Source organism: Glycine soja, chromosome 2 (assembly GCF_004193775.1).
Source record: "Glycine soja cultivar W05 chromosome 2, ASM419377v2, whole genome shotgun sequence".
NCBI classification, from domain to species: Eukaryota; Viridiplantae; Streptophyta; class Magnoliopsida; order Fabales; family Fabaceae; genus Glycine; species Glycine soja.
The window spans coordinates 44,032,000-44,097,635 of record NC_041003.1 but is presented as its reverse complement, the minus strand read 5'-3'; the positions used below and the strand labels follow the sequence as shown (position 1 = coordinate 44,097,635).

General features: G+C 32.0%; 5 protein-coding genes across 6 annotated transcripts; 2 read left to right on the top strand and 3 right to left on the bottom strand.

Annotated features, from left to right (window-relative positions):
- Window positions 1-10,449: 10,449 nt before the first annotated feature.
- On the top strand, window positions 10,450-13,592 carry LOC114396945 (GDSL esterase/lipase At2g30220-like). The gene is made up of 3 exons (XM_028359106.1): window positions 10,450-11,069; window positions 11,956-12,211; window positions 13,249-13,592. Exons 1-3 carry the CDS (start codon window positions 10,455-10,457, stop codon window positions 13,446-13,448), a joined length of 1,071 nt encoding a protein of 356 aa, XP_028214907.1. The 5' UTR covers window positions 10,450-10,454; the 3' UTR covers window positions 13,449-13,592.
- A 334-nt stretch (window positions 13,593-13,926) lies between these two features.
- Window positions 13,927-27,814, bottom strand: LOC114376661. Its single transcript, XM_028334874.1, has 4 exons — window positions 27,690-27,814; window positions 24,906-27,411; window positions 20,645-20,895; window positions 13,927-16,158 (listed from the first exon to the last, which is right to left on the bottom strand). Exons 2-4 carry the CDS (start codon window positions 26,956-26,958, stop codon window positions 14,227-14,229), a joined length of 4,236 nt encoding a protein of 1,411 aa, XP_028190675.1. The 5' UTR covers window positions 26,959-27,411; window positions 27,690-27,814; the 3' UTR covers window positions 13,927-14,226.
- A 5,682-nt stretch (window positions 27,815-33,496) lies between these two features.
- Window positions 33,497-36,068, bottom strand: LOC114396940 (exocyst complex component EXO70B1-like). Its single transcript, XM_028359102.1, has one exon. It carries the CDS (start codon window positions 35,865-35,867, stop codon window positions 33,657-33,659), a length of 2,211 nt encoding a protein of 736 aa, XP_028214903.1. The 5' UTR covers window positions 35,868-36,068; the 3' UTR covers window positions 33,497-33,656.
- An 842-nt stretch (window positions 36,069-36,910) lies between these two features.
- Window positions 36,911-43,899, bottom strand: LOC114396929 (sorting nexin 2B-like). Of its 2 annotated transcripts, none has more exons than XM_028359094.1 (5): window positions 42,501-43,899; window positions 41,965-42,174; window positions 41,562-41,825; window positions 39,150-39,236; window positions 36,911-37,314 (listed from the first exon to the last, which is right to left on the bottom strand). In XM_028359094.1, the coding sequence occupies exons 1-5, from the start codon at window positions 43,536-43,538 to the stop codon at window positions 37,234-37,236; spliced, it is 1,680 nt and encodes a 559-aa protein (XP_028214895.1). In that variant the 5' UTR covers window positions 43,539-43,899; the 3' UTR covers window positions 36,911-37,233. The 2 variants fall into 2 exon arrangements, with proteins under 2 accessions (XP_028214895.1, XP_028214898.1); XM_028359097.1 differs by having other exon boundaries at window positions 41,562-41,822; window positions 42,501-43,898.
- Window positions 43,900-52,863: 8,964 nt separating this feature from the next.
- LOC114396923 (laccase-3-like) lies at window positions 52,864-55,819 on the top strand. Its single transcript, XM_028359089.1, has 6 exons — window positions 52,864-53,037; window positions 53,159-53,310; window positions 53,541-53,785; window positions 53,945-54,073; window positions 54,182-55,138; window positions 55,441-55,819. Exons 1-6 carry the CDS (start codon window positions 52,924-52,926, stop codon window positions 55,569-55,571), a joined length of 1,728 nt encoding a protein of 575 aa, XP_028214890.1. The 5' UTR covers window positions 52,864-52,923; the 3' UTR covers window positions 55,572-55,819.
- The last annotated feature ends 9,817 nt before the right edge of the window (window positions 55,820-65,636 follow it).

Here is a 65,636-nt window from a genome sequence, read left to right as displayed (position 1 = left end):
AGTATTAATAAACTTAGACAGTAATATAGATAAATCAATTTATATATATTTTTAAAGTTAAAAGTGTTTAGTATTTTTTTTATCTTAAAAACAAAACTAAGAATAAATAATTTTTTTTTGTTATTTTATCTAGATTGTAACAAAATTAGGTGAAGAAATAAATTATCATTTCTCTTTCTATTAATTGCCACACTACCCTGTAAAATATAACGAAATAAATGCCTTATTTATATAGTATATTTATATAGTGTAGTATATAAAGTGAAATATTTATGAGTTGTCGCCTATCAGCTGAAAAACAGATATATGTTATACATGCAAGATTCATTTAGTATTTATTTACCATGTTAGCTTGTCGCTTCAAACAAGACTAGACATTATTAATTTTTTCATGCATTCTAAATCTATGGAAATTGGACGGCATAGGAGAGCTATAACAAGTTAACAACTTTATCAAGGGAGAGAAATCAATCGCCTTAAGGTTGAGACACACTACAGAGTATTAATGGATTAAAACCAAATCTATTTATATTTTTCTTAAATTTGATGGTATTTATTCATATTGAGACTATTTTAAAATTGAAAGAACATAGGAGTAGATTTTTTTTTTCATGTTATTTTTCAATATTTTAGTCTTGAATTTATCTTTTTTTTTTAAAAAAATAGTATTGAATGGTTTTGACAAAAGAAATATTATTTTTAATATACTTTTTATTATTATTAGATGCAGTTTATGTAAAATTTATTACTTCCGTTTATAAGATCTAATTACATAATTTATTAGGATTAAAGAAAATGATTAATTTAGTTAGTAGATATAAATTTGTTCTAAATTTATACTAGTATATATTTTTTTTCAAGAAAATTACTGTAATTAATAATTATTCTTTTCTTCAAAAATGTTTGTTAATACAATTTCTCTCTTATTTAATTAGGAGTATTTTAAACTAAAAATAATTAAAACAAAAGACATAATGAATTGATTCTTATAAAAAGAAACAAATATTATCTCTAATTTGAGTATTGTAAATAAGAATGAAGGTACCCTCTCCATCCCTAAATACCTGTACTTTTAGTCTTTGAAAAAAATTCAAATTAACTAATATTCTTACTCTTCAATGAGATGTTTAAACATCTATTCTAATTTTGTCCTTTGATAAATATTATTGTCTTGAAATTAATAATACATGACAAATATTAATTAGTGTCTTTAGGATATTGATCAAGAAATTAAAATGAGATTTTTTATTGGAATGCGCAAAATTGCATTATATATCTACAACTTTTTTATTCTCTTATAATTTTCACAAGAAATATTTTTTCCTTCTAGTTCCTTATATAACAAATGTCCTAAGGACCTGGTTAACAAGATTTCTACTATATACATTTATTGAAAGTAAGAAAGAAAACAATGATATTTTAGTAAAATTTTCCCCTAATAAATATTAATTTTCTTAGGATATATACTTTCTTAGTTTGTGTGAGAAATCCTTAAACATCAGTTATTTTGGGACAAAGGAAGGACATACTATTTTTATCTCAAAATAATTATTATCTTAGGTTATTTTATACAAATAAAATAATACTAAATAGATGAAAGAGAATAAACTCAGAAAAAAAGAAAGATAAAAGACAATAATAATTATATAAATAACTTTATATCATCATTAATTCATTTTTAAATTTTGAAATTCATCATTAATATATAAGGGATATAAGTAAAAAAGATAACAAATGTTCAAAAATATATAAAGGATATAAGTGAGATTCATATAATTTAATGAGACTCGTATAAATTTATTTACTTAATTAATAACAACGGATGAGTTAATAAAAGTGTGTACCATAATATTTTGATGATTTTCTCTTCTACCATAATTAGGTAGACATAAATGAACACTTCTCTATCTTTAATTTTTGACAGGAACACTTCTCTGTCTCCTACCTAGTGTACTAATTGAACACTGTCCAAGCAAATTGAACATTTCAAAACTTACACAGCAAAGCTCAAGAACATTGCAGGAGAAAATGAAACTAAACAAATACTTGGAGATGCTCTTGTTATTTGTATAGGTGCTAATGATTTCATTATGAATTTTTATGACCTTCCCAATCGAAGATTGTTGTTCACCATTGATCAGTACCAAGATTATTTGCTTGATAAGATTCAAATAGCCATTAAGGTAAACTAAATTAAAGTTATTTATTATGAGATAAATGTTTAAGACACTAGTTAAGAAATTTAAAATAGAAAGATTTTGATTGAGATGTTAAAGTTGCGTTGTTTATAATTTTTTATGTTTTCATATGACTTTTATATTAAATATTTTTTTCTTTTAATTTTTTAATCAATGTCCAAGTACATTGATAAGCAAAAATCTAATTATAATCAAACGATGAATGATTTAAAGTTAATGAAAAGAAAATCACAGGGGAGAAGAAATATAGATAAAATATGTGTAATTTATTTATAATTTTTGTAACTTTTTCATTTCTTTTAGATAAACAACCATATTGAATAGTTTATACTAATATTTAAACCGAACTTTCTACAGCATTTCCGTGGCACCTTTTGAATTTAAACTAAATATCTTTTTAAGAAAACTAAATCTTTTAAGCCATCTTTTCATCACATTAGTCTAAAAAATATTTTTAAATTTATGCTAAACAATGATACTTTTGGAATTGTGTAATGACCTAGAATAATTTAATTGCTGAATTCCCATATATAGAGTCATTGTCCATTATATATATATATATATATATATATATATATATATATATATATATATATATATATAAATCAAATGACATGTTCCTTTTGTAGATGATCTCCTTCTGTGTATCTTCATTTTAATTACTACAAAACAATACTTAATAACAAAAAATCTCAACTATTAATTAAAGAAAAGGATGTTACTATTTCAAAGAGGGAGAAATTTTTAACGATGAATAGAATAAGGATGAAAAAAATTAAGATAGTGAAGGAAATTTAATCCAATTTTGTCAAAAAAAAAAGCAACTCGTAATTTTATCGAGGTCTCATCATTTTGTATTTTTTGTTGATTCATTGTCTTAGTCTCCATTTTTCATAGTATGCACCTATACACATGCAACGACTAATATTATTGATTGTTTGGTAAATATTAATTTAAAAATTACTTTTAATGTTTTTTCTTAAGAAATTAATAAAAATAAATATTCACAAAAATAAATTAATTCAAACATATTTACAGTTAATTGAACACATTCTATGCGTAAAATTGTTGGATTTATATGACCTTGGATGTCGAAAATTTGGTGTTGGTGGGCTTGCTTCCATTGGCTAGCTGCATACCTTATCAGATGACAATAAATTAAAGTTTAGAATGCGTCAGAAACATGCAGAGTCTGAGAATTTTTATTCAGCGCCTACCTCAAATTCAAGCTATGCTTCCAGGAAGCACAATTGTTTATGTTGACATATATTACTCGGCATTCAACCTTCTCAATCAACCTGAAAAATATGGTGAGCTATATTTATCGTGAGTTACATATATTTAAATATATATGTCTTGTGCTTATTTTTAAGAGAAATACATGCTTTTTTTTTTATAAGGAATGAAGAGAAATATATGCCTTGACATGTGATCACTAAATTTATCATATTAAAATGTGGATTTGACCTTTTAAAGTAAGAACCTATACACATATTTGCTGTTAATTGAAAATAAGTTAAAAATTTATCAAGTAATTCAATTCATATATATTAATGGTGAATATATACTATCACGTATGTGGATTAAATTGATGTAAAGTTGAATTAATGATGATGGATCTCAAGTTTAAGTCTTGAAGTATTTGGAGAGAATTTTATCACTTATAGTGATTTTGATTTTATCCAAATATGATTATCACTTGTGGTTTATGACAAGTTATATTTATGTTATACACTAAAACATACTCCTTGATTTAACAGTGATCACTAAATTTATTATATTATTTAGTATTTAAAGTAATTTGATTTCAGTAAGAAAGTAAAGATATGCATGCCAGATTTCATAAAAAAAAGTAAAGATATAATTATTATTAATTAATTTTAAAGAAGTTGATTTTTTTTTAAAGTATTTTAATTTAAATTCAAAGTAGAAATATTGTTACTAGCTTTCTCATGTTTTGTACCTCTTATATTTTGTCGAATTAAGTTAAATCCTAGTGTATATAGAGAGAGGTAATGTATCAAATAAAAAAATCTTTTTAACGTGAGAAATAAGAGCTTTAAATATGAATCATACGACAATACTTGAATGGTCAAAATTAAAAACTAGTTAATAGTTACATGATCACTTAAAAAAATATTTGTATTTTTTAATCTTAAAAATTTATAAATATAATCTAATGATTTGTCTAACAAAATATAATGCAACTTATATGACTGTATTAACTTGTCACGTTAGTCTAACATAATATTCATATATGATTTTTTTATTTTAAATTTTAATTATCTATTTAAAACAATTGGTGAAGTTAGACTATAATTAATAATGAGAGATCTAAAAAATTAGATGTGTCTTTCCTTTAAATTTTTTTATTGATGTGACAAGTAATAAGTGGTTAACATTGTTATTAGTCATGAATTATCGTTGTTACTAGAGACTAAACAATTTTTTTTATAATACTAAATAAAAACAGCCTATTTATATGAATAAATTTTTTTATTTAAGTCTATATTTCTACAGTTGAATTGATTAGTTTCATGTTCTATAAAAGGTTATCAATTGATATATCCCCTTGTATATGCATGATTTTAAAATATGAAAGAAAAATAATGAAAATAATTTGTTCTTATATTTATTTTGAGCATTTGTGGGAAATTTCTCAAATAGGTATTGAGGTAACAAATAGAGGGTGTTGCGGGCTCGGTGAAGTTGAAGTAGCTCCATTTTGTATTGAACTTACACCAGTTTGTAATGACGCTTCAAAGTATGTATATTGGGACAGTTACCATCTTAGTGAAGTATCATACCAATATCTTGCTAAGTACCTTGAAGCAGAAGTCTTGCCCCAGTTCAATTTTTAATAGTAGTGAGAAATAACTACTATATATATTCTCTTCTTATATTTTAAGTGATGTCTTTATTTGCATCTCAGTTAGTCACATTGTTTATATTTGTAATATGGGACAAATTTATACAAGTTCTTGGTTTCTTGCTATTTATTCGTAAGATTCTCTTCAATATCTTCCATTTATATATTCCTAGCCAATACTGCTATGACTAAATTGAGAGTCATTTCTGTTGTCATCAAATCCTCTTTCTCCTCCATCTTCGACCAGCATCAATTTCTATGGTTACATGGTCTTCCAACCCTAGAGTTGCAACATGTGATTGAGAATCCAATAATTTGGAAAGAAGAACTATGAAACAATAGCATAAGATGGCTGCAACAATATAAAGAGCATCAAATTAATCTTCGTTAGTAGAACTTGAATAGTTAGACATCTATGGAAAAAAATTGAGAAGATCTGCAGCTTCAAACCCTAGGTCAATCTACCTTGAAACGCTCCACACGAAATTAAACTTAACATATAGGTCTGGGTTTCCATTCACAGATTTATCAGATACAAAGCGTACAAAGAATTTGTCAAAAAAAAAAAAAAGGGTTCAAAGAAAGTGAGCAACAAAACCAGAACACCCATCACCCACGTGAGCTTTCACCGGGAAACTCTTTGAACGCTTCCATTTCTTAAAAAATAACATCATGCTTCTGATAGAGAAACTTATTATAAGAAAAATATTGATAAAATTAGATTATAACAATACAATTAAATAAACTTGTATTTAATTGAAATTATAAGTATTTATGATTTTAATCCTAAACAAAAGTTTAAATAATAATCATTAAAATGAAATGAATAGTTGATTTTTTTATTATTATTTTAGTACTGTTGAATGAATATGAGATTATTAAGTGAATACATAAATTTAAGTTCTTCTCTTATTAATTAGTGAATGATAATTACTCATTAAAAAAGAAATATACTAATGTGCTTCATCCAATTATTTTGTAAAACCTTATTGGAGATCCTATCTTCAATTGATAACAATATACAAAGTAAAAAGAGATGTGATATACATGCATTAATTTATCTAATATCTTTTACAATACTCTGTCCAATTATAATGGCAGCCTTAAATTATTTTACAAAGACAAAAAAAATTAATTAATAAATAAAAGAGGATAAAATTTTATAAAATTATCTTTATCATCATTAGTTTATTTTTTTTGTTTTTCAACTCATGATTAATATCATAAGGAATATAATTGAAAAATAATAATTAATATTACACTGTAAAGTTAAAATAATAATTATTTTAGGATTAATTTTTCTTTCTTACACGAAAATTATAATAGAATGAAAGAAGTATTATTTTTTTGTTTATTTTTTTCTATCATTATAACATATAATAAATGATATATATGAGAATGGACACACAACAATGTTATTGTACAAACTTTTTGTATGAAGCAAAAGTGTTAGAAACACACTTTTTGACATGTACACAAACATATTTTTTTTATTGATTGAAATGTATAAAATTAATTTTATGAATCGTCTTGCATTATATTTGATAATTTTCTTTCGTAATTTTCTATAATTTTTAACCAATTAAGAAAGTGTGTTAGAAGACTTTCTAACACTCCTCTTGTAAGAATTATTGTACAAATATCATTTCTGCGGTGAATATTATTTTTTGTCACCATATTTTATCAAGATTATTTCGCATAACTATTCTCAAAATTAGCCACTACTTCCTTATACTGTCTCCCATTTTCTATTTAATACTTACCGTATATTCTCTCGTCCTCCTTTATTTTATTTTTATTTCATAAAAATAGAGGCGTGAATTGTTTCTCATTCCCCGAGTAAAAAAGAAAAACACAATCAAACATGCCCTTTCTTTATTTCTAATCTTAGAATATATTATTCCAAAAATTTAGCTTAAAAGTAATTTTTAAATTTACAAAAAAAAGATACAAATTTATTAAATAGCTGAATTCCAAAATTTAAGATTCGTATTTTCCACTTTAATTTTAAATTATTTTTCAAACATAAAAAATTAATGCCAAAATACTGCTTGAGACTTTAAAAACGTAATTTGTCATGTGTTAGAGACAAAGCACAAACATAGTAAGAAAGTAATATAGTGGAGTTAAATATTATTTTTTTAAAATCAAAAGTATTTGATAATTTTTATTTTAAAGCAAATTAATCCTCAAGCATTAAATACTTTTTTTTAGTTTTTATTATTCTTGAATGAATTTGATTGAAAAAATGATACTACTTTAATTTTTTCAAAATTAGTATATATGGACTAGATAAAAAGTCTTATAAAAAGAAATCGAGGAAGTATATATATAATCCTCGATTTTTTTTTATAAGACTTTTTTTATCTAGTCCACACTCCTTAAAAAAATTAGTTAATTTCGTTAATATCATTAAATTTGTCACTATTTTGTAATGTTCTTTCAAAATTATTCTTAATTTTTAAATTAATTATCTTTTTCTTTCTCACTAATTAATTGTTAAATTCTTACCAAATTGCCACTTAATTATCTTTTCCAATCCAAATTTTTTTTTATTAACAAATATTAGTTGTTAATTATTAAATTTTTATTAACAAGAGGGATTAAATCCACCACCTTTCTTCTTTCTTTCTCTTTTAACCATCCAACTCAACTTATAAGAGATAGAAAATAATAGTATAAAAAGGGAAACAATTTTTTTGAAAAGAGTCTTATTAAAAGATTGTAAGGAATACTTTGCAATTCACATCTAACATGATAAAAAATCTTGGAAATCCCACACCAACTAATGATACAACTAAAATTAAGGTATATAAGTGGAAGAGGGTGGAGACAACCCTCACCTTAATTATAATATGATTTATAGAGTTAAGCTAAACTCAAACTCACATTTTAAGATAATATCAAAGACTAACTTAATAATTGTTGTTAGGCCTATCAAACCACTCATTAACAGGTCATTATTAGACCACTCACAAATGTTTAATCCTATAAATTTCATACTCAATATGTTAAGTCTTCAACATAAGGTATATGTTAGAGATTCCACACATCGACTAGCGGCAGACTCAATTAAATTATATAATTAGAAAACAACCTTCATCTTACAAAATGATTTTGTGAGATTGAATTAAGTCTCATCCAAATTCTAAGAATTCTCACACTACCCAATAAAACAATACAAAACAAATGCCTATACAAGTCTTATATATGTTGTTTCCTATCAACTAAAATCGGTTAATGTAGTACAACAACAATTCATTTTATCCTTTTGTGTTATCCTAACTTGTCGTTACACTTAAGACCTTGAGATTACCTATTTTTCTTTTTCTTTTTTTAATCTTGCTAACAACATTGGTTAAGTAACTAAAAGAAGAAGATAATTATTGTAAAAATCATATGAGAGCATAAAAAATGTTTTAGATAACGTAATTTTGCGCATCCCAATAAAAAATATTTATTCTTTCAGATTAACCAATGCCCTAAAAGAGAATGTAATTTTGGACAACATAATTTTGCACATCACAATAAAAAGAAAATATTTATTTTTTTAAGGATACTGGCTAACATTTATCTTTTTCTTTTATTTTTAAATGCAATGATTAACATAGAATAAAAGAGCACCAGAGGTGCTAGTAGCAAATACAAATGACAGTGTCTTGCCTTTACACCTATGGGCAAGACAACAATCCTACACCCACATCTTACAAATACATGTTGCATATACTTTGAACAAAACACCACATGACCACCTAATGAAACTAATCTTAACCTTGGCCGTTTAGATAGCAAGTCATCCAGACATTGAATAATTAAGAATTACTGTTCAATTTAATGAATTTGTGACTCTCAAATATCAAATTGATTTATTAATTTTTTATATCATATTCTATCTTTCTTTGACAAATAAGATAACAATCTTTGTTGTTTTTTTCAAAATTTTACATAAATTTCTTTGAGATAAATAATCTTTTCGATGCGATTCAAAATGTGAAGTCTTGATATTCTAGTGATAAATTTGAATATTTGAAATTCAACCGATCTTGAGTTTTTTTATATCACAATAAAATAATATGTTATGTTTTAATATTTTAATAGTTAATAAGATATACATAGATAAATGCACATCAAAAGATAACATAAAGAATGAACTCAACTCAGGTATAACAAAAACGAATATCATCCAATTTTTCTTTTAGGAGTTAAAAGATTCCACAATGGGCTAACAACTAGATCAATCAACTACTTCAACCTAGCAAAATCATTTGCCTTAAGTAGATACAGAATATTAATAAGTAATAGAGTAAGAAAGTAAATAGTTGAATCAATTTATATTTTTTAAAACCAAAAGTGTTTATTGATTTTTGTATTAAAAAATTTCAAGCATTAATTATTTTAATACTAGTAAATAAATAACTTTTTTTTAGTATCAAATGATTATGACAAAACTAGGTGAAGAAATAAATTAACATTTCTTCCTCTTAATTGTCACACTACCCAATACAACAAAACAAAATAAATGCCCTTATAAGTCTTATAAATTGTCTCCTATCAACTGAAAAACAGCTATGATGTACAACAATCATTCATTTTATTGTTGTGTTATTTGTCACTACAATTTAAGACTTTGCCGTTACCAATTTTTCTTTTATCTTAGTATATGGTCTTTCAAAAATAAGACCCATATAGAATATGAAATAACTCGTCCTTTTTGTCCGCTCTAGAAGAGTGTGTCATGAAATATGTATTCTCTTCTAAGAATATTATTTTGACATCAAGGATGAAAAAATTGGCCAAAAACTCATCCCCACCTTGCACTGCCATTAACCCACCAAAAATGGATTGGTACATAGAAAAAACAGGTTGATACTTTCATCTGAACCTTGTTTATGCTCAAGTAAACAAATTGAAAATGGGTTGTGGGTCAACTTGTTAAAAAAAAAAAGAAGATATATTTTAATTGCTTTAATTTGTCTTTAAAATATTAAATAATAAATATTTATTGAAAAAAAAAATGTATTACCTTAAATTTTAAATAGTAATTTTTTAGACAAAAAATAAATTAAATAATTAAGCATTATTAATTTATGCAAATAATATAAAAATAATTATCAATAATAATTTTTTAAATAAAAGGGTTAAGTTGATGGGTTCACCCATCCCGACCAAAAAACTGGTGAGTAGGTTGAAAACCTCAACCATTTACCACGGGTCCTGTCGCGTCCATCTTATTTTGCCACGCTTAGGTGAAGACAAAAATCAACATTTTCCATCCTCTTAACTAGTGTACTTTCCAAAAAACAGTATAAAATAAATTCAGTATATGTAGCATGTAAAGCCATATATATATATATGTTACTGTATTGGTTGGAAAACAAGTTATAGCAATGGCACTCACAGTCCATCTTATCATTTTAATGCATGTTTGCACCCTTGTAGTTGTTAGGAGTGATCCTCTCCCTAAACCCAATTTCTCATCCATTCTAGTTTTCGGGGATTCATCAGCAGATTCAGGTAATAACAACTACATCATGGGGAGTTTGGCTAAGGCAAATCATTTGCCCTATGGCAAGGATTTTCCAGGTCATGTACCTACAGGAAGATTCTCTAATGGAAAATTGGTAATTGACTTTCTTGCCTCTATATTAAATATCAAAGATGGTGTCCCTCCTTATTTGAACCCAAACCTACCAAACAAAGAACTTCTAACAGGTGTTTGCTTCGCATCTGGAGGATCAGGTTTTGATGATTGCACTGCAGCGTCAGCCAATGCCATATCGATGACCAAACAAATTGAGTACTTCAAAGCTTATGTAGCAAAGCTCAATCGAATTACAGGAGAAAATGAAACTAAACAAATACTTGGAGATGCTCTTGTTATTATTGGTGCAGGTTCTAATGACTTTCTTCTCAAGTTCTATGACCGTCCTCATGCAACAGTGATGTTCAACATTAATATGTACCAAGATTACCTGCTTGATAGGCTTCAAATCCTTATTAAGGTATGCCAAAGTTATTCATTAAAACTACATTATGCATTATTTTAAGTTAATAACAACAAGAAAATCATGAGAGAAGACATATAGATAAAAAATGTATAATTTATTTAAGAAATTTCTATGCTTGTTCTTTCTTTTAGATAAACAATCATGAGAGGTGTAATTATCTGTTTTAGTAATATTGGGATATATTAAAGTGTTTACAAATTTTTTAAAGTACTTAACTGGAATCTCTATAATATACTAAAGTTCTTTATAAAAACTAAATCTTATGAATTATCTTTTCTTATAATTATAGAAGAAACACTAAAAACAAAATATTTTTGACAGTGTAATAACTTAATAGAATAAATTATATTTGCTGAAATTCTTAACTTCCAAGTCGATTTTCCTACTAATTTTATTGAATTCAAATCACATATCACTTTTATTTGTATATTTTCTTTTGTTGTCTTTTCTATTTCAAAATAATACCTTAACCAGAAACTTAACTATTAATTAAGAGCGGGAATATTGTTATTTTTAAGAGGTAGAAATTTCTTAATGATATATAGAATAAGGATGGAAAAAGATCATTCACAAAAAAAAAGGGATGGGATAAAGATAAAGGAAAGTAATTTCAATCTAATTTTTTTCAGCAAGAAACTTGTAATTTTACAGAGGCCACATCAAATTCCATTTTTTTGTTAATTCATTGTCTTGTTATCCATTTTCTTTTTGTAGTATGCATCTGCATATCGACAACTAATATTTATGCTTGTTTGGTAGATACTATAAATTAAAAAATACTTTTTAAAAAGTATTCTTAAGAAATTACCAAAAAATTATTATTTCATAAAAAATCCAAACCTTCTTATAGTTAATCATCTTTTTGTGCGTAATATTGTAGGACCTATATGACTACGAATGCCGAAAATTTCTTGTCAGTGGGCTTCCTCCCATTGGTTGCATACCTTTTCAAATAACATTAAAGTTTGAAAGGGATAGGAAATGTGTATTGCAAGAAAATTTTGATGCTGAGCAATATAATCAGAAATTGGTGCAGAGATTACTTCAAATACAAGCTATGCTTCCTGGAAGCAGACTTGTTTATCTAGACTTATATTACTCCATACTCAACCTAATCAACCATCCTGAAAATTACGGTGAGATGTATATATATATATATATATATATATATATATATATATTTATGATATACCTTGATTGAACTGTGATCACTGAATTTATTATATTGGTATTTAAGTTTGATTTCTTCAAAGTAAGAAAGTAAACGCGTCTATTTATTAGCATTAATTTAAAAAAATAAAATTTATAAAGTATTTTAATTTAAATTGGTCATATTTTGCACTCTTAGGAGTTAAGTTTTTTTGGGGGAAAGGAGTTAAGTTAAACCCTTAATATTTAGACCAAAATATTTTGAATTCTTTTGTACTTAAGTGTATATACATAGAGAGGGAACATATCAATTAAAAAATATTTTTAATTTGAGAAATGAGAACTTTTATTTGAATCGTATAATCATACATAAATGATTAAAGTTAAGAGCTAGTTAATAATTATATTTTTGAGAGGAGTTAATGATTACATAATCACTTATAAAAGTTATCTTAATTTTTTTATTCTTAGCATTTAAATATAATCTAGATTAACTATATTTATAGTTATATTTTTTGGGTGAATTTTATAGTTTTCATTTATTACAATAAGATTGAATCATATATACATTATACATAGATGATTAAGATTAAAAGTTAGTTTTTTCAGAGGATTAAAAGTTAATTAGTTAGTGACTACATAACATTCGTATTTTTTTATTAAGTTAATAAAAACATTTGTATTTTGTATTTTGAGCATTTAAATACAATCTAATTATCTATATTTATAATTTTTTTTTGAAATTTTATAGTTTTCATTTATTAAAATAAGAAGAGTTCTAATTTGATATGTTCTCCGTGCACGCGTGCACACATATACAAAGTGCATGCTAATATGTTTCGAAAATATTATAGAATGGTTTGTGCCTTGGAAACCTTAGGAAAACTTTCTTCGTATTTGCTTTATATTTCCATAATGTTTTTCTTTCTATAGGAAAAAGTTTTCTGGATGATTTTAAAATAATGAAAATAATTTGTTCTTATATGTATTTTGAGCCTTTGTGGGAATTTTATCAAATATATAGGTCTGGAGGTAACAAATAGAGGGTGTTGTGGGCTCGGCGCATTGGAAGTAGCTGCATTATGCAACAAACTCACACCAGTATGCAATGACGCTTCAAAATATGTATTTTGGGACAGTTTCCATCTTAGTGAAGTATCAAACCAGTATCTTGCTAAGTGCGTTGAAATAAATGTCCTGCCCCAGTTTTGTAATAGTAGTTAGTTCTTAGTGAGAACTAACTACAACAATATTCTCTTCTTATATTTTAAGTGATGTCTTTATAATTTGCACCTCGAATGTAGTTAAATAATTCATCTTTGTAATAATGGACAAATTTATATAAGTTCTTCGTTTGTTACTGTTTATTATTTGTAAAATTCTGCGCAGTCTCTTCCATTTATATATTTCAGGCAGTATTGATATAACCCTCTTAGTTACTCTACCTACGAAAACAAGAAATCACTTGTAATTTACAAACAATTTGGGAGACATTACGGAAATATAAAACATATGGACCATGTGTAGCCTCACAATTCCAATTTAATTTCTCTCAAGTAAATCTTGTTCAAATGCTCAAGAAAACAACTTTGCTGCATTAGCTCTAATATTCCACCCGAAAAGCTCGTAAAACATTAATGTGCATGCTTAGAAAAAATTGATAAAACCAAAAAAAACGTACATAAATGATAAAACAAATTGCTTGATTCAGTAAATACATGCTATACTATTCTAAGCACTGCACAAAAGAAGAGTTGATGAATGAAAGCAATGATCAATTAGAACCACCTCAATGTTGCAACATAAACGATAATTTTGTATCTCAAACGGCTCTTAACTTCAAAATCCTATTCAATCCTCCACAATGATGCTAAGCAGAATAACATACAGCAGTATTTATAGTACAAGACTACAAGACTACATTTTTTTATGATAAAAAACAGTGTATTTTAATTTTAATTACACCACAAATACACAAGAACAACTAGTAGCAGCTTCAACTTCACTTTCGGCTACCAGTTGATCCACTGCTTCCCTGAAACAAACCATTGAGTGTTGCTTGAATTTCCTCCGTTCCATACTTAATATACTTGTCAGCATTCTTTCCAAGCTCCGCAACACTCTCAAACCTCGCAACAAAGTTCCCATACGCAGGAAGCAGGATTTTTTCAAGGGAAATTCTTATTTCTTCCCTGAGCTGTTCATCAAAGACAAACCAGGAAGAATGCTCCCTGCAAGTCTCCTCAAAAACTGTGTTAAACAACTTGAGCGTCTCCTTCATTGACTTTGCCAAGCCATTAGGGGGCAATGATGAGCCATTACTATCAAGCTTCAAAATCCCTAATACCTTAGTCCACGAGCATCTTTGATAGTGCACATGGAATTGCCTAACTTTTGCAGCGTGTTTTCTGATCCAATCATCTCCCAAAAGGGTTCCCAATTCACTATCTTTGGTCTTCTGAACAATGTACCTCCCATTATTCATCAAGAAAACATAGCGCAAAGCAGGGTCCTTGTAAATCCTGGACTTTGCTTCCAAATTGCTTTCTAACAGTTCCATAATCCAATCCATTTGCACTGACAGAGAAGAAGAGGAAGGAACCCTATCCTCAAGCTTTGTATACTCTTTCAAGCCATAGTCTTCAAATACTTGCTCCAAGCTCTGGCGTGACCGGCACGCAGCACGAAGGTAGTTCATCACGTAGCGAGTGATCGGATGGAGACCGCCACCGGGAACCGCCATCTTCGCTGGATCCCGGCGAATCAAATTCTCCAGCTCCATAAAAATGCCCCTAATAGCTTCCCCCAACCTCCTCCAAATAGTAATCGCTTCATTCCTGAGCGACACACTGAACTGGTCCGAAAACAGAGCCTCAAACTCCGGAATTAGGTCACGCAGCGTCTCGAACACGTCGAGGATTCTGAACAGCCGTTCCGGCGACCGGCTCCCGATTGCGACGGCGTCCGCGAAATTCAGCAGCTGAATCGCGGATCCGCGGCAGACCTCCATGAAGGAGAAATCCGAGGCGGAGGCGAATCCGAAGAAGACGCGGTCGCAGAGACGGCGCTCGCTAGGGAAGAGGATCTTTAGAGCGACGTTGGAGGCCTTAATCCACTTCTCAATCTCGCCTTCGAGATCCTGCCACGTCATCTTGTGAACCTCCTCGATGCTGAGCTTCTGTAACCCTAATCTCGACACGCTTTCTTCCAGAAACTCCCTCCGGCAGCTGCTGTACACGTGAGAGCACTCCTTCCCGAAACCTCCTGCCACCATTCGCTTCGCAATCTCGTGGAGGTCGTTGATCGTCCCCGACGGCAGCGCGTCGATGACGATATCGAAGCCGGTGACCGGCAGCGCCACCGGAATCTGTTCCTCCTTGTCTCCTCCTCCGTTTCTCGCTTCCTCTTCTTCTTCGTCTTCGTCTGACTCGAACGGTAAATTCTCCGTTGACTCGCCGTTCCAGTAGCTCCGAGTGAGGCCGAAGGACTCGCCGCCGCGCTCCATGAGCGAGCGGAACTCGTCCCCGAGGCGGAACATGGCGTGCTGGAGCATGTCCTCGGCGCGGACGAGGCAGGCGGCGACGGCTTTGTCGGAGGCGAGGTGGTTCCACTCGGCGACGACGGCGACGAGCTTGTCAACGGCGTCGAGGAAGGCGGCGGAGTCGGCGGCGTCGGACCAGATAGGGCGGTCGGAGGAGACGTAGAGAGAGATCCGGCGGTCTAGGGTTTTGAGGGAATGATCCAGTGCGGCGCAGCCTCTGGGATCCGCATCTGCGCCTTTCTCAGAAAGATTCTCTCTCGAGAATCTTCCGTCGAAGTTCGATAGTATTTGGAATATGTCATCAGACATGGTGTTGTTGTGGCCCAGCGTTTTCGCTATGTGCCGCGCCACAGCGAGTAATTTCTCTTCTCCGTTTTCGGACATTTCTCTTCGCTAGTTTAGTTTAGTTCGTCACTTGCACTCGAGACAAGAGAGGGAACAAGACCCAAGAAGAAGGGCAGAGAAGTACTGAATGACTATTATACCCCTTGGAAGACGCGGTTTGTTGAATAAGTGGAGGGCAAAAGTGGAAAACGGTGACAAGGCAGAGAGCAGAGACCATAGAAGAAGATAAAGTAGAGAGAGTGAACGTGGGTAGCGGTTTCTTTTATTGATATTTGACACTCGCTGGAGGTAGCTTTGCTTTTTTGAATGTTTTTATTCGTTGATTTTAGTACGTGATAATTCCAATTTCCAACGTTGCAATTAAGTCTTTTGACCTTTGACTCAACTTTTTAATGCAAAAATACTAAAATGAGAAACGACTACTAAAAAAAATTGATGTGATGCATAATTTCCCTTTTTTTTTCTATTTCTTAAGTTGGATTTTTTGTGTCACTAATTTTTCTTTTTTGTTACTGTTTTAGATTTAGTATTTATCTTCTTTCGGATCATCACAAAAATACAAAAATAAAAATTATCTTCTTTCGGAACCCAGTTGGTCAATGAATCTTTTGATTGATCTTCTTGTCGTTCTTCGTGTCGTTAGTTCTCTTTATTTTAATCTACGAATCACACTTTTCAGGACGTTGTTCAGCCGTTTCAGTGTGAAATATCGCTGGTTTTTTTAATAGGAAAATCCATTGAGAATATTTGTTTAACCATTAAGATGAAAATCAGCATGCAAACCTTATCTTATAAAAGTACAAAAACTAGGTATAACTGTACAAGGTAGTAAAATAATCTATCACGTTTATTTTCTGTGTGATGCTATTAAATAACTTGAAATAAAGTATTATGAGTAAGATGTTTCATTTTTGAACAGGTTATGATTAAGAAGACATTTCTAAAAAAATAATTATAATCTTTCCTTACAATATTGTAATATTTAAATCTTAATTTTTTAGGGCAATATTTAAATCTTATAGTAACTTGTTTGTTTACTCTAGGTTTTCTATGGGCAAATTATTTAATCTAGGTATATCTTACTGGTAAGGATTGCACAAATGGAATTAATTAAAATTGTAAAAATGGAAAAAAAAATATATATTTTTTTACACCAACAAACAATTATAGTCATTTATATTTGTAATATATGTTCTGTTAAAATTTTAGGATATGAATTCATTTACATTCCATTATATATAATTATTTGGTAAATTCATATGAACTTTTTAAAAAAAAATAATTATGAAAAATATGGTTTCATAAGTTAATTTAATTGAAATCATATCAATAATTGCATAAGATGAATTTGGATCAACAATAGAGGTAATAATACAATCATCAATTTATCCCAAAAATATGAATAGTTCATAAATCATTTGAGAACTTCATAATACCAAAAATGAAACTGTTATTTGAAGTGATTTTGCTAGCTGGTTAAGCTATCTGCGTATCAAGATTTGCTAAAAGCATGCAGTTGAAAATGTAATTAATGGGAACCAAAATATCAATCAAACCCTTTTTATTTTATTAGATGCGTTTCAGTTTTCTATTTTTCAATATGCATTCTTAGACACTCATTAGTATGATCTAATGGAATAAATAGAGTACTATTATCACTACTATCAGCATTTCATTCATATTCAGTGGGAAAAAAAGGTATATTTACAACAGTTAAACGACCTAGACTGCTTTAAATTGAGTAACACGGTTGATTAAAAAAAACAGTGATTTAAATACATTTATGATTTGTTTTACACGTGTATACATTTTACCAAAGTCAATGTTTTGTTTTTTTGTATTTTTTTTAATCCTAAATCTCAGTGTTACTATTTATTAATACTTGTATCTTTACTCTTTAAAATTCGTAGAGTCTATCTTTTAGACTTTAGAAGAGACATTAAGCACATTCTTTACTAGTCAATATTCTTTAAACAAATATAATACTCCTATATTTGTACACAAGGTATTTCTTGGACGTCTGCTTAATTTTTTTCCTAGGTTGTCTTATGATGCAGCTTATGAAGATTAACTTGATGTTAGCTTCTATTGGTGGAGCCTTTAGTTATTTTCTTATCATGCATTGTTCTTCGGTCTTCTTTGGATTCCCAACAAGAGATTGGAACTGTTGCAACTCTCACAGTCATGGTGTCACTGTTGCAAAAAAATTTCTATAGTTATTTGATATTATAACGATTTTTAATCATTTTTAAAATCGTTGTAGTCAAAAGTAGAATTTTTGATAAATTGAGAAATTGTCATGCTCGATATTTAATTTGATTCAGCGGCATTTTTTTTTTCAGGCATGTGGCAATATATGAAAGGCATATTTTTTTTTCTTAAAAATATATTTTTAATTCTTTAAATTCAGGTAATTGTTTTTTTAATCCTTAAAAAATATTTTTTTATTAGTCTTTATTTATTACCTTAGGCTATAATAGGTTTTCAATTCTTAATAAATACTTAAATTAAATTTTGTGTTTGTATTTTAATATTTTTTTCAATTATTATTTGTCCTTTTCAAATGAACTTAATAAAAAATGATTTTTTTAATATAAAAAATAAACTTAAAATTTCGTTAATTTATCAAAAGATTGACAAAAGTATCAATGATAAAAAAAAACAACTAATTTATTAGGAACCTAAAATATATTTTAGACATTTTCTTATCATTTGTAACAATGAGGATGCTTTTGGAGGTTTCCAGGAGCGGAAACAACATTCTAAATTGATACGTGCATGATCAAGCAATGGTAACTATGATCTTCTCAATTATGGTGCAGACATGCATGTAATGTAAATGACCTGGCAAAGATTTAAAACTGTTACTTGCATTAAAGGGGGGATCGGAACCATAACTACTGTTGCAGTATTGTGTAGTTCATGTATTCTTGTTTTATTAACCAGGTCCACTAGTAGAATTCCATATTTCTGGCCTTAATTAACCTTCAAGCTTTCGAATGATGTTTTTATGTTACTGGCCGCTAGAATAAGAATTTGAACCACGATATGATTGAAATCCAGAACCAAATTCTTGTATCCCTTCACCTAGCCAACATCAATCCTCCCAGTGCTCCAAAAATTTCTGCTACAAATGAAGAAGTGCCACCTAAGTTTAGTGGCGGATCTAGGATTATAAGTCAGGAGAGACAATCTACTTAATAATAAAATTAAAGATTATTATCATAAAAGAAGTAAAAAATTAAGGACAGATAATTCAAATATATAAATTAGGGAGACATACATTCAAAATATTTATATTTAATTTTTTAAAAGTGAGTGGATGCAAGTGTAACCCCTCATTCATATGTGGATCTGCAACTGCCTAAGTTCCTGTTTAATCCTGCCACTTTAATATGTTCCTTACACAAACTATGTTTATTTTAACTCATTCACTCAAAGGAGGCAGCCATTTGATTAATCGAACCAAATGGCTGAGATCCCACTGTGACTGAATTATCAGTGCAGTGCATCTACAGGGAAAAACTCCCGTCTAGTAGTCAATGATCTTGATTGAATCAATAGGTCTTGTGAAGTCAGGACTCAGGATTAAAAAGCCTGGCATCTCCACTTCCAAATAAACCAGGAAGTTGTGGCCTATAACTCTGCCTCACTTTCATGTGTACCAAAGAAACTCATTGCACAACATAGCAGTCCAATGACACTGCATAAATCCACAATTTCTAAAGGGCAGCATCTTTGGATTGACTTGTTAGACTAAATGTTGTAAGGAAGAGAAGGGTTTGTTAGTGATGTATGATTTTATTTCTTTGCGGTCATAACCATCTGTTAACAAAACAAAAGATTTATTCCCTGTTGCAACTTGGACTTGAATTTGAGTCAAGCCATTATTCTAAATCTAAACTTAAGTATAATTTCTTTCTCTTCTGCCATATAATGAAAATCTACCCAACTCACCTAAGTCAATCTTAAACATGGAAACAAAATAAAAAGGAAACATATGTGATATGTTTGTTATTTTGTATTGAAACATACAGGTGTATACAGCCCTAGGGCACAATTCCTTTAAAATTATGTGATAACAAAATTTTGACTTATGTTTTTAATCCTTAATATATACACGAATTTTACATTTAATCCTTGATATATATTTTTCATTTGTATCTGTTTTATGATATTTGAAAAGTTTTGTTTTAAATTTTTGTCATCAGTTAAGTGATAACAAATCAGTCAAATATTTGATAATGCGATTTGTGATAGTTCAAAAATTATCAGTATTTATTTTAAAATTAAATTTAAATTTTCTAACAGATAAAAATTACCATAATCAATTAAAGTAAAAAATAAATAAATCAAACATTAAGAACCCTATTCCAAGTCATGCACGAGTCCTTCAAGCACCTACCTTTTTCTCCCTTCAACCTTCATCTTCCTAAATAATCTTTTTATTTAAAAAAAAGAAACAAATCTCAATTTTTTTTAAAGAGGTCATCTCCTTCTCCCTCCTCTTCCGTGACCACCTCCTCCTCCACACCGCCACCGTCAACCACTCCTGCGTCCTCTGCATCTCCACTGGTGTCGATCCGTGGTGGGCCCTCACTCTGCCACCACCGCGGGCTTTCACTGTTGTAGCCGTGTGTCCCATATCTCCAGCGCTAGATTCCCGCACACGCCTTCCCCAGTGGAGACAACCATCGAGGGAGAAGCGGTTTGAATATGATGTTGGCAGCATAAGTGGTTTACAGGCCTTCCTTTTTTGTATATGATTATACTCATGGATGATAACTTCGGAACAAGGAAGCACACATGTGACTGGCACACAGACTACCCCTCACCTCAAAACTTCTTAACTTTAACAAAAGCACACTTGTGACTGGCAAATGGGTTTTTATTTTATATTTTCCCATAAATGTCCTCGTGTCCTTTCTTTATTTGCCCATGATTTTTCAGCACATGAAATGGAAGCCACCATCCAAAAATGGTCATCCCCTGTTAAACCATTTGATTTGGAATTCACTTAATGACTATTAACGAAATAAATTAGAAGATAAATTTCAAAAATAGACCAAGATAGGCATGAAGAATGTGAATAAAAACATATCAAGTTCAATACAATACAAATTCTTCAAAACTTGAAAGATTAAAAACAAAAGCCATTTGCTCAACGTAAGTTTCTTAAATGAAATTACAAGAACAAATGAAACATTATAGTAATTTCTTGGTGTGTTGCGCGCTGGCTTGATGCCATTGAACGGGTAAGAACCAGATTTGTATTCATGGCGTGGCACGGCAGAACATCAACAACGACACAACAATGACCACTCATCCTTCAACCCCTTCATCGTCCTTCGCAACAGTAGACGAAAGTCGTGGCAGATCTTGATTCGTGTGGTTCAATATGGTAGATCTTTGAGAAGGCCACCGCGGTGACCGATTCCCCTTCAACCTTGTCATTGTCTTCCAGCACCAAATCTAGATTTGTGTGGTTCCCACTGTGTTGTTATTGTTGTTGCGGTGGTGGAAGTAGTTCAGCGCCGACACCTGTGGTGAGGACCAAATTATTCTTGTTTAATTTATTTATTTTTACTTTAATTGATTTGGAGGTTTTCAACCATCAAAAATTTAAATTTAATTTTGAAATAAATATTAGTAATTTTTAAGCTACCACAAATTACGTTATTAAATATTTAATATACATGATGACAGAGATTTAAAACAAAATTTTTAAATATCACGAGCAGATGCGAAGAAAAAATTTATCTCAAATACAAAATTCGGGTATATATCAGGAATCAAAAATATATTTAAGCTTAAAATTTTTGTTTTCTAAGTCTACACAAACTTGTGTAGATTTTCCTTCTCTTCCGACTTCAGATTCATCTGCTTCCTTACAAGAAACAAATTGTTGAGTCGATCTTAAATCTCAAAGATTCCATACTTAATGTACTCATAAACATGCTTCTCGAGAAATTCCTGGAACTTTTCAGGGAAGTTTCCATATGCTGACAACAAGAAATTTTTTATGGATTTTATTATTTGTTCACTATTGAGTACATACATAAGGAGGAAATGATTAAAGCCTTGTTTTGATTTCTTAGTCACTGAGCTAAATAGCCAACATGTTACTAGAATGAATCCCTTGCACCCTTTTGAGCCTAATGCAATAAATTGTTCTTGAAACCTGAGCTTACTGAAATTAATGATCACCTTATCTTAGGTTGTAGGAGAGCATGGGTCAAGATAAATTTATCCTTAATTTGGGGGAGGAGGATTGTTGGTTTTTGGGTGAAAATTTTTGTTTCAAGAACATCAATAACAGCACACACTTAAATGTAAATAAGTTGCTACAGTACCGGTTTAAGCTAGTTATTGCTTCAAAAAAAAGAAAATAAAAAAAGTATGCTTCAAATAAAAAGCCGATATCAACTATGTACCAAAGAAATTTTGTGTGCTGTTAAGAATGGAAGACATGAAAGTTGGGGCTATGAAATATAAAGCCATGGGTTATCAGAAAAATATGAGATAGGTACTATCTTAGAACCTAACTTTGAATCCAAAGAAAAACCATAAGTTCCTTGCTAGCCCAGCCACATTACAAACTAAAAAGCCCTTAGTGATCCACAATATGTATGTATGATTACCTTAACTGAGAAGAAGTGCAAAGTTGGGAACATTAGTTCAATTGTTGAATTTAAAAACATTCTTAGCCGAAACAGTTGTACCTTGAGAGAAACACTAGCCTTGTGAGGGATGAAGCATGGTAATTCTGCCTTGATGAAATTTTTACTCGCTAACCTTTTTCATCTCCATGTGTATTCCTTCATACTTCCATCATAAGAGCAAGACAAATGCAAACTCAAGATCAGCCATTGAAAGGTTTGAAAAGATCTCATGTGTCAGTACATTCAGAACTTTTCTTTTGCTTGAGGACAAACAAAGGTTTTAATTTGGGGGAGTTGATAACTGCAAAATTTGAGTTAATTTGATAGTCAATTTTGGCTAAGAATGATTACAATTTATTTACTTTACCATTGTTTTTAATGAAATAATAAAAAAATTAATATATTTGCAGTGTTTTATTAGCAGTAGTTAAAAGAAGAAGATTTTAAGTACTTTGGAGGAAAATTGATGCAAAGCCTTGAAGAAAAAGTTGAAGATTGGGACAGCTTGCTTAGCACGTAAGACATGCCAATCGCGTCTCCTCGCTTAGCTATCAGCTCACACTTAGCGCAAAAAAAGCCCAAGAAGAAGTCTAAAGGCGTGCTTAGCGTGAAAGTCCATGCTAAGTGCGAGGTCAGGTAAAAATTAAGTTACCTTAGGTCTATAAAAGGAGTAGAAAACAAAGGAAAAAGACACTCATTCCTACACACCTACACACTAGGACACAGAGATTCAGAATTCTCTAATGAATACATCCTAAGCCTGAGCATCTCTAATAGTAGAAACCCTCTATCTATGTCCATTATCCCCTTCTCTTCCTCTATCCATCCCTCTTCTTCTATCCACATTAGCCCCTAAAGTCTAAAGTCTCTCTTGACAATGAAAGGCTATAAAGTCTCTCATGACAATGAGATGTTAAACCTCATTGTTGGGAGTCTCGCAAACCAACTCTCGTAATGTAACTCTTTCTTATTATCTATTTAATGCAATCTTGTTTCTATTGCTATTTTCTGTGCTTAATTGTTTATTATGGTCTGGACATCCATATAGTGTTTAGGGGATAATGGATTAAAAAATAGTTATTTTCTAAAGAACTGGAAAAGAGTATCTAAATGAAATCATTGCTAGAAATAAATTGATGTTTGTTTAGCATATTTCATGCATTTTTAATCTCTTATCTTTTCTTTTAAATCTTTATCTTATCTTTTACCTCTTTTTATCTTCTATTTTAAATTCCTTATCCCTTATTTTCTTTAAATTTCTTATCTCTTACTTATAAATTGAGTTTGCATCAATCTAAGTATAAACAAAATCCATCTGAATTCGACACTCGGACTTCCGAGTACTTTATTACTTGAGACAATTTAGTGTACTTGTTAATGAGTTAACAAAGTCCAACAATAAATGAAACAAAACATACAAATCTCCATAACTTTGGCTGCAGCAGCCAACTCTTAGTTTTGATGAGCATGAACATTGTGTTCTTTCTGAAGCAAGGTTTCCTTTCAAGAACGGAGAAGCTTTTAATGACCGTTGTTGACTTGAGATAAACCCTTCATATTTTTATAGAAATTTCAAGGGAAGGTAACAGAAAGCTACATTTGTCTTCTACTTGTTGACTTAAAATTGGATTTCTTCTTGTGCTCTTTCCCTTGCTTCTTTTCAGAGATCTTCCAACCAAATAGTAACTAAAAAAAAATGTAACTTTCATTCTCTGTAACTTTGCTGAGGTTTGAAATTTTTTCTTTACACACTTGTTTTTAATCTATCAACTTAAAGATTTCATAAATTAATTAGATCTAGATATGTTCTTTTGTTTTCCAAGCCTTTCATACGTACCTTAAAATATTTTATTTTCCCTATGGGTACTCATTAAACTATTCATTTTGAACTCATTAAGCAAATATATCAATTTAATTAACATTATTGTCTAATTTAGTACGTAACTCTAAAAAGAAACTGTTAAAAAAAACTCCATAAAAAGAAAAAAATACAATCCCTAATTTTAGCCGTATAAATCAATTTACAATGATATATAGTACACGGGCACAAATCGTTTAAAATTATGTTTGTGATAACAAGTTTTTTGTAATCTAAACCCTCCCAAACTTCAATATCCTTTCCTTCTCTTCAGCCTTCATGTTGGATTACAAGAAACAAACCGCTCAGTAGGTCTTGAATGTTCTGTATTCCATACCTAATGAAGTCATAAGCATCCTTACCAAGAACATCATGAATCCTTCCAAGAAAGGTTCCATACGCCGGCAACAATTTGTTTTCTATGGATTTTATCATCTGTTCCTTTAGCTGCTCATCAAAGATAAGCCATTCAGACTGAGCTTTGCATATCTCGTTGAAGTGCTGGTTGAACAATTTGAGCTTCTTTTTCATCGACTCTGCTAGCAACAACTCATTGCTGTCTAGATTTAAAAAGTCCAATATCTTATCCAATGAGCTTCTTTGATAGAGTTCAATGTTTTGGTTGATCTTTGATTTGTACCAATCTTCACCAAAAATGACTACTCTATATATATATTTCTCATATTGTAAAAGCATCAGATTATTTATCATGAAAACATGGCCCAATGCAGGGTCTGTATAGTTTTTGGACTTGGCTTCCAAACTGCTGTCTAACACTTGTATTATCCTGGCTACCTGGTCAGAAAATGAAGATACTCCCGTTCTAATTGAAAAACTCTGATTATCTATGAAAACATCTCTGAGGTAGTCCATTACTTTGTGAGTAGTTGGATGAATTCCGCCGTCTGGAACAGTCTCCTTTGGCATCTCACGGTGAATAAGACTCTCCAACTCCACAAAAATCCCCAATCTCTTCCCAACAAGGACCGCGTCATTTCTGAGTGATTCACTGAACAACTGACCATAAAACAGTGAATTGAAATTTGGAATCAGGTCACTCAAAGTCTTGAACACTTTGGGGATGAGATGGCACAAATGAAACGGCGAATGATTCTCAGTTGCTAAGGTATTCGCGAATCTCAGTAGACTAATATTCAGTTCCTTGCAAACCTCCCCGAAAGAGATATCTGCAGCATAAGATGGCGAGAAGACAAGATCGCAAAGTCTCCTTTCATTGGGAAAGAGTATCCTCACGGTTATGTTCAAAGCTTTTATCCAACTCTCAATCTTCTCCATCTTGTCAATGTCCTCCACGTTTAGCTCTTCAACTTGCAACCCAAATTTTGATAGGCACTCTTTCAGAAACTCCCTCCGGACCCTGCTGTACACATTGCAGCACTCATTCTGTAACATCAGCCTCCCGGTTTCACGAAGGTTGTTGATGATTCCTTGTGGCAACACATCCGCCACCAAGTTGTCATCTGCTTGCATTTCCGGCACTGAAATACCGTCTTCGTTCACAACATTAGCCATAAGGTATTCGCCGACATGCTTGGAAATTGTGTCGATGAGCTTCCCATTCTCCTTCTTAAGCTCCTCTATATGACTCATATACCGGGCCCTGATAAGACCTCTATGCCTATTGCCTTGTTGTGAACTTAAAGCAACTTGGGTGACCTGACTAGCATCAGCTTGTGGATGAGCATTACCAATAGCTTGGGGTGAAGAAGACACTTGAGAAACGTTAGTTCCTTGTGATGGTCGATGCAGACCAATTTCAATGTCTTGGATTTGATTATACTCATTTTCTAAAGTAGACCGAAGAATGATGAGGAAATAACTGAAACCCCCTCCAACAATGACCAACCATAAATTAATTTTCATGAGTTGTACTATTAGAACACCGCTGAAAAAATACAAGAGATCAACCTCGAATCCTAAGGTAGTCAGAGTTGACAATCCCAAAGACGCGATAGCAAATGCAGCAGACGAAACTAGGCTATATACATCTGGTTTCCCTTGCAATTCTTTATCAACGAAAAAGGAGTATACAGAAGTCATAAGCAAAACCAAAAAGGCTGAATGAGCTTTCAACCGGGAAGAGGTCAAAGAGGGCTCCCATGTGTTTGCCAACATATAGACAAGGTAGAAGATGATGCAGAGACAAAAAACAATATAAAGTAGTATATTCCACCAGGTCCATTTTCCAAATAATTTATTGAAAGAGGAACTGAGAGCATAACAAATCAGCCCAACAATAGATGAAACAAAACACAAAAATTTTCGTACCTTTGGCTGCTGCAGCCAACTATGAATTTCGACGGGCATGAGCACTGTGTTTTTTCTCAGGGGAGATCTTCTAACAAAAAATCGACAAAAGAAAACTATGTTCTTTCACGAGCACCTGCCGGAGGTTTGCATTGGGGAAGAGAGAAGGTGATAGCCACCATTTTTGTCTTGGAATTTCCCTTTTTGAAGAAAAATCAGGAAAAGGGAATGAAGAGCTACAATTCCAAGCAAGCTGCTGCTTCCAACTTCTAAGTCTTGGTCAATCAGTTAGTAAGCTGTCCCACATCCACATGATTAATCACAGTGCATTATTTGCTTCAGAAAAGAGGGTATAATATTCAACGGCCATAACCTGCTGATTCTTTTTCTTTTCTTGCAAAATTCCCTTCATGCAAGTCAATTTAAGAAATGCTATTCTATAGTCTGTTGGCTTAACTGACTCAGACTGGATCAATCGCGCAAGTGAAAGTGACAGTAAAAATCCTTCCATGGCTGCAGTGACCATAAATTACTATTTCATAGTGTGTATTTTATTAGATTATGAAGTTATGTTATTATCAAAATTATAATAAAACAACATATTTAAATATAAAAAATAGTTTTTAGATTTATAATAAATAATTGAAATTTTGATACAAGATTATTTTAAAGTATTCATATATAATTTCTTTTAAAAAAAAACTATTGAAACTTAATCTAGAGACAGATAAATAAAAAATAAAAAATAAAGGTGCAGTAGCAGATGAAACAAAACACACAAAACTTCATACCTTTGCCTTCTGTTGCCAACTCTGAACTTTGATGAGCATAAGCACTGTGTACTTTGTCAAGCAAGCAAGGTTTGTGTACTGCAACAGCGAAGAAGATGGCCACCAATTTTGACTTAGTATAAACCCTTCACTTTTTTATAGAAATTTCAAGGAAAGGAAACGGAAAGCTACATTTCTTCTTTTCAGATATCCTCCGACATAATAACTAATCACTAATAAAAAAAATGGCTTAAATATGTTAAAATTTCTTAATAAATAGTTGAATTTTGTCTTTGGTTCCTAATAAAAAAAATTATTGGTTTGAATCTTTGATATATTAAAATTTTTATTTTAAATCCTCACTATCAATTAAATAATGATATCTCACCTTACAAATTAATCTTCTCAATACTATCAATTATTATCATGTCATCTCTTAATTGACGACAGGAACTCAAAACAAAAGTTATAATATATCAAAGATTCATAACAATGAAAAAATTTATTAGGGACTCACAACAAAATGTGGTCATTTATAATGGATCTTAAACATATTTAAGCGTAAAAATCATATAATTTTTTTTGTGCAAAACTTTCCCGAGGTCCGAGATTTATTTTTACAAACTTTTTTTTTAATATATCAACTTAAAGATTTCATAAATTTATTAGATCTAGATATTTTATTTTGTTTTACAAACCTCACATACATAGTTTAGAATGTTTTTCTATTATTTAATTCTATCTTACAATTTATAAATTCCAACAAATTAATTCAGTACTTGTGTATACTAAACACACATGCCCGCGCATTACGCGAGTTTATAAATAATCAAAAAAATATTTAAATAAATTATTTGTTTGATAATTAAATTTAAAAATATAATTTTCAATGATATTTTATATTATTTTTTGTTAAAGGAAATAAAAAATTGTATAAATTAAGATATTTTTTATTTATCAATATATTTATAAAAGAATATTTTAAAATTGAAAGCTGACCACTCAACTAAAGTTGATTAACGTGAAAATAAAAGTAAACATTATGTATAAATTTTATAAGAACAATATAAGAATAAAGTGAAATTGACATAATAAAGTAACCAAAGAAATATATTTAATGAAAGAAAAATAGTCAATCATAATGGTAAAACACAAAATAAGGAAATAACTTAAAACTACTAAAGATCATGCTACACGTTAGTACTTGAAAACAATCACAAGAAATTTATAATTTAATGAACAATTTGTAAAGCAAAATATCACATAAACATTTAATTGGCTTTCATACCATAGTAATGTAACTAAGAGAAATAGTATGAAAAATCTCTATTTGGCATATACTTGTAAATTATGCATTTTACACTCTCATTCTCCAAGTATCTCCAAGTAGTGATCCAGGATTCGTACCATTTGCTATGAGGATGTAAACGAACACTTTTAGCATAGGAAATAAAAGGTATTTTTTTTGTTCAACTTATAACCTCTTATTAGTTTATTATGTGCAAATTACGAAGAACATTCACATAAGCAAATACGAGAAACCTAATGTCAATAAGAAAAACTAACCTTTCAACATTATCATAGGAGAACAAAAATAAACTTGCATTAGCAATGAGTAGCTCTCTACTTCGATGTGTCCCAAATTTGACGACCTCATCCCCCAAATCTTGTTCTAGCTTTTTAATTGGTTTATTGTCATAGTTCCTTTGGCACCATTCTCCAATGATCTTTGAATCATCTAAAATCCAACAAAACCCAAATCATTAAAAAAGAAATTCACGTTACCTAAGAAACTCTAGTGGAAAATGAAGAAAATTTCAATAAAAAAGACTTTTCTTACAAAAAAGATGTTTCAACTACTAATAAGGAAAATGCTTATGAAGAATAATATAAGAGAAAGAATTGTAAATATCAGTTGCATTTGATTTCTTGTGAGAATTGCAGCATCAAATGGGAAATGCAATTTAGAGGATTCAGAAGAGGAGATAACAAATATTGTATTTGACAACTTAACTTAGATTTAAATGGACAGTGGAAAAGGTAAATTTATATATCTTTTAGTAGAAAAGAGATACAATAGAAGATAGAATTCCTCATACACTGACACATAGACAAATAAGTTGATATGGCAACATATAGCTTCGCACCTTAGGATTTATATATTATAAATAGATATTTCAAGATAGTCAATTTGATAAAAAGCTAGAAATTAACGAGTAGCAAACTTAAAATTTTAAACCTTCCTAAAAAATATAAACCATAGAGCCCCTCATAAATCACTTTTGTAAGGGAGTTGTTGAAACCTGAAGCTGTGATTCTTAGGATATGAACCTTGATATGATTTAAAATGAAATTTATATCATCCACATCAAAACCTATATAACTTCATAAACCAACAAAATACACTCAACCTAAAAACCATACCTTGATTCTAATGCAACCTTTATGACGTCCTTATAGACTCTTATTTCTCCTTTAGCTCCTCTAACTTTAAAATTTGCAATTTGACCATACCAAAATTTAAAATCAAGTTAGTATGTTCATGTTGCCACATCAAAGTTAACCTTCATGCACTCCATGATTTCTTTTAGCTAGGAGAGTCTGGATTTGCCTTGTCGCATATCCCTTGTGTACAAGCAACCTTTAAACTAACTTTACAAGCAACCCAAAAAGAAAATATAGTAATATTAAAAATAAAGGAAAAATATTAAATTCTAACACTTATTCTCCTTGAGATTTTTCTCTAAAACAACTTGACCTTAACATTTCAAACTTGCCTTTTGGAAGAGCTTTATTCATGATGTCTGAAAGTTGTTCTTCAGAACTGCAATGCTCCAATCTAACTTTGTTTGATTTCTGTGACACCTTCTACCCCAACATACATATAAATAAATAAAATATATAAAAATACAGATAAACAAATTCATATGGATAAAAGGTTCACATTCATTTTACTATTATCAAATAAAACTTATTAAAAGCATATATGGCTCAGAACAAGGCTGTCAAAGTTTACAAAGGAAATTTTATTAAATCAGTGAGGTAAAATAAAATAAAATAACATCATACAATTAAAATAAAAATGCATCTCCAATATCACATTCTATCAGAGTATTGTGTCACAATGTCTTCTAGCACGAGGGTCTTTAAAGTCATCCACATAGTCATGTGTTCTCACGAACACAAAGTTCAAGATCATCACAGGATCCAAACACAAACAACACATAGGGAGTGAGTTATTACATTTCTAAAAAAACAAATAAACAAAGACATGATCAAAATAAATTATAGAAGTATTTATAATATAGCTCAACGTAATACAATTCACGTCACTTCACCACTTTATCATTTAAAATTCATTTTTCAATCACCAATCACATTACACATGAATTACACACTCAGGTCAAGACATAATAACACTCATCAATTTCATAATAAACAATTAGCAGGCATTATACAACAATTATATTAAGACTCAAGCCTATATGAAATGTGATACCATGTCAGTGAAAAACCACACTGGCATGCTTAGAAATATATAACAAGACACACCACACAATAGGTATATCAGGTCACTCTTACTAAGTAAAATCATAAGGTGACCATTCAGGGTTACTCTGTTTTTCGAAAATGTTCCAACCATATGGGATCAACATGGGCTTAAAGAAGCACTCAAACCAAGTGTCTTTGCCCCCAAGGCCTAGACTCCAAACAATTCGTTAAGGTCTCACCTTCGTGATTCAGGTCCAACCCCTAAAACAATTTTTGCATGCAGACATTGCTCATGAATTATACAATACCCACAACATCACACTCGTGTTTCAAACACGTTTAACATATTGCGCTACAATCTAACATTTTACGTTCCTACCTAGGAATCCTATACTTTTCCTTTAACACTGCGCACAAACATTTTTCTCAAGGTAAACACCATTCGGGTTATTTTATAATTCACAGCTCACAACACAAGTATTGACACATCAAGTGTTAACCACACACTTATTCATAACCAAATTTCATGTCCACAATTTTAACATATCACAATGTCACAATCCATCATCACATGTTTACGTGTATCTCAAAAATTAACACATGTTCAATTTTACACTTATGCTCAATCTCAACAATAATGTTATAATCTCATTATAACAATTTATCACATCTCATAAATCATATGTACATCACACAATAATAATATTTGCATGACACACACACACATATATATATATTAAATCAAACTATATTATTTTCAATTCAAAAGAGTTTCTATAATAATTAAATTAAAATTATATCAAAAGAAATTACTACTAGGCATTAACTTTATAACTTTCTTTAATTTACAATATATACATAGCATGTTGATCATCATCGTGGGAAGATATAGAACAAAGACAATGTTTTGTATAAAATAAGATATTAAAGAGAAGATTATTTAGAGTACAATTCACGTTAATTAACAAAACTCAATTTTCAGGTTTCACATTCAACACAAGAACACAACAATTTTTCATCGGGACATCGATTGGTCCATCAAACATATATAATTTATTGTTATAATTGTAAAGATAGGATCAAAATTTGTAAAAACCCATTCCAATTAATCTTTTAAGGATCCTTACACATGTTTTCACTACTCCCCAATTGTGAATAATTCATCCCTTACCTTTAAGCTGGCTCACGGGTAGTGATATCAACATCTCTAACGGTTCCGTGAGACTCCTCAAGTTTTTGTTCTGATTATTCTACTGGGATCTTCGAGCGTGACAAAGAAAGGGAAGAGATTGTAACCTTTATTTCACTGTCAAAGTGTGAAACTCTGCAAAAACATTATTTTGCAAATCTCAACGGTGAGAATGTGAAAAAATAAGTTTCAAAGGCAGTATCCAAATTTCACAACGATCCAACGGTTAACGAGTCTTAGATCGTAGTTTTATGGGACAGGTTTGGGTGTTTGTAGGAAAAAAAACTCATAGTGAGGAACATTTATTCCACCACAGATAATATCTCGAAAATCCCAACAGTGGTTGTGTGCAAAAGTAAGTTCCTAACCTTGTGTTCAAACTTCACGATGATTCAACAATTAACAAATCTTGGATCGTTGTTTTACAGAGACAGATTTGAGTGTATACAAAAAAAAAAAGAGGGTTTTGAAAAAGAAAAAAAGAAAAACGAATTTGAAAGGGAGAGAGAATAGAGGTAAATGTAAAGAGTGACCTATTACGTATTTACTATTTATTTATAACTAGAATACTTTGATGCACCAAGATGAACTTGACTTGGAGATTTCGTGAATCTAGACAATAATGTTGCAGCAAACATTAAGTTTGGTCTGGTAGCAGACAAATACAACAAACTTCCAATCAGACTTCTATAAACAGATGCATCCCCTTGGTTGTCCTCTTCATCCTTGGAGAATTTTTCATTCACAACCAATACAGTAGCAATAGGCTTGCATCTTTCCATGTGGAATTTTCTCAAGATCTCCCAAGCATATTTCTTTTGTGAAATGAAGATTCCATCTTCTGATTGGAAAATCTACATTCCAAGAAAGTACTTCATTTGACCCAAATCAGTCATCTCAAATTCACTCTCCATTCCAAGAAAGTACTTCTCATTACCTGGTATTTCCGTGGAACACTTGCCTAGATTGGTAAAGGAATATAAAAAAGTAACTTGAACCCAAAATGGGTTGCATTCTCATCCATGGTAAACTTCTGGTTGACTGAGCTAATTACTTTCGCAGTTGGTGAATTTTGGATGTTTGTACTTTTTTATACGAGCAGTGTTATTTTGTTTTTTCATCCAAGAAATATTTAAACATGCAAAAATATAAAGAGGAAACATCCATTCGTGATTGTGTCAAAACATACATTGGTATATTGCAGGAGTATACATACTTTGGAAGTTGGAACTGTGAGATTATATATTTTTTATTCAGAATCTATGCAAACTCTGTGTTCTTTCCCTTTCTTCCAGTGTAGGATTCATCTACTCCCTTACAAGAAACAAATTGTTGAGTCGATCTTGAACGTCAATCATTCCATACTTGATGTACTCGTTAGCATGATTACCAAGAAGATCCTGCAACCTCCCAATGAAGTTTCCATATGCTAGCAACAAGATGTTTTCTATGGATTTTATTATTTGTTCCCTTAACTGCTTATCAAAGACAAGCCACGTAGACTGATCGTTGCATATATCATCAAAGTGTTGGTTGAAGGAACGGAGCTTGTCTGTCATTAACTTGACCGCAACATTAGCCTCTGCCTCATTGATGTCCAACTTCAAAAAGTTGAAAATCTTAGTCCATGACTTTGTCAGATAGAGTTTATAGTTTTTTTCTATTTTTCTTTTGTTTTTTTGGAGCCAATCATAGCCAATAGGTCCCAATCCGTACGGATCCACATGTCGGTCTATGTAGCTCCGATTGTTCAGGATGAAAACATAACCCAAAGAAGGGTTATTGTAATTTTTTGAGTTAGCTTTCAAACTCCTCTCGAACAGCCTTGCTATTCTGGCTACTTGCACAGAAGGTGAAAGCATTCCCTGTGAAGCTTGGTTAAGGCGACTTTTTGTTTCTATGGCATTATCACTAATGTACTTCATCAATTCATGTGTAATAGGAAGAAGTCCACCACTTCCACAAGTAAGAAGATTTTCTGAATCTTTAAAAATGTCCAAACTCCTCTGGACACTGCGCGCATCCTTTTTTATTGATTTACTGTACTCACCAGAAAACACTAATTCAAACTCATACATCAGCTCCTCAAATGTGTTGCGGAAGGAATTTGCCAAGGCATCGGCAGTGCTCAGTAGACGAGTAGCAGATTCCCTGCAAACCTCCGTGAAAGCAAAATCTGCAGAGGAAATGAACTTTCCAAAGATGTGATGACAGAGTCTCCTTTCATTGGGAAAGAGTAACCTAACAAATACATTCAAAGCTTTTATCGAACACTGAATCTTCTCCTTGTTGTCAATGTCCTCCATGTTGAGATCTTGCACTTGTAATCCAAATGTGGAGAGACTCTCATTCAGAAACTCCCTCCTCCAACAACAGTACACTCTGCAGCATTCCTCCTCAATCCCTGCCATCACCATCAGCCTCGCAGTAGCACCAAGGTCACCGACAATATTGTCGTCATCATCAAATTGCAAAGCATCCACCACCAAGTTGTCATCGTGATCTATTTGTGGCACCGGAATCTGGTCATCATAAACAAGATTAGTTTTAAGGCATCGGTCTACATGCTTGGACATTGCGCCAATAATGCTACCATTCTTCTTCTTAAGCACCTCTATTTGATTCTCGAGAAGCTCAATTAAAGAGGATGCGCGTTGCTCCCGCAGCTGCACCCATTCTCTATTCATTTTCTCTGGTCTCCAACTTTTGTCTTTAAGGCTGGAGTGATTGAAAGGTAGGAGAGGATAAAATTGCCTATCATCACCATGACTATTGCTGTTGCTGTTGCTTTGGTGTGAATCTGAACGGACTTGAGCGACTAGGAATGCTAGATCCTTATTTTCTAGAGTAGCACCAGCTAGTGCATTAGCATTACCAGGACTAGTAATAATAGCTTGGGGTGAATCCAGTTGAGAAGCACTGCTATTGATTTCTGATGAAAGTGAACCACTTTCAATGTCTTGATCTATGACTTGGAGTACAAGATCCCCATGTATTAGTAGACTGTCCAAAGTGGAACGAAGTTTAATGAGGGAATAACTGAAACACCCTCCAACAAAGACTAACCATACTTTTATTTTCATGAGTTGTATAGTTAGAAGACTGCTGAAAAAATATAGGAGATCAACCTCAAATCCGAAGCGAGACAGTCTTGACAAACATAAAGACATAATAGCAAATGCAGCACAGGAAACCAGACTACATGCATCTGGTTTCCCTTTCACTACTTTATCAACGAAAAATGAGTATACAGAAGTGATCATCAAAACCAAAAAAGCAGTGTGAGCTTCTAACCGGAGAGAGTTGGAGGACTCCCATGCCTTTGCAAACAAGACAGCAATACAGATAATACAACTAAAAACAATATAGAGTAATATCTTCCACCAGCTCCACTTACCGAACATATGATTGAAAGAAGAGCTGAGAGCGTAACAGAGCAGTCCAACAACAGATGAAATAAAACACACAAACCTCCATACCTTTGGCTGCCGCAGCCAACTCTGAATCTCAATGAGCATGAGCACCGTGTTCTTTCTCAAGCAACCCAGGTTTGCGATCAGGAACAGATCCAGAAGCAACCCTTTTTTATAGAAATTTCAAAGAAAAGGAATGCAAAGCTACATTTTCCTTCGGCTTGTTGACTTATAAATGGGAATACAAAATGAGCCAAGTGTATAGTTGACTTTCTTCTTGTGCTCTTTCCCTTGCTTTCTTTCATAGATCCACCAAGGTAATAATAACTAAAAAGTCATATAACCTTTCATTGTTCCTAATATTGGTGAGGTTTGAAGTTTTTTCCTAACTAGTTTATTATATATAAACTTTAAGATTTCATAAATTAATTAGATGTAGATATGTTTCTTTTGTTTTCAAAACCTTTCGTTTTCAAACCTCTATTAGGCAATCCGTATGAGGCTTATGGATTGTCCAATTCGTAAACTTCATATGAATTAGGCAATCCGTATGAGACTCAATCCTTAAGTGTCCCATACGATTTTTTTTTAAATTTTTTCAAAAATATATTTTACAAAAATGTAACTTTATGTAATACTAAAATTTCTAATATATATTTAATATGCATGTAAATTTAGATAATAAATTTTGTGACAATTAATTTTAATCTAATAATTAATTTGTTTACATATATAAATTATAATTAAAAATCATGTTTATTAACATAAATCTATCAATGTATTTTTTTATCTTATTACAAATGATTTTGATCTAATAATGTATTTTTTTTTACATATATAAATTTTAAATAAAAATCATAGGTTTCACAAAAATTCATATATGTAAACATATTAATTATTATATCAAAATTAATTGTCACAAAATTTATCATCTGAATTTACATGTGCATTAAATATATATTAAAAATTTTGGTATTATATATAATGACATTAATTATTTTATAACATAATTAGTCTATTAACTTAGTTGGTTAGAGCGTTATGCTAATAACGGGAAGTCTTATACGGATCGTCCAATCCTTGACACCCCAAAAAGAGACTCTAATATGTGCGCCAAGACATCAAACACAAATGAAACTCAGTTAGTGTGCGCCGTAAATTCATATGCAGTATATATATTTTAACACCACTTAGAAATATGATCTGCTTTAGACAACGGGAAAAAGATTTATGCAACAAACCAAAAACAAAACCAAGGAAAAGCAGCAGGAGTCAAACAAAATAGCACGTAATGTACAACAGCAAGTATGCTTTTAATGATGTATAAGAAATGTTCTCAGAGGTACAAGTGTGAGAACGAGCCTAAGAACCCACAAAGAGCTTCCGTTAGTTTATTGTCATGACTACGACGTATTTCGGGGAGAGTGGCACATCAATGAATAAAATGAAGATTTACATTTACAGCCACAGATCAAGTGCTTTCATCCACATATCCACGGGTATCTTCAACAACTTTTGTCCAGACGTTTGCTATTTTCTCAGCATACCCCACCTATTAATTCACAAAGAGGATAGCTTAAATGGGGACAAAGAAGCAGATGAACACAACTAAAGATAGCATATAAAAATGGGCATCTGAGCCGACTGAAATTACATTTTTTTCATTTTCATTAATTTAACCATAAGATTATAAGCATGCACACAACTGTGAATTTCAATGCAGTTAAACCACGCTCAAACTAATTTTAAAAGAACAGACAAGTAGAACACTTGACTCTTGTCTCTAGCTTCTCAAGCATGCTCTCACAATTTTAACATCTTGCTGAGATCAATGGATGTTACAAACCAACAAAATAGAATTCAAGAATAGAATAAAAGACAGAAAGAACAAGAATAAATGTGTTATTGGAGAATGGAATATGAACAGAAAAATGAGAAGCTCATGTGATGTTATTGGAGAATGGAATATGAACAGAATAAATGTGTTATTTCTCTAGCCTCAATGGCTTCATGTGATGTTGTATGATACTTCTAGTTTTAAATTCACGTCTCTTTAGATGTTGCTTAGAAGGAAATACTAAGTAGAAGCTCAGCACTTAACCTTTATCAACTTTTAATATTTAGGGTTGATGTGTTTGATTGCGTTTTGTGCATTAGACATTAGAGTTGGGATACGTTATATATACATATTAAATTATTTATATGTTTGATATTCTGTATGCTGATGCCATGTCTCAGCTGCATGCACTGTGGGTCCATGTTTCTTCAGGGGGGGAAAACTGCACCAAAATTTATGTGATATTAATGTTGTACATCTTAAAAAGATGGGCTTCATCAAATTATTAAGGTCTGTCGGTATTGACTGATGTGTACAAGAAGGCTAATGTGTTCATATCTCATGTGGACAATACTACTACATCTCAATAGACAAATTACTGACCTCTAGATCCTTCTTAATCGGTTCTCATGTACTCTTTTCTCGGTCTCCCTCTACCCCAAGCTACTGAGCTACCCTCCATCTAATCTACTCTCCTAATTGGAGCTTCTATAAATCTTCTCCATGTGTGCCCAAACCACCTAAGGCAAAACTATAATATGACAAGTTTTCATGTGGACAAGGTCACAACTTTATTGTCTGAACAAACACTAGGAGAAACAACAAGGCTAATCAAATAATAACACACATTTTCTCCAACCAAATTTCAACTATTCTCTCCTAAAAAATTTATTGAGTTTATCACTTTGCTTCTTAAATCCCTATCATATAGTTATTTCTAACTGGAGGGCGAGCCCTGGTGCAGCGGTAAAGTTGTGTCTTGGTGACTTGTTGGTCATGGGTTCGAATCCGGAAACAGCCTCTTTGCATATGCAAGGGTAAGGCTGCGTACAACATCCCTCCCCCATACCTTCGCATAGTGAAGAGCCTCTGGGCAATGGGGTACGAAGTTTTTTATAGTTATTTCTAACTAGTTTTCTTTTTCTTTTTTGGTAAATACTACGGCAGATTTTCTTGATACAAATGAAATCATCTCATTGAAACTTCTAGTCATAATAAGCTAATCCATTAGCTCTTACTTTCTAATATTTCTCTTTCATCATGCTTCCTTCTCATTGCAAGCATAGCATCCTCTAAAACTAATACATTACTTCTCTTTAGCAAACAGTCATGTTCACATCTAAATGAACTTGTTCAGACAGACAGACACTTGCATGATTTACCAATTATCTAGTAGTTACTCCACTGACATTACAAGGGACATATATGTCATCAAAAACACTCAACAAAATGGAAAGTGTTTATATGTAGGTGTAGAGAGTGGAAACCATTCAAAGAAAATGCAGTTTCTACTTAAGGAGGAATTTAAAAAGAACAGATATATATCATACCTGATTAACTACAAATCCTTTCAACATGTTTAAGAAGTCAGCCTGCCTCTCTTTATCAAGCCTTTCAAGTTCACTCCTATTGTTTTCCTGCATTGGCAGCAGAATCATCCATTATCCAAAATATAGACAAAGTAAACTAAAAATAAATTCAGAATACAGACAAAGCCAACACTTTAGGATTGGACTTAGACATGGTATATCCAATTCCAAACATAATAATCATAAACGAGATGCTGTCAGCAGAGCCAAACCAGATTGCATGAAATATAAGCTAACCGATGTAGATGATGAGGAAGAAGTAAAAATGAGATAAGAGTTCATCCCATATAAAGCAATGTTGCCAACAGATCACTACGTAAGAAGCACATAATCATTTGCATGTAGCCTTCATAACATAAAAACAGTGTACAAAGCAGAGTTAAAAACAAAGCAAAAGATCCCACCTATACCAGATCACATTATATATTTTATTCATTGGGGTACTCACTGTGATTCCAAATAACAGTGTTTTCAATTTTAGTTTTTTTACTCAAACAGAAGGAATTGAATAAATAAGAGTTCACATATGCTTAGTATTAAGAATTTCAGGTAGAGGGTTAGTAAATAAGGAAAAGTGAAAAAGGTGGATAACAATAATAAGCACAATATATGATTAATAGATGTAATAGGTTATAGCACCCAAATCTAAAACTCTTATTTATACTAATTAGGTGATGCACCAATACTATTAGTACAAGTCCGAGCTCAATAACAGTAAGACTAATAACCTAATACTGATATAAATATCTTAACACTCTCCCTCATGCTTTAGCCTGTGACATGACAAGTAGTAAACCCAAAAATACAAGGCAATGAACACCAGCCCATCTAGCCAAAAAACTTACACAACTAGTACTCCCCATGAATCACAAATCTCTGCAAAGTCCTTGGCAGATAGCTCATATCATCTCTACACATTTCCCAAGCAAGTCTTTGACATTTCACCTCACTGTCCCCTCAACCTTAACTGATCCCCTCCACATAAAACTATTACAAAGCTTATTCAAATAGCATCTTAGTTCAATGCCAAATAGGCCATGCAAAGCTGGAAGAGACACCAAAAACTCCAAATCAAGACAGAACAATAACTAAAAATGCATAACAGAGGCAGAACAGCAATTCAGCAATCAAAAAGGAAAAAACCAAAAGTTTATTTCGGAGAATGTTGGACCACCCAAACAAAACACTGAAGAGATGAAAGGAGTGAAATAGGGGTAAAACGCTTATAAGATGTCGGTGATGCCCCCAACACAGCAAAACCACAACCAAACCAAAAACACTAGAAGAACGAACCACAAAAGTCCCGGGGAATCAGCAATAATAGAACGAATAAAGGCAAACCCAAAGAGGATATTTGACAGAAAACCTCAACCCCAGGAGAAACTCCATCCAAAATTACTCAAATCACCTCCAACTCCAGTCAAGACGAATCCAAAAATCAGAAGACAGACATTGTCTGGAATAAAAACAGAGTTCGCCAGAAAATTCTTCAATGCTCGTAGTTAGATTTATAAAACCATTCATGTACCTTTACCTAACAGCTTAAGCTTTTGGGAACGGCTTTTGACATAGTATCAGAGTGATCATAGAGGCACTGAAAAGTTTGAATTATAGAGTTTATGTAGCAAAAGAGATAAAGACAAGAAAGGAAAGGAATATTAAGAACAATAAGATTATTAACAGACCAGAAGAGAGTCACCAACAATGCATACATGAGAACAGATTCAACTTGGATACTGAGGAGAGATACTACAGAAAATAGAGAAGAGACTGTACAGCCAAGTATGATGAGCGAAATACAAGAGAAAGGAGACTCTGCTCAAGGTGGATTTATCTTACTAATAGTTAGGTCAATTGTCAATACTACGAGCAGAAGCCCTAAACCACAAACAATAATCACCTAATAATCATAACATCTTAACGCTTAGGAAATGTTTCCATTGTTGATTGGATATAAGAGGAGCTCAATCTACAAATTCACAAACGCACTTAGGTCTATAAATGCAACAATCTGAACCTCTATTCTCCAGCAATTAAGAAATATTAGTAAAGAATGGTAGATGACCAATCACAGAAAGTTTTAAGATAACTAGAGAAAAACAAATTGATGAAGTATTGAAAATTCAACTTTCCTGTAGAACAAGAAGTTGAACAAAACACAAGTTCAATGGATCACATGAAAGAGAAACATTATCAAGTGTCAACTGAATCATATATGCTTGAGGTGTAAACACCATTTTGGAACACAAATTATCCTCAAAGCATACAGCTATTTGAAGAAAAGCTATCTAGACAAAGAAACCAATAAAATTTTAAAATGTGGATGAAACCATACAGATATATGGAGACAAGCTATTTTAAGACCAACCATACCTTGATCCGCTCATATTCTCTAATTGCAACATTCTTTGCATCTTCAGTGGCTCTTATAGTTTCTTGTAGCTCCTCCAACTTACGAACCCTTGATTTGTCAGCCCCAAAAATTTTAGATGAGGCCACTTCAAGTTTTTCAGCTCTTGACTCCAAAGAAGACAATTCTGACAGAAGAGTCTGCACCGTCAATAATGCACTTGAACGATCCGAGAATGCACTATGAACAGCCAACATTAATCCAAGATACTCATGAAGCGTGTCCTGCTATGCATAAATTGGAAAATCACCAAAATATTTAGTGGGTTGCCCTTTATTTAGGAAGCGCAATACATATTGTTGCTTAAAATAGACAACTCAATGGAAAATGTATCATTGAAAATTTTGATATAATTTTTTCATATACCAAATGTTTCACAGTCTGAGCATTTAATTCTCGAAACAATCTGCTAGCTTTCACAGCAGCTGTTGCTACACCTTTCATGTCAGCAGCCCGTACCCTCTGAGAGTTCATGATAGCCTCTTCATTCTCAAATTTTGTCAATTTAATAAATGCCAGACCTAGTTCTCCCATTGTTTCTCCCATATCTTGCTGTGCTTTAACAAGTGATTCAGCCTGCACCAAAATTGGCATGTGATTGGAAAATTCGTAGTAATCAATAAACCATACAGTCATATACATGGTTATAAAAATTGGTCAGTGGCCACGACATCAGCTGCAATGTCAGGGTTTTTGAGCTCACTGCAACCACATTGGCCGCATTTGCCCGCAATGTCAAGGATTGCAACAAAGCTGCAACCACAACCGTGATTTAAAACCTTGAATATAATATAAGCTCAGTAAGAGAATGTAACACAGTTAAACAACTATATACGCACAGCCTAATGATCTGAAATAGAAACGAACAATAATTCACCGAAAACATAAAACCCAAATAGCACCTGTTGAGATGCACCATTGATCTGCTGCTCAAGCTCATTAATCTTTTCCTTCTTCTCCATAAACTCCTTATCCTCCTCCACAACAGAAGGCCTGGAACCTCCCCAATCATTGGCCACAGACTGCCTCAACTCCTTGAACAGCCTCATCAAATCCATCCCTCCTCTCGCAGGCTGCACAACCTCGTGCGGCGCAATCACACTCTCCCCCATCAACTGCTTGGGAAGCTTCGATGCGCCGTCGAGCACCCTCGACGCCACGTCGGTGGTTGCCGGCAGCGGCAGCCTCCCCTGCACCTGCAAAAACACCCTGAACTCGTCGCTCTTCCTGATCACCGGATGCGTCGCCAGCCGCCGCAGGTACTTCTCCAGCGCCATTCTCCTCTGCTCCACGAACTCCTGCTTCTGCATCACCTGGCTCTCCACCACGCTCTTGTCCGGCCGCGGCGGGATGAAAAACCCGCGGTACGCCTCTGCGAGCCGATCAGAGAGCGTCACCACGTCACGGAACCGCCGCCGGACCGCGAAATCGGCGCCGGAGGCGCCGAATTCCGGAATGTTCGTCTTCGTGGTGACCAAGTAGGTCACGTAACTGTTGCTACCAGGAACAATCGAATTCGATGTTTCTTGCTCCTTGACAGGGTTCGAAACGGTTATCTTTAGATACTCCGAACTCGAAGACGGAGATCGAGAGAGGGAAATTGGCGAAGACGGAGAAGACTCGACGTCGTTAGTGTCGTCATCGAAGGGTGTGAAAACGGCGTCGGCGTAGGAGGGAGGGTCGATGTAAGAAGAGGAGTCGGGGGAGCCAGGGTTTGGGGAGAGGAGGGGATCGGAGTCGGCGGGAGTGGCGAGGATCGGTGGAGAGAGAGGGTGGTGGTGAGATTCGGAGAGCGTGGACATGGCGCTGCGGTAATTGGAGGAGAACGGTGATTTTGCACCGGCGCCATCGTTGCCGTTGCCGTTGTCGTCCGCGCCGTCGTGGAGTACGAGGTTTTCCATTTCGTCTTTGGGCGCAGAGAGAGGGTGGTCCTCCATCATTGTGATTGTGAGTGAGGATTGGGAAATTTTAGAATCGGAAGTGTTGTTGATGGAGCTTGCTGCTTGCAAGCTCGAAGATGATGATGATGATGGAGGAGTGAGGGAGGGATTAGGGAGAGGTTGAATTGGATTTGGGGATTCGCATCAGGGATTTCGGAGTGTCACTGTGTTGGGGGGACTGAGAGAGAGGTGTTGGCTAACGTGCGCCGAGGTGTAATGAGTTGGAATCGTGAGGTTGAAGAAGACCATGCAGGGACCAGATGCAGGACTCAGATTGGGTCAGTGTACGTGAATAATCAAAATCCAAACTATTGCAAGTAAATTTTCGTTTGCCTACCTAAGAAAATAGAGTCAATTAGTTAAGAATTAAAACAAAACAAAAAACTCGCGTAATTTATACTGCTATAAATAATATTATCTCAGTTGCTTGAGGATAGTGATCGTAAACTGAAGAAAAAAAATACAACTGTCTCAATTTACTATTCTAGTGTATCTTTTTCATAGGTCGTTTGCCTATGTTATATTTTAAAAAGATTGTGGATTAAAAATATTGAATTTAATTTTAGAATAAATTATATTTTTAACTTCAAGTCATGTTGGTTGGGGAAAAACATTTCATCCTTCATGTATTAGGAAGTTTGACATTTTTTTTATATTTATATTTTAACACGTAATTTATTAACATACTTGTCATCCTTTTTTTTTAATTGTGTTAGTTAAATTTAAAGGAGTAAACACATTTTTTTTTATTCTTCATCTTTTTACTCTATAATGTTGTTATGCGTTTATTTGACATGTGTTTTTTTTGTTCTCCAACACCTAGGTACACCCATAAAGACACCCGTACAAAAGCCAATTAAAGGAAAAGATATTACTCCAATACAAATATAGAAAGGAAAGAAGTCAATTATAATGAGGAATTAATCTTATGCACGGTGTACCTACTTAATATACATCTAACTCCAGACTTGCAATATGATGAAACATTATAAAGAGGTAATTTCGTTGAGTAAACAAACCATCAACTAAATGAACGTAAGGGTACAGTGAAATATTTGCTTAATACTAAGGTGAACTAAGAAGGCAAGTGCATCTGTTAGGCTTTGTGATTATCTAAATGTATCCTATGCCTTACAGCATGTTTGTTTTAATATATATATATATATATATATATATATATATATATATATATATATATATATATATATATATTTATGAACACTTTGTGTTAATCTATATTTATAGAAATAAAAGAGAAAATATATGTGATAGATATAAATATAATACTTATGATTTAATAAAAAATAAAAATTAATGTCAATCATGTGTATATATTATGTGAATGTTCATATATTATTAATTTTCATTTTAACACTTTTTCCCTTTCTAAAGTACTTTCAATGTAAATCTTTCATAAATTGACATTGAATGTGACTCATTATTAAGACAAATACATATGCTCAATGATTTCACAATACAAATCACTTATGATGAATAAATTACACTTATATTGCAAGAGAAATATTATCTCAACCAAATATTCATATAATCAACTATATATGATCAATAAATTACATTTGTATTATAAGAGAAATATTATCTCAACCAAACAGTCATATAATCAATTATGATTAGTCATGGCATGGCATACTCAAGTTTGTCATTTAAGTTTATTATTAATTAAGTTTGTCATTTAAGTAATTTTTACTTTTTTTTATCCCGTGAAGAATTGTTTTTAGACTTTTCTTTCACTAAGTAAAATAATAATTCCAAAAAGTGCATTGAATTCTCATTTGGATAAAATTTCTCAATAAACATTTATAGAAAAAAAATAAGAAAAAACAAATTAAACTTTATTTATAAGATAAAATACAAAAATTAAAACAACTTAGCTAACTAGAGTAATTATGTCAACTTAACTAACTTCATTTCCAATGCTCATATATACTAACTGCCGTGACTAAAATTTGAAAAATCTTTTAAGATCTTAACCTTAAGGATTTATCTACTATTAAGAGATATAATCACACATTATCCTTACTTTCCTACTTAAATCATAACTTTCATAACTATATATGATACTAAAAAAAATGTTTCCAAAGGACTTCATTCTTTATATAGGAGTGGAATCATTACATTATTTACTTAGGCTTCAAAGTGTTGTTAAGGGGCAAAGGTTTACCTTTTCCATCACAACATGGTTAAAATACAAAGAAAATTCATTGCAATAGCAACTTGAAAATTAAAAATTGAATTCAATGGCCTAGATAAGCAATATGAAGAGCAATGGAGCATCAAAATAAAAGATGAGGAAAAGCCTAAAATCAAAGAACTAATGACTAAAGAAACTAGTTTGTATGTGAACTACAAAAAGAGGAAAAGTTTGAAAAGTATAACCACAACTTAAGAACTAAGGACATAGGTTGCTTGTGACGCCCTCTACCCCTCACATATATGTACTAATAATAAAAGGAATGAAAAATCAGAATTAATTAAAAGTTTTTAAAACACATTTATATAAAAAAAATTTAAAAGGATAAAAGGCTCACATTTACTTTTCTAATATCATAATAAAATTTGTCCAAATAAATAATAAATCACCTCGGTTCAAAACAAGGTCGCCCAAGACTTCATGCAATTAATATAGAAACCTATATCACAATGTCACATCCTATTAGAGCATTATGTTCTTGCATCTTCTAGCATGAAGTTCTTCATAATCATCCACCTAACTATCTGCTCCCACGAACACAAAGTTCGAAATCATCTCAGGATCCAAACACAAATAACACATGGAGAGTGAGTTATCATATTCCTAGCTAATAGAGATAAATGGGACAACATAGATATACATATCATATAAATGAGATATAATTTACTTAAACATAGTTCACGTCATTCCACTACTTTGTCGCGTAAAATCACATCACAACACAACATGTCTCACTCATTTTCGTAACATTCACGTACTCAAGGATCAAAATATAATATTACTAAATCAATCAATATCAACCAATACACAAGCGCTATGCAACAAATATACTAAGACTCAATCCTATATACAATGTGATACCATGTCAGTGAAAAATCTCGTCGAACGCCTAGGAGTATATGACAAGACAAACCACACACTAGTAAGTCAGGTCACTCTCACTAGATAAAATCATAGGGAGACCAGTCAGGGTCACACTATTTTACGAGAATGCTCCAATCATGTGGGATCAGCACAGGCTTAAAGGAGTACTCAAATCGGGTGTATTTACCTCCAAGGCCTACACTCCGAAGAGTCCGTCAGGGTCTCTCCCTCTTGATTCAAGTCCAACCCAAAAAACATTTAGCACGCAAACTCTATCTATGAATTGTACAAAACACATGACTCCTCAATTGTTCTCAAAATAATTTTATCTCGTCGTGCTTGTGATTAAACTCGTTGGGTCCTCTCAGTGGTTCCCATCACAATACTCGTCGTGCATTAACTCGTCGCCCTTAAAAGGTCTTATAGTCATGTGATTGTATAATTCATAACTCATAACTCAATGCACACAACATCTCAATGCACATATATATATTACAAGTCAATACATACTCAATTTATCACATACACTCGGTCTCAATCACAATGGTATAATCTCAATTTGACATGTTATCACACCTCATGAATCATATACATTTTACTTATGAACTATGCAATACAGATGACTCTTCAATTATTCTCAAAATAATTTTATCTCGTCGCGTTTGTGATTAAACTCGTCAGGTCCCCGTAGTGGATCCCATCATAATACTCATCGCGCAAAAATTCATCGCCCTTAAAGGGTCTTACAATTGTGTGATTGTACAGTTCATAGCTCACAACTTAATACACACATCTCAATACACATGTATTTCACCATTCATCATAGGTTCAATTTGTCATTTACTCACAATTTGAATCACAATTTCATAATCTCAATGTAACAATTTATACAAAATGTTTCTCAGAACATGGGGAGTAAAACCCCTCAAACAATTCCACACAATCATATTAAAATCAATGGATCAAATCATAGGTCAAAAATACGAAAACATCAAGAGCACTCAAATTTATCAATCAATTCGCATTAGGACATCAATTGGTTCATCAACACAACAATATTGTATTTATAATTGTAAAGGGAAATTATAATTCAATAAACATCTCAAAATAAACCCTAATTTGATCGCCTAAGAATTCCTACACATATTCATTCTAATCACAATTGCGATAAATTCATTCTTTACCTCTAAGTGGACTCACGTGTGTATTTTGACAACAATAGAGGCATCTCTAGCAATTTCCTGAGATTCCTTAAGTTTTTCCTCTGATTTGCTCTGATAGGGTTTCCAAGCGTTAGAGTGAAGGAGAAGAGATTAAAGTCTTCATTTTGTACTGTCTTCGTGTGATTTATGTTTCTCTCTCTATGAATATTATTTCACAAATCCCAACGGTAAAGATGTGTGGAATTGAATTGCGAACCAGGTATAAAACTTTCACGGCAATCCAATGATTAACGAGTCTGAGATCATAGTTTTACTGAGACAGATTTTAGATCTCTAGGGAAAAGAAAAAGTTACAAAGAGAAGGGAATTTCTCTTAACTCCGACATTATTCCAAAATTTCCATCGGTGAGAATTTCTAGAATTTGAGTTGCGAATCTAGTGCTGAAGTATCACGACGATCCAACAATTAACGAGTACAAGATTGTCGTTTTACTAAGACAGGTTTGAGTGTATGCGGGAAAAATAGAGGATTTTGGTAGGGAAAAAGAGAAAACGAAATTGAGAAGAAGAGGAGGTGTAGAGCCTATTGTCAGTCTAACATGTTTCTATTTATAGTTAAGGTACTCACAACCTCTTATTTACTCTATTTATTTATCTTTATTATTTTATAAAAATGAACTCTATTTTATTTCCTATCAAATGAATAAATCAATTTTTTTATTTATTTTCCTTCAAACCATTATTTTAATACAGTTATTTCTCCTTATTTATTTAATTATAAAAACCTTATCATTTTCTAAAACTCTATTTTTTAAAACTAAAAAAAAATCTTTTTAATTTATTTACGAAAAATGGGATGTTACATTGTTAACCAAGTTCCATATATCTTTGTTCACAAAAAAAAAAAAAAACTAAGCTCCATATATTGAGCACATGCAAAAAAAATAATATAGAAAGACAAGATAGAAGCAAAGAGAAACAAAGATCGAATCAATCCCGAAATAGTAAGAGCCCAAATAACCCTCCCTTAAAGCTTTTCGCATGAAGATTAAGGTAAAAGTCTCAACATTGTTGGATGTCTCCATCCTTTCACAAAAAAGAAAATGAAAGACCTGATTTTGAAGAACTAGCTTTTGATAAACCTAGAAGAGTATAATGACATCATCGACCCTTGACACAATCAATTTTTCTTGACTATGGTCTTCCAAGGAGAAATTGTGCCCATCATATGTAGGAAGTTTTCCACTCACCCTAAAAAAGGCAACACACTCATGGTTCACCTCACTACCAAAGAATTTTATTAAATTCTTAAGAGTTGGAGCATCAACTCAAATTACACTTCACTACTAACAAAGAACAACACAAGTCACCCCATGCACTAGCTACTAGCTTGGACAATTGCACATATACTACAAGACTTGAAAGAATCCTTTCGAGATCTTATTACTCGATTTTGGTTAAAGGTTAGCATTACTTTTTACCTTCTTTTAGCGGTGGACCTACGTTGGCTTCAGGGGGTGCACTTGCACCCCTTCATTTTTTTAAATTCACCAAATTTGTAAATAAAATCTTATATTTTTATATTTTATTTTATTTATATTTATATAATTGAACCCACTGATTTTATTTTTTATAATTTACCCCCACTAACTTAGGGTCTTAGATCCGCTACTGTCTTCCTTAATTGATAATCATAAGAATCACTTTTTACCCTCTTTGTCAAATATATAATCTTATTATCTTCTTTCATAGCTTTCATTTTCATTGTTACATCATACAAATGTTTTTTCTCTTTTTCAGGAACTATTTCTTCTTCTTTTTTCACAAATTAAAGAATTTTTTATCTTCCTTATTTATCAAACTTTATACCTTTATTTATCTAAAACTTCTTGGATGGTAAAAATATTTTCCATATTTGCCAAAGTTAATCTTTTAGCATAACCCAAAGTAGGTTATGATTAACATATGATATTTAGATTTTCTTTTTGGAAGGCATACCATATTTGGATTTTAATATATGAAATTGATCTTTTATTTTCTCATCTCACCTCACTAATTTATGTTGGCAGTCTCAACATGCCATTAACAGTCTGATGTATGAGAGTACTTTCCCACTCTATCACTTTTGTTATTTAAAAAAAAAAAAAAGACAAAGAGCATCTTAACATTTAAAATCATTAATGTCAAAGTATTATTGAAAACTTTATTCAACAAATGTGAACTTTTAATGACAAACTTCTCTCACACTTCTTTTTCAAAGAATCCATGTTCGCTTCATTTTGATGGATGTTGCTTGATTTATCCACTTCTACTGAACTTGACCCTTTGGAGTAAAAGCAGTCCAGATTTGTAGCATCCAACCTCGTGATTGGTCTCAATATCTTATATTCAACAGAAACATGAATATTAATAGCAGAGCAACTAGGTCGGAAAGAAACTTATCTATCTATTGAGCTTTTGAAATTCAGAGTTTGACGTACATTAATGTTATGCCTCTGTAATTTGACAAGGAATATTGAGGTTTAAGCACCAACGAAAACCAAGCTCATCATGTATAGCTCTACATGATTGTGATAAACACGTTACACGTGGTATCCGAAAATGGTTATGATTAGAACTTAACAAATTAATAATTGATAATTGATGGTATCGTTCTAAAGTCAGGTGGCAGCCTACCTAATACATGAAAAATAGGGTGACCAATCAATACACTAACGACATTACAGGTACCCTTTACAAAGAAAATATCGAAAGTAAACGTACCAAACCTGCTTCATTTGAAATAATATTAAACAACTTGTGTAAAAGTGGGGTGCTAATTAAATAAATTTGTGCCGGGATTGATAAATATAAAAAAACTCGTTCTATTTTAGAAGTCAGTCTAAATGATTGTGAAAGTCAACAATTTTATCCATAATAATCTATGATTAGATGAAAGTATTAACTTGTTTTTATGGAATTACACACTTATGTGATTTCATTAATAATAAGTGCAGAAATATATGATGAAATAATGTTAAAAACTTGAGAGCTAGCATGAAAAGTTCACATCCTTGCTATGAAATGAGCGACAAAATTTGTTTGTCTCTTGAAGAAACTCATTATTGAGTTTGTAAAACTGGAAAATAAAATATTAAACTTATTCAAAATGAAAAAGAAATTGGAGTGACCCTTTGATGATTTGTTGAAAGCATCCACTGTTATTTTGCTATCCAGCATGAAAATTACATTCTAATTAAATAGTAAACTTTACAATATATGTATCAAGATGTTTTACGATGAGATTAATAAATTGAGTCCATGTCTTCCATTTGTTGCTAGATTGCACCTTTATTTGCTCCTCTAATTACTATCCTTGCAGCCATTTGACCCTTGCCTTCATGTTCTGTTCAGCTTAGATAATGTATAATTAATGTATTGTGAGATGAGTGAGTCTGTGAGTGAAGGTGTTAAATCCACTTTTTGCTTTTTGGCTAACAAATGTCACTTTCATGTTGCGCACTAGCAGGCTAATGAAAAGCACTGTTTCAGCTAATAACAAACTACTACTCTTTGCATTACCGAACCAAACCAAAATTCAACCCATCCTTAACTGCCCATTATTTTAACTTCTTTTCTGTTATGTTTTCTTCCAAAGTTGATAAGATGCTCCTTTGTTTCAGTGTGAGAACATAATAAATAAAAATAGGAAATATCGATTGATGTGTTTAGGAAAATGCATGATCGTGTGGACCACATTGACGTTTGAATTGTTGAACAGAATATCTGATTTCACAAACCTTTTCTTTCTTTTTGGGTACGAATTTAACAAACTTTTTTAACAATGCATGAAAAAGACCAATTTACTAATTCTAATTTCTCAAATTTTACTGATTTGGAAGTACTTTCCTTTCATTGAAAAATACGATGCTGCAACTTCTATTACATTTTAATTAGAGGTTAACATAACATGAATCATGGTTATCAGTATTTCTTCTCTATTCTACACCAAAATTGAAACTTTTTCTTTAGGTAAAAGAAACACAGAAATTACTCTCTCCTTTTCTTAACAGAGAGACAGGGGAGGGATTTCTATAAATTTTATTGTATGGTTCAAAATTAAGAAAGGAAGGGGGAGGACTAATGTCTCTCCTTACTCAATTTTGACTTCTCCAAAATTCAAGGGATTCAGAGAAGAGAAAGGAACTTTTGCATTAACCAGAATAAATTATATTTAATTTAATAATTTTATTAGCCTATTCTAAATATATAGTAGTAAATTTGCTTATTTTCCTTCCCTTTCTATATGAATCAAACATTATGTGCCTCTTCTTCTCCCCTTCATTAAAATCTTTCCCTTCCTCTCCCTCCCTTTAAACCAAATGGAGCTCAAGAAAAGAAAAAAAATCAACTAATTAGTGATTTCATAAAGAGACACTAGGAGTCTAACTGGGATTCTATTAAAGAAACAAAAACACTTGCAGAGAAGTTATTAAAGCATGAAATTAGGACGGATGAAAATGAAATGTCGTAACTCTCTTGTTTGGAAGTGATATAAATGAAAGGAAGGAAAATGAAGATAAAGTGATAAACTCAAGTGAAATCTCTTCCATTACCTTTTCAGTTTTTTGTGAGATATGGTATTATGAAAAGGATATCGTTATGTATTTTAGAAAGCTCATACTTATATTTTCTTTCTCTCCCAAATTAGATGAGGGTAGAAGGATTTTAAAGGGCCTATAATAAATTTTCTTTCACCCTTTAGTTTTTATTTTCTGAATAAATTTCATTATACTCCAAGTTTAGTTGTAAGAGCTAGCTAATGATTAGTAGTTAGTAGTTATCTTAACAAGCACTTTCTGATAATGATTTGTTAACTCAGATGTATTCTCGTACACAATATTCCCTGCAATATATCTAAACCACAGACTCTAGCATCTTTTCCACAGTTGATTGCGCTAGTGGGTGCACCAAATCCTCGGTGTGGTTAGACTAACAATCCTAAATTATTAACTGTACTGTTAAATCATTAAATAATGGCCAAAACTCAAAGTTAAATAAAGGTTTAATCTAGGCATTTCCCGCTTTATCATTCTATAAATAGTTGCAACTTAGATCAAATGCCAAATAACTCAAGCCACTCCATTTGTCAAATTCTTTGACGACAATGAAGATTATCCACCTCTCTGGCAAGTCATGTTGCTCTTGGTTCTTACTAGGCCTACTCTCTATCATTGCTTCCCTTGCTTCAGCTGCAGAGAATCACTACCATGAGTTTGTTGTAAGTGTTTTTTTATTTAATGCAATGATCAAACAATATTTGCTATCAGTTTCCAAGTATGACTTGCAGCAATTCTTAATTGTAATTACTAATTAATTGCTTCAATGTTTGATTGAAATAGATTCAAACTGTGCCAGTGAAGAGGCTGTGCAGAACCCAAAACATACTCACTGTAAATGGCCAGTTTCCTGGCCCAACAGTGGAAGCAAGAAATGGAGATTCCCTTGCAATTAAAGTAGTCAATGCTGGACCATACAACATCTCCATCCACTGGTAAATAGAATCATCATTTATCCTCAGCTTAAATATGTTTTTCGTCCTCATAAAATTGGAAATGTACATTTTCCATCCCTACAAAATTATAGTACGCTATTTCATCCTCGTAAAATTAAAATGTGTCATTTTTTTTGCTCGGATTAAGGTTTGGATATCACATAAGTTTTTAATTTACTATACTAAGATACATACTTGAAAATTGAAAACTTATGTGTCCTTTGCATCAGGCATGGGTTAAGGATGTTGAGAAATCCATGGGCAGATGGGCCTAGTTATGTGACTCAGTGTCCCATTCAACCAGGGGGAAGTTACACATACCGCTTTACAATCCAAAACCAAGAGGGCACACTATGGTGGCATGCTCACACTGGTTTTCTAAGAGCCACTGTCTATGGAGCTCTCATCATTTATCCAAAATTAGGTTCTCCTTATCCTTTCTCTATGCCTAAGAGAGAATATCCCCTCCTTCTTGGTACATCTCTAAAACCATCACTTATTCTACTCAATTATGTACTATAATTTCCTTTCCACTAACTTTTAGTCACTAGTGGACACTTCAAAAGATGCTGAACTCTTCATTTTTCCAAAAGCAATGACAAAGCCATAACAATTGTATTATGATGATGCACAGCGGAATGGTTTAATAGGGATCCAATGGTTCTCTTAAGACAGACACAATTCACAGGAGCACCTCCAAATGTATCTGTTGCATACACAATTAACGGTCAACCCGGAGATCTCTACAGATGTTCAAGTCAAGGTTTGGAAAACCATTCTAGTCTTTCTAGAGCCATAACTTCCATGCAGATTTTGCATTCTCTTATGACATACACATGGCTAAAATGATACAAATGAACATACAATGCAGAAACTGTTCGAGTTCCAGTTGATGCTGGCGAGACAATTCTCTTGAGAATCATCAACAGTGCACTCAATCAAGAACTCTTCTTCACAATTGCAAACCACAGGATGACTGTTGTTGCTACTGATGCTGCTTACACCAAGCCTTTCACCACTAATGTCCTCATGATAGGTCCTGGTCAGACAATCAATGTCCTGGTCACTGCTGATCAAACCCCCGGGCGATACTACATGGCAGCGCGCGCATATCAAACCGCGATGAATGCTGCATTTGACAACACCACCACCACTGCAATCCTAGAATACAAATCCGCCACCTGCAGCAAAAAAAATGGACAGCTCCCGAGACCAATTCTGCCAGTGTTGCCGGCTTTCAACGACACAGCCACAGCAACAGCATACACAGCTGGGATCAGAGGCCTTTCCAAGATCAATGTCTTCACAAATGTTGATGTGAGCCTATATTTCATTGTTGGGTTGGGGCTAATCAACTGCACAAATCCTAATAGTCCAAGATGCCAAGGTCCAAACGGAACCCGATTCGCGGCTAGCATAAACAACCATTCCTTTGTGCTCCCAACAACCACATCCTTAATGCAAGCCTACTATAATGGTATTCCTGGTGTTTTCACCACAGACTTTCCTCCAGTTCCTCCAGTGCAATTCAATTACACCGGCAATGTACCCCGGGGGCTGTGGACTCCTGCAAGAGGAACTAAGCTCTTCAAGTTGAAGTATGGTTCCAATGTGCAAATTGTTCTACAGGACACAAGCATAGTGACTACTGAGGACCACCCTATGCATGTTCATGGATTCCACTTCTTTGTAGTTGGTTCAGGCTTTGGAAACTTCAATCCGGCAACTGATCCTGCAAGGTTTAACCTTGTGGACCCGCCTGTGAGGAACACCATAGGAACACCACCAGGAGGATGGGTGGCCATTCGTTTCGTGGCTGATAATCCAGGTAGCGATAGCATATTTACTCATATAAAGGTTCTCTGTCTTGCAGAGTTTGTATTATGGACAAAACTTGGAGCTTTTTTGGTGCTATTCTCATGTCAGAATTAGAGTTTTATCTCGATAATTTATGTTGACTTTTAATACAAATCTCTATTATGCAAATTTTTTAGGTAAAAATTCAATTCTGATAGGAAAATGACACCAGAAGTACCTAAGGAATGCATCTAAGTTTTCTACTTGTAATATTTGGCTTAGCATTGCATACTAACCGATTATGTGATTTTTTTTCTCCCTATTGCATATCAGGAATTTGGTTCTTGCATTGTCACATAGACTCACATCTGAATTGGGGTCTGGGAACGGCACTTTTGGTAGAAAATGGAGTTGGCCCATCACAGTCAGTGATTCCTCCACCACCGGATCTGCCACAGTGTTAAGACCAAGAAAGCATCATTAGTCAAAAAAAGTTATTTAATTTCCTCAATTATTGGCTTGTTGTTCTAGTGTTTTACCAGGTCTTTAAATACTTGCAAAATAGACAGTATTTGTCCTGTATTTCAAGGTCCAGAATTGGACCATGCTCAATTGAGCAGCTATGTTTGTGTTTTTCTTGATTGAGTGCAAGGTGATAGTGCTTTTAGAACAAAAAATAGCATAACTTGTGATCTCTCGTCATTACTATTAAGAGTTACTCTTTTTCTTTTAAAGTGTTCATTCATAGCACAACATTTCCACATTTGAAGACATTAAGTTTCCTAATGAACTAAAGAAAATATATACCAAAAAAGAAATAACAAATGATTTCCTGATAGATAAGCACGTATGTAATGTAGTGTGCTAGTAACTTATAACTACCATTATCTTTAAATACAACTTAGGTGTAGCTTGCTAGCATACTTTTAAGTTCTAAAAAATACTAGCAAATATATGATAGCAAATATGTATAGGATTTGCTAACTTAAACTTATTTTTTAGAAATTAACAAATTATAAGTACAAATTTCTTAAAATATATCTAAGGTATAAGTTTCTAACTTACTCCTTCTAAGAAAACAAATACGTGTAAGTTAACAAAACTCTTTTATTAAGTTGAGGGTGAACAAGAAATCAGGGTCGTGAGAATAGCAAGACCCTTGTATAATCAGCCTTCCATGGTGTGGAATTTCTGGACTCCCTCTGGTGTGGACTTTCTGGGCTCCCTCCCTTGGCCCTTGTTATCTCGTTATACGTTTGATTGATTTTTTATTTTTCAAAGAGCCTACAAATACTAAAGTAAATAATGAAAGACTAAATTACAATAACATTTTTAAGCTTTTATCAAATTATATATGACTCCATCATTTTTTTATTTTTCTATACTAACCCTCCTTTAAATTTAAAAATATTACACTAATACTACCTTATATATTTGAAAACGTTACACCGATACTCTCTCAAACCTAAACATTAATACTTCCCACAAGAAAGATAAAAGTAATGATTAAAAAAATAAAAAATATTTGTATAATTACACTAAATCTTAGGGGTGTTACTGTGTAATTTGTTGAGGAAATTACATCAACACCCATGAGCTTTTATCAAATTATAAATATCTAGAGTTATTAATATCATTAATCAGTACAATTAATGTTGTTATTATATTGGTTATTCCCTTTACTTTGTCTTAGGTTACACTTATAATAAATCCTAAACTTTCTCTCAATATTGTCTTAATTATTTCCCATACTTTTTTTTACTCGTTAGGGTTTTAGGCCCTCCAATGATAAAGATATTTCCACAAGTTTCAATCAGTAATTATGGGATTAATCTTTGATCGGAGTTTAATCACATTTAAATTTTTTTATCTCTCCTCAAAAGTATATTTTATGGGAATTAAACGCAGGTACTCCTAGCTACACAAACTCAACATATGTTGTTAAGTGAATTATACCTATTAAGTTCCACATAATTATTTCACACGAAAAAAAGGCTATTCCACACACTTAGGATTTTATCCTAAGATTTTTTATTTTCATTTACTTATTTATTACTGTTTAATGTACTTTCGTTTTTCCTTTTTGTCTTAGTTCTAATTGAAATTAGTTCACTTTAAAATAAATCTCCCAATTACCCAACGTATATGGGTTACTCAGAAATAATACGCAATTTTTTTCTTCTAATTTTAATCAAGTCAAAAGAACAATGAAAGAGAAGTATAAATTGATGTTTAATTGTTTATGTAAAAATTGAAATTTCTCACAGGCCAAAGAACACACATGAGTTCCATCTTACACAAAGAAAAGCTGGCCAAGCAACTTGTATCCATGTCCAAAAGCAAAGTTCCCGAGACAAATAAGTGGTTATGTTTTCATCAAATTTATAGTTAATCGATGCTAGAAATTAATCAAATTATTCAACCTGATTATCTCACATTAACTTTTTCTGCACTCACCTTTATATTTATCACTTAAAAAATCTCTTCTGCACTCGCACTTTTTTTTATCTTTGTAAGGTGATTTAAGATTTTTCAAAGAACGTAGGCTAAAAATGATAGAAAAATACATTTTCGAAATCATTATCATTCTTACCATTATAATCATTTTGGTCTGCCACGCCCCACCGCTCCCACTGACACCGCATTTAGCAAATTAATTCATGCCGGATGTTGTTACAAAATACGGGTATCATTCCATTGCCTCTACCTTTTTTCAAAAATCAATTACCAGCCAAAAAAACAAGATGATTCACACATAATTATACAAGCGTGTGCGTGTCCCTTCATTTTATATATTAATTTTATACTTTATCGGTACCATTAAACTTGAGTTCAAGGTATAGTAGCATTTCTAGAATGGCGAAAATTTTCCAACTCCATTGTAACAATTGGAAACGACATTAAAAAGAAAAAAAAATCTCAAAGATTGAATTGTACCTGCAGGTGGAGATTCCTGTTGAACCACATTATCAATTAGTGCACTGAAGATATTGATGAAGATATATGTCAATCTATTTATATTCTATATTAGATATGCTATAATAACAATAAGCTTGGAGATCTAATGCTAGAAACTTTGTTGCTTTGTCCCCGTACAACGGGACACCTCTTGTACCCTAAAGTTGATTCAAAGTTTTAAATCTTTAAAAACAAACCCTGAAATTGAATCCCAACCACGCATAACCAGATAATATCATATGTCTAATAGGAAATAAACAATTAACTAAGTAGAGGATTTCAGAAAAGGAAAGGTAGAAATTATGGAATAAAAAATTGGAAGATTGCCTAATTCTGACGTCCAAACACAGCATATATAGTGTTCTGAGATAATTCAAATTATTTAATTGGCATGAGACTATAAAAAAATTCTATGTATGCACATGATACGAAATTAAACATTAGTCAACATTTTTAAGGCAAAGGGATGATCTTGATAGTGGAATTAGAAGTACTTCTAGTAAAAAGAACAATAGAAAAAGTTTAAAGTGAAAAGAAATTAAGGGGGTGAGGGTCGGGGTAACTGTTTTTGTTCTTTACATTAACTTTGCTTTTAATGGGAATTTATTGATGGGGGTTATAAGAAGATGTTAATTATGGCGATATGGAGAAGTAAGCGACAAAAACTGTAACATGCAACACAGCAACTAATAGCACACCATTTATTTACAATAATAGAGATGAAAAAGGCCTGCAAAAGTTGCAGTCTAAGACTGTGGAAACCCTAGCTATCTCATTAAATCACATATTAATGAACTCAGATAGATAGGTTTCTGGTTCAAAGACTGCAATTGAAAGACTAGGGTTTTGCTTTTGGGCAAACCAGTTCTCAGAAGGAGAAAGATATTGCTACCCTCTAAACATAACACCACAATTTCTCTTCGGGAAAACAAATATTAAAAAAAATACACAACAATATAGTTCAGAGCTTTGCTCTGAATAGGTCAAAGTTTTAGGTACGGTAACTTTCAAAATATCCTTCACGAACTTTGTAGTAGGTCTTAATTTGTAGACAACAGATCGAGGCTAGCTAGAAAATTACTAACTCAATAATAGTGAAATTATCGCTTGAAAGAATAGGTGTGTATAAATAATAAGTAATTAAGAACTAAGAATGGCTTGAAAATTAACTATGAATCCGTAAATGTTTAATTTTATGTCAATTAAAATTTAAAAAAATTTCAATTAACTATCAAAATTTATTCTGTATATTCTTATCCGTGACCGTGCCTATAGCTTTGCCGGTGAGAAATGGATCAGCAAAAGCAACCCTTCTGGAGATCGAAACAGGCACAAAACTAAATAATGGGCAAGAAGAAACACAAAAATTAATAATAATATATAGTTCAAACATAACAGGAAAATAATTCAAAAAAAAATAAGAAGAAAACCTAAGAAGTACAAAGTACAAACCATTCGTTTGGCCCATTTTGCTTTATTTGACATAAATCAAACCAAAACAATCGCCAAGATAGCATGCGTATTGCCTGAAATAGAGGGCCAAGAAAATCCACAATTAACTAGTGATTAGTAACCAAAACATTATAACTTTAAACATGTTTAGCTAGAAGATGAAGCTCAATTAAGTAGGAATCCTTCTCCTCCTCCTCATCATCATCACCATCAAGATCTTGATGTTTTGCTTCATAGAGAATAATAAAGTAATCTGCAAAAAAGAGAAAGGTAAGGAAGGCAGAGAATCTCCCACCAACAAAAAAAACTAATAATTAACATTTATGGATAAAAAGAAGAAAAAAAAACGGAGATGCATGCAGGTGTGGTGTTATAAACAGTATGAAGAAGCCATGAAGCTCAAGATAGATAGCGCCAAGTTTGTACTGCTATGAACATCATCAGTATCATGGTGCTATCCCTCCTGAGCTTTACAGATTCTCCCATACTCTCTCTGCAACCGTATTCCATGAGCCAAGCCCTGCAGAAGAAGAAGAAGAACATATATAAAACATGCATAATTGCATATATAGGCGATGCTGAAGACTGAAGAAGGAAATTAAAATTAGTGTGAAAAGAGAGAGAGAGAGAGAGAGAGACAAGCTAGACTTTGGTGGGGAAGGAGAGGGAAGGGGTTATGAGCCTATTTATAGGATAAAATTAAGGTATGGAGTGAGAATTGAGATGAAAACTTGGGATTTGGAGAAAATATATTTTAAAATGATTGAGCTGCAATGTAAAGAATACTATATAATAATAATTGATATGATTCAAAAAAAATGTTTTTTTATATTTTTATTTTTAAAAGATTTGGGTATAAGAAATAATATAAAAAGTAGTTATTTTATTATTTTTGTTGTTTTTACTATTTTTTATACAATTTTTTAAAAATAGAAAATAAAGCCCTTAATTTTTTGTAATTAAAAATAAAAAACGCAAACCATCTTCTAAAATTAAATGGAATTCCTTTTAAAATTTTAAATTTATAATATATAGCTACAGATTAAATATAATGAATGCATGAATGTTATCACAATTTTAACGATGATTATTTTAGTTATTTGAAAACTTGACTGTAATCTTAGTGTATGGAAATCCTTTCGAAAAAGAAGCATTTGTGATGAGTGAAAATGATTATTATAATATATACATGGTGCATTTTCTTACGTACCTTGTACGCTGCCGACTACGATATTTGTAGTGAAAACGAAAACTTGGAATACGGTGACGCAGATTAGGGAGTGGAGTGGACTTAAAGGTTGAAACACAGACAGGCAAAAAACCTTAAATTTCTCGGCAGAGGTAACTTTGCCAGGAAGTTACCTAACAATCTGGGCTGCCACACAAGCTTGCTTAACTATTTCTAAACATTAAACACCAATACACAATTCTATTTAAGGCCATATTTTTTTGTATAATTTTTCTAATTCAAGGTTTGTTATTTGATTATTTATGCTAATCATTTTATAATTTTATCTTTTCTTGTTTGAAGCAAATTAATACATTGCCTCGAAGGCATTCTTATCTTATTTATATCACATAAAAAAGTGGTCAAAAATTGGTTCAATAATAAAAAGGGTTAGGACAAATATCATTGCTGCTCACCAAATTTTATATAACTTTTTTAAATTAAATTACACTAATATGAAACACGTATTTTAGATAGTAGAAGATTGTATTTTCTAACACACTTTATTATTAGTTAAAATTTATTAAAATTTTTAAAATTACAATTGAAACTTATTAAATAATAAGTAAAACTTACAAAATCTTATATTTTTTTTTTATAAAATTTAGTCAATAATAAAGGAATGAGTTATCACTACTAAAAAAATGTTTTTTGTTACATTGGTTCTTTAGCACATTGCTCAAGAGTTCAAAAATCGTCGTCTCTGAAAAGTGAACAAAATTATTTTAATGTGTTAGTTTCTATATCAATTTTATGAGAAATCATTTTATTTCTTGTTAAAAAATGTTTAAAACATGAGTATTTTAAGACGATTTTTCAAAAAAATCATCTTAAAAATTTCATATTCTAAGATGATTTTTCACAAAAAAAATCTTAAAATTTTAATATTTTAAGATAGTTTTCATAAAAAAAAAAAAACGTCTTTAAATCTATAGAATATAAAATAATTTTGAGAGAAAATTGTCTTAAAATATCACAATTTTAAAATGATTTTGGATGATAAGATAATATATAATATCAATAAGAGAACTCATAAAATTTGTTATAAAATTCAAACCTTTCTTGTTTTGTTTCAATATGAAATCATTTTGACATTTTCTCAAATTTTGCATTTCTCTGAAGATAGTTTTGATCATTAATCAACACTTTGTTTGATTAGATGGAAAAAACAAGGAAGGTCAGAGATGAAAACAACATTATTTGGAATTGCTGAAAAATGGAAGGAAAATAAGAATGAAAAAAAAAACTTTTTTTTTAAACATTACCTATATTTCAACCCTCTTCATCAACACGTGCATACAACAATCAAACTATTAATGATAATTATCATATGGGATGCCTCTCATGCCAGGCTGGTTAGCATATATACTCCTGCTAACTCATTCACACAACTTTAGAGTTTTTAATTTCATGAACCATTACTATATATACTAGAAAGGTAATGAACCAGAGTGGTATATATAGTATGATTGATATACGTACGTCAGCAGTTTTCAGGGGTGTACATGTGCACACAGGAGATTGATCACATGTGAGGGTTATGTGCAAGCACCAGATCTCTTTGTAATAATAAAATAATATAAAATAAATTTAATGATTATATACACTAATAATATATGAAATAATGTTACATTATCATTGATATGATTTTTAAGAATTAAACTTATGATACATCATGACTTTTAGGATAACGACGTGCGTAACCTATTTTCTCATAAAATTATATAAAGAATATAATAATAATAATAAATAGAGAGGTGGGCCGGTTGTAGTTACATCAATGGTCAAGGGAATACCCTCACTAGCCCAACATTTCCTGTGGCTTTACTTTTGGGACCTGCAATGGTTCAAAAGTAATCATCATAAGTTAATAATCTCCCATTAACTAGCCCAACAATATGGTTTCTATTTTTTCATCCTGCAGTACTGCTCTGCAATCATAACTTGCATAAGGAATCGAATTGAATGGCACCATTATGGAACATGTCTGATTTACAAGATTCTTCTTCTCGCAATCACCTCAAACCATGTAGTGCTTCAATAAAGTGATCGATAATATTATTGTTGTTGGGTTCATTCCTCTTTTCTATTCTATATGGTGTTCACCAAACGTGAAAGACTGTTATTATGGAGGCAGTTGCTTTGTCATTAGGAGAATATATATGACTAAATCTAGTAGATAAGTTTCTGCCATGATATTCTTCTTCGACCATTATTGTCTTTTGAAAAGCCATATTATATTATATGTTTTATACATAATAATTGATTATGAGACCAGAGACTTTTCTCCAATATTAAATATGCTTGTCATCATAAAAAATAATTTATGTACATTCATAAAAGCTCTTTTAGTTTAATTTTTCCAAAATCAAAAGAACATGTAAAAATTGATTTTAATTTTGGAGAAATTCAATATATTTTACCTTTTTATTTTTTCTCCTGTATAAGTACTTATGGTTAAGGAGAATTTCATCAAAATTAACGATTTTTTCTTTTCTTTTTTACTTGTTACTATAACCCAATTTTCCCTTAAAATATTTAGTTAAAAATCTTGAAAATTATATTCAGATTACATGAATAATAAAGCACGAACTTATAACTTTATGTTGAATTCTAAAGATTGGAAAAATTCTGTTATGATCGTATGGTCTACATGAAAAGTTGAAGTGCTTTCTTTTTCTTATTTGACGTCAGACTCGGACCATTAGCGAATACGGAATGGCTGAGCTTATCCACATTTACAAATGATAGGAATTGGATTCAGAATGACAAAATGGATCCAGAGATCCTACACGTATTTCTAAACAAAGATGATAATTATTCATTTATTGGAGGGGGATGAGTCTGGATATTTATCCACATCTGTGTATTCATATATGGAATTAGTTAAATTTCATGTAATTCGGTATAAAACAAAAATTTCAGTATTGTTAAATTGATTCATGTGATTTGCAGTAAATTGGTAGAATATTTTTTGATAAAATTTACCGGGAAATTGAAAATGCTTCCGGATGAAAATGAAGGAATATCTACACTACCGATTGAATAACATACAATTTGAAGGATTTTGTAGATTCATTACTCCGGACTTATCATAAGGACTTTTTAAGTTTCCAAATATTGAGGATACAAATCAATAAATTGAATTTTAATTATTTGTAGAAATATATCAATTATTAAAACTCTTGATAAATGAAAAGATGTTACATATGAATAGCTTACATATTCTAATAAATTATATATATATATATATATATATATATATATATATATTAAATGTTAATGTAATTAAAATCTATTTTTAAGTAAATAATTATATTATACATGTATTCTTCTATAAAAAAAATAATTATAATTTCTAATTTTATGACTAATAGTAACAATCTAACATGAAATAGTAAATCTAAATTCAATATATTTTATATTAAATTTGTTTCACATTCTATTAAAAATTATTGAATTATTTTTTATTTTTGTATATAAATTTATAAATTTGCAAACAAGTTTTTTAAGATTGATTTTAAATTATGAACTAATATTTTGTGTTGTTTGTACTTTAAATTAGTAATATAGATTTATACTTATGTAATGACTTATCGTTGTAAGTATTAGATGATTATATTTGTAATATTGTTTATTTATGATTTAAGTTTGAACAAATCAATGTTATGTTTGTTTGTTTTTAATATTAACTTCGATCTTATATATAAGAAATAAAATATAATATTTTCTTGATCTTAATTATAAGAAAAATAAGACTATTTTATTGTTATTTTTTTACCCTTAATTAATTATGAGTTCGATTTGAGCGAGGTCTAATTAAAATAAACTAGTTTTATTAGACACATAATTTAATAAGTTGATTTTTAAGCATTCAAACATTAGCTTTGAGTTTTGATAACTGCTAAATAATTATGAATTAATAGTAGAGAATCAGTCAAATTTTGGCTTAAAATTAATTATTTAGCAGTTATTTGTGATTAAAAGTTAAAAAATTAATTAAGTTGAATTTTTTGCCGCAAATATGAAAACTGAAGGTACAACAAACAAAACGGCAACAGAAAGTGAAGAAAAAGAGGAAAATCTGAAGCAAGCTCAGCCCAACACGCACTAAGCGTGCAAGGCAGCACAAACGCTAAGTGAGGCGTTAAGCACGAAGATGCAGGATTCGTTACGCACGTTTAGCGCGAGGCATATGCTAAGCGCACGATCCAACAGAAGCACGCGCTAAATTTGCAGCACGCGCTAAGCGCACGATCTGAACGCGCTAAGCGCACGATCTGAACGCGCTAAGCGCGAGGTGTCGCGCTAAGCGCACCTACGAAGGCCCAAAGCCCATTTTTGCACCTATAAATAGAGATCCAAGCCAAGGGAGAACATACACCTCGCCTCAGAGCACCTCTTCTTTCAGCATTCCAAGTCTGAGCTCTCCCTTTCCTCTCTATATTTTTTGCTTTTATTATCCATTCTTTCTTTCACCCCCAGTTGTAAAGTCCCTCAATGACCATAAATGACTAATCTCCTAGTTAGGGTATGGCAGGCTTAAAAAGCCAACGATGTATGGTGTACTTCAAGAGTTATCAATGCAAAGAGAATTTCTTTCAGGTTTTATGTTCTAATTCTTTTCTTTTTATCTTGCATTTATTTCTTAAATTTCTTTTGGATTTTATTCGCTCGGGAGAGAGTATTTCCTAACAAGGGTTTAAGAAGTAATGCATGCATCAGTTTTAGGGGTTATACGCTTAGGAAAGGATAACACCTAATAAAACAAATAAAGAAAAAGATCGTCAGGCTAGCATTGCTAGGCAAAGAATGATGGCCCAATGCCCATGCATTTAGCAGCATCTAAAATTTAACCTTAATGCATTTTAATTATTGAATCTTCACAAAG

What these genes read in the sequence shown, in the direction of transcription:
- LOC114396940 (XM_028359102.1), bottom strand. Translation starts at nt 35,867, where the DNA reads ATGCTCATTGAGATTCAGAGTTGGCTGCGGCAGCCAAAGGTATGGAGG.
- LOC114376661 (XM_028334874.1), bottom strand. Translation starts at nt 26,958, where the DNA reads ATGCCCGTCGAAATTCATAGTTGGCTGCAGCAGCCAAAGGTACGAAAA. An exon ending in TCTTGTAATCCAACATGAAG is followed by an intron (nt 20,896 to 24,905) that starts GCTGAAGAGAAG and finishes CTTGTTCCGAAG; the next exon opens with TTATCATCCATGAGTATAAT. An exon ending in AGGAGTGGTTGACGGTGGCG is followed by an intron (nt 16,159 to 20,644) that starts GTGTGGAGGAGG and finishes AAACTAAACTAG; the next exon opens with CGAAGAGAAATGTCCGAAAA.
- LOC114396929 (XM_028359094.1), bottom strand. Translation starts at nt 43,538, where the DNA reads ATGATGGAGGACCACCCTCTCTCTGCGCCCAAAGACGAAATGGAAAAC. An exon ending in GAGAATATGAGCGGATCAAG is followed by an intron (nt 39,237 to 41,561) that starts GTATGGTTGGTC and finishes CTGCCAATGCAG; the next exon opens with GAAAACAATAGGAGTGAACT. An exon ending in AAGGATTTGTAGTTAATCAG is followed by an intron (nt 37,315 to 39,149) that starts GTATGATATATA and finishes GTGAATTAATAG; the next exon opens with GTGGGGTATGCTGAGAAAAT.
- LOC114396945 (XM_028359106.1), top strand. Translation starts at nt 10,455, where the DNA reads ATGGCACTCACAGTCCATCTTATCATTTTAATGCATGTTTGCACCCTT. An exon ending in GGCTTCAAATCCTTATTAAG is followed by an intron (nt 11,070 to 11,955) that starts GTATGCCAAAGT and finishes GTAATATTGTAG; the next exon opens with GACCTATATGACTACGAATG. An exon ending in CAACCATCCTGAAAATTACG is followed by an intron (nt 12,212 to 13,248) that starts GTGAGATGTATA and finishes TCAAATATATAG; the next exon opens with GTCTGGAGGTAACAAATAGA.
- LOC114396923 (XM_028359089.1), top strand. Translation starts at nt 52,924, where the DNA reads ATGAAGATTATCCACCTCTCTGGCAAGTCATGTTGCTCTTGGTTCTTA. An exon ending in ATCACTACCATGAGTTTGTT is followed by an intron (nt 53,038 to 53,158) that starts GTAAGTGTTTTT and finishes TGATTGAAATAG; the next exon opens with ATTCAAACTGTGCCAGTGAA. An exon ending in AGAATATCCCCTCCTTCTTG is followed by an intron (nt 53,786 to 53,944) that starts GTACATCTCTAA and finishes GATGATGCACAG; the next exon opens with CGGAATGGTTTAATAGGGAT.